Genomic DNA, 72,089 nt, shown 5'->3' on the forward strand with positions numbered 1-72,089 from the left:
AGGGAATAGGTCAGCAAGTCAAAGTCCAGGGAACTAAAATGACAGCCGGGGGCATTTGCATTCTCCGGACTGCGTCACAGGCGGGCCTTCCCTGATGCAAGAGGCTGGAGAGACTTCTGCTAAAGGGCTGAGCCCTCAAAGCCTGCATGATTAAGGACCACGCTAAAAACAGACAACCTCAGGACCCAGGACCCCTGATTCCCTAGCACAGGCCGATGTCACCTTCCCCCCAGTGGCTTCTAACAGCCCCATGAACAACCCCAGTGGGGGTCCATAAATCAGGAGGTCTCATTTCCCCCCAAGGTCAGTGGACTGTGAGGCTATCTCTGAGCATTGATCACTTTCACTTTCCTTTCCTGATTCTCACCAGTTCATTAAAGCTTGACCTTCTGGGCTTCCACGGCTACTGTGGGTGTCCAGCCAGAGAGACCATTATATTTTAAAGGCTGTTAAACTGTCCAGTGATATTTTAGCTCCTTTTTTTTTTTTTATCTGATAGCAAATCATCAATCACTTGTGTAAACTTTCAAGTAAAGACTAGGGAGAAAAAATGGAGAATTATATGAAGTTATAGTAGAATAAAGCAGTTAAATTTCTCTCTATCGGCTGGGGTGAGGCGAGGCGAGGTGAGATGATGGTCAATTATCTTTTTCCACTCACTGATAAATCGCCCGGCCAATCGAGACTGTCAGTGTCTGACTCATGACAAGCAGAGAGGGGCATTGCCATGACCAGAGAACTGACAATGCAGTCTAGCTTTGCAGATGGTACTGGGGCTTCTCCAGATCAAGTGTGTCAGCATGTCCCTGACCATGGCCTGGGTCCTGAGCGCCCTCTTCTCTTCCTACCACAGCCCTGCAATCCCTTCTCCTCTCATTATGTTCTTCACACACACACAGCCATCCCCAGCTCCGGGATATCCAAGACTGACCTCATTATTCTCCTACTCCTTATCTGAGCTAATGGGACCATCATTCACCCAAGGTATTTAACTAGAAACTTTGTCCCTGTCCCAGACACCTCCCTTTACCTCATCTCCCCCTCCAGTTAATTCATCTCTGAGTCTGATCTGCCGTCTAACACAATTATTTCTCAAATCCACCCACTCCTCACCTTCCCCGCCGCTGTCGCTCGGTCCAGGCTCTTACTACCTCTGCTATGATAGGTAGGAAAAGCCGCTTAATTGGTCTCTATGGCTTTAGTGTTTCTACACACACACACACACACACACACACTCTCTCTCTCTCTCTCTCTCTCTCATAACTCTCACACTCACATACACACACTTACACTGAGTTTTTGTGTTTCTGAGCTTCATTCTTCACCTGTAAAATAAAAATTATTGCTACACCCCTATGAGAATAGTATAAAGACAATAAATAGAAGTTTAGAAAATGACTAACTGTTCGGAGAGTTGAGGAAGAGAAGCTGTTTGGGATGAAGCTGAGGTTCCGAAGCATGAATGCAGGACAAGGGACAGTGCTGGAAACAGTCGGACATACGGCAGGCATTCCATTTCTACCTTCCTAGGGAAGTCTAACGACTGGTGGGTGGGAGGAAATGGCAAGTGAGAGATGCTCACCATCTCATTGTTCTCAGTTACTACAGCGAGAAGGAGAGCAGGCGGCATGGGCTAGGAAGGCAGATCAGAGGGGAGGAGCCCTGTCAGCCAGGTAGCGCTGTTCAGAGACCTTTAATGACCTGGATAGGCACCAAGGCATGAGATTGGAGGCTAAAACCCCTCTACTTAATGTCAATGTCCCGGACAGACTAAAGCAAGCCCACTGAGAGGTCTCATCATCCCTCTGAGTGGCTCTGAACTTGCCCGTCTGGCAACACATCTTGTGTACATGCAAACACAGCTGGACAAGCAGGTAGGGAGAGAGCACCCTTGCAAGGCAACCCGTGCCAACATAGCACCAGGGGACCCTGCCCAGACAGGAGGACTAGGAGGCAAGCTGCTGGGTGACAGTGGCTCATCTTAGAGCCCTCCTGTTTCTGACCCTGACACAGCTGGTCCTCCCCCTGGGCTGGGAATGCTCCCTGGGGTCAGTGTGGAGGAAAGCAAGAAACACGAGCTGGGAAGGCAGGAGATCAGAGCAGAACAACCCCGTGAGCCAGGCACTGCTGTTCAGAGACTTCAAGATAGTAGGAAAAAGAGAAGAAGGGACAGAGCCCAGGTGCCAAGGCCCAGAGACAGGAGGGAAACAGCAAGGCCAGACTAACCCAAGAACAGGGAGGACACATGAGTGACGTAAAGTACTTGGCAAAGAAACAACCCAAAGGCAGAATTAGGTGGGCTGGAATGGGTTTGGGGATGCTCACCTAGGGTCGATGTTAGCACAGTGCTGTCTAGTCTTCCACAACAGCCTTTCTTTTCAAATCAGACAACCCTGCCTGAATAATGATGATTTGGAGTTCACGGACTGAACAGGAAAAATGGTGGCACCTCCACCAATGAGGGCAAGTCCCACCCTCCACAAACATTACAATAACTGGGACATGTCAGTCTCCACTCAGAGCTGTTACCCACGTGCAACAGAACAACTGGCCTAGAGGCTTCTGAGCTCTGCTGCCTCCTAGCTAGGAGGGAGCAGTTAGGCTCGCTTGTACCGGTAGCACTGTCCTCTGTTGCATCCTGTCTTAGCCCTAAGTAAGCAGGAAAACCTTAGGGCTATAAAGTAGAATATAATTTATCTCTTTTTACAGATAAAGTTTCTGGAAAGGTCTAATGACTACTGGAGCTAATATGATCCGTCAGTGGTAAAGAAAAGCTAATTTATTCCTCTAACCACCAATAGAAGAGTCTCTCCTCTCTCCTACATAGCCAACCACATGTCAAAGGGAATCCACTGGTGACTAGAATTTAACTTTGGGGGGAAAACTACTCCTTTTTTTGGGAAAAAAAATCATCGAAAGAAACATGTCACCGATGCAAACCTAGAGCGAGGACCTGAGGAGGACGGGGCAGCTGGGAAGGGAAGCAAGTGCTGCTGCTGCACGTTGAGCCTCCGGGTCCCCTCTGATGTCACACATGTAGAAGTAGCTGTTTAACCATGTTTCTATGTGTTTAATTGAAAATCATTTTTTTTTTCTAAATCTAAATTTCAAGAGAGATCAGCCTAAAGCTCACTGCTGATTTTGGAGAGCTGTACCCATGCCCCTGTTTTCTTGTTGAATGATTTGCTCCCTGGAGATCCAGTGTGGAGAGGAGAAGAAGGGAAGTGTAGACTTTCACTCTGAGGTGAAGAACAGAATCAGACTACATCTGGCACAACACACTATTTATGCCAATAATACGACATTAGCTAATATTGAGTAAAATATAAACTCTTGTTAATGCCTGTGGGTCCATTATAAGGATGTTTGAGATGATGCAAACAGATACAACTTTGGGGATGCATTCAAGTTCCCCCTGAATGGAATGGCTATTTTCATCATTTGTCATCCTAGGGACCAAGAAGTATGTATAGACATATGGTGTTGAAAATATCTACTTTACCTCTGGGAATCAGAACCGGTTAGTCTGGAGTTGGGAGAAATGGAGGAGATGGCATCTGCCAGGGGGAAGCGGAGATATAGCCGGGCAGGAGTCTCCCCAGGAAAGGACTGCAAAGTGGGGTTCATGCCCATGGGTTCTAAGGATAGCTAATGCTGGGAATGACAAAGTTCTGTTACAGTCAAGGGCTAGTAAAGGCTTAGTAACAGTCATAGTCTAACCTCAGTGGAGCTGACAAGAATACGGAAGGCTACCCCCCATGTGTAAGAAGGGGGAACCAAAGGAAGAATGGGTGTTCCTCTCCCTGAAGACAGCATTGGGGTCCTCAGGGCAGCACCTCCAGCTGGAGAAGTTAGGCCCAGACAGGCAGTAATCTCTGTGAGATCAACGGCAACAGGGATTGTCATAAATCAGGAAGGTTCGTGGACCAAAGAGACCAGAGAAAAGCCTGAAATGCTTATTCCAGAAGAGAAATAGGGCTGGGTACTTTGATGGGGCTAATCTGGGGGCAATTAGGCTATTGGGAAATTCTACCAGATATTAAACTTCTCTCAGTTAGCAGTTAACTCTGGCTAGCTTAAGAAACATTTCTTTAACAAGAAAGAGATAAAAGGTTTATTGGAGGGATGGTTGGGACGTCTCACTGAACAGAAGGAATTAGAAAATTAAAACATGGAGGAAAAAAGGATTCTCAAGCATGAGAGCTGATGACACCTCTGTATAAAATATAGACACAAATACAGTTTATCTCTGGTTTCCAATCATACTCTCTTTTTCAAAAGTGCAACTCAAAAAAGAAATAATCAGAATGCCTTGAGGGAAAAAATAGAGACCTGCCCCACGTGTCACTTTCTCCCTCTTCCCACCCTGCCCATGTCCCTAAAACAAGAACTGCTTCTTTCACAAGAATGTTACTCTTATTGTCACCATTTACTCTTGCCCTCTCTCATTTCTCTACAAGAGGACAGTATTAACTTTCCATTGTTGCCTAACAAATCATCAGAAACTTAGTGACCTAAAACAATTGGCATTTGTTACTTCACAAGTTTCAGTTGGTCAGGAGACACAACTGAAATAATTCTCTGCTTGTGGTCTCACAAGGAAGTATAGTCAAGGTCTCATCTGGAAGCTCAACTGGGGATCCATCAGCTTCCAAGCTCAATCAGGTTGTTGACAGAACTTGTGTTCTTGTGGCTGTAGGACTGAGGACTGACTTTTTGCTGATGTCAGCTGGAGGCTGCCTACATCTCCTGAGCACCACTCCCATTTCTTGCCATGTGGGTTCTTACAACATAGTGGTGTATTTCATCAAGACAGCAAGGGGGGCCTCTCATGGCACAGTCCAGTCTGTCCTTTAAGAGCTTTTACCTGACAAAGTCAGGCCCACCTTGGATAATCTCCCTTTTGATTAACTCCAAATCCACTGATTTGAAACCTTAATTACATCTGGGGCAAAATCCTTTCCTTTGTCAAATTCTATTGTTGGGAAACAATTTACAGGTCATTCTGCAGGGAAAGGGATTACCTAGGGCCTGAACCTGAAGGGGTTGGAATCATGGGGCCGCCCTAGTGCTCATGTGCTACAGGGTTTATAGCCAGTGAGATGTATACCTGGTGAGGCTTTGATCTTCTCCTTGACATGTACACTTTCATTCTCTCTCACTACCTCTCCCTTTTTCTCACCTGCCTGCACAGGCCACAAGTATTTTTCTTTTCTTCTCCATATAGCAAGCTCACCAGGGCAGGCCCGCCTTCACTCAACTTCTCTGCCAGTGACCAAGTAGGGACTTTCCGTTCAGGAAAGAAAGAAGGAAAGTTTGTGTTTCAAAGCCAATGAAGCTTCAGACCCAAAGCCTATTTTCCTATACAAATTACCACCTAAAAGCCGATACATGAATCCTTTTCAGATACCGGTTTATTTTCTACTTAACTCAGAACTCAGACTGGAGAAGTCTGATTTATTAGAGCCTCTGTCACTTGGTGCTCTGGGGGCTAGTGCCAAAAGAGTAGGAACTAACTAACACCAGGTAGGCAGCCACCCTGAGGCACCTCACCATGCCCTAACCATCTGGACATAGCAGAAACTGAAAACTGTTTTTGGTAGTTGCAGGCTCCTGAGACCAGTGATACTTCAGTATATGGGAGAAAAAAGCACAAAGTCTGTCACTTGCCTTGGGGACTAGATGGGTTCTTCAGAGGCCATGCCACCTTCACCTTGATTTGGAAAACATATAGCTTCTACGGCACACTGTTAAAGTGTTTATTAATTGCAAAGTCCCTTCACTTCATATCCTGTAACAGCAAACGCCCTCCACCATCACAAAAGTGAGGACTAGAATGTGAGGCAATGAGCATGCTTTGCACCTACCTGCGTATCTGCTCTTTATGTGTCCCTGTCTATATTCAATCTTCTTCAATCTTTTTGGAGGCCAAAAGTCTCAGCATATTGTAAGTGCCCCACAGGTGATAAACAGGTAGATGCAGAGTAGGCAGTCCGGATAGGAACCTCGCCTCTACTCTACCGTTACCCCCTGCCACATCCTGGCAAGGAAGGAATGATTCACAAGAGCCGTTACTCAGAGATGTCTAGAGGAGAAGCCAAGGCACAGAGAGGGTAAGTACCTCTCTTAAAAACACACAGGAGTCAGCAACCAAATAGTTACAGTCTTTTCTTTGTCGCTCTCAACATCACACTGCTCCCTTAATATAGAACCAGGGTGAGTTCACCCCTCCGGTGTCCAGAGTCTCTTGAGAAATGGACTACTGATGTAAACAAGCCCAGAACACAGGGGCTCAGGGGGGTCAGTTCTGGGGCATCTCAGTTAAGATGGCTAATGACCACAGCAACATGATTTATTACTTACACTCAAAGGAAGCTGCTGTCACTGCAGGCACCCCGCACCAGCCCATCTCCATTCATTTGCATAGGTAATGGTCTTGTTATTAACAGCTCATTAGTGTCAGGCCCAGGTGACCAGGAAGGCCAACTCAGTGGATGGGAGGGAAAGAGCTCCTTGTATTTTAAAGGAAAACCTGACTAGGACTCTGATTCTGGGGCCAGGAAGAGGCCCTTACAACTCAGACACAATGAGGGAGTGTTATATAACAGCAGACCACCGTCTTTCTTTCTTTCTTTCCTTTCTTTCTTTCTTTCTTTCTTTCTTTCTTTCTTTCTTTCTTTCTTTCTTTCTTTCTTTCTTTCTTTCTTTCTTTCTTCTTTTCTTTCTTTCTTTCTTTCTTTCTTTCTTTCTTTCTTTCTTTCTTTCTTTCTTTCTTTCTTTCCTTTCTTTTTCTTTCTCTTCCTCTCCTTCCTTCCTTCCTTCCTTCCTTCCTTCCTTCCTTCCTTCCTTCCCTCCCTCCCTCTCTCTCTCTCTCTCTCTCTCTCTCTCTTTCTTTCTTTTTTTTTTATTGTTTTTTGTATTTTCTCCGAAGTTAGAAGTGGGGAGGCAGTCAGACAGACTCCTACATGTGCCCAACAAGGATCCACCTGGCATGCCCACCAGGGGGCGATGCTCCGCCCATCTGAGGCATTGCTCCCTTGCAGCCGAAGCCATTCTAGCACCTGAGGTGAAGTGGAGGCCTTGGAGTCATCCTCAGTGCCTGAGCCAACCTTGCTCTAATGGGGCCTTGGCTATGGGAGGGGAAGAGAGAGATAGAGAGAAAGGGGAGAGGGAGGGGTGGAGAAGCGGATGGGCACTTCTTCTGTGTGCCTTGGCTGGGAATTGAACCCAGGACTTCCACACGTCAGGCCGACACTCTACCTCTGAGCGAACTGGCCAGGGCCCCACAGCCTTTTGTAATGGCAAAGTGCAACTCTCAAATAACATCGATACATACCATGCAAGTCCATACCATGTGATGGACCCTCAATATGCCATCATCAATAGGGCCCTTGATCTCTGTAGTCTTCTTCCCCAAAACCCAGAACCTTCATCTCAGCACAAGCAGTACCATAGACAAATCACATTTGAAGGTCATTTGACAAAACATATGAGGCACGCCCCTCATAACTGCCAAAGTCACCAAAACGGAAGAAAGCCTGAAGAAGAGCCCGAGCCAAGAGGAGCCTGAAGAGACGTGACAGTTCCCTGGATGTAGCCACATGGACCCCGGCACAGAAGAAGGACATTAGGTAAAAACTAAGGAAATCAACAGAAACTGTGGCTTAATAATAATAATTTATCAATGCTGGTCCATTAATTGTAACAAATGTACCATAGTAATGTCAGATGCTAATGATAGAAGTAACTAGGTGTAGGTTATGTGAGAGCGCTCTGAACCTTCTTCTTCTGTAAATCAGATTTACAGAAGAAGAAGGTTCAGAAGGTTCAGATTTATACTGTTCTAAAATTGTTTATACTTTTAAAACCTTTATACATATGTGCCACATCCTAATTTATACCACGTTGTTACTCAACTCTCAGGGTTGGTCCTGAATGCCTCAATAAAGCACAAAAATGAGGCACCTTTACCCTTGCTTTACAAGTGAGGTTTTAAGAGATTAAGTGGTTTTCCATGTCCATCCTTGCTATTGCAAAGGGTAAGAATTTCTTCCTTTTTATAGCTGAGTTGTGTTCTATTGTCTAAATGTACCACAGCTTTTTTTGTCTACTCATCTACTAATGGGCACTTGGGCTGATTCCGGATCTTGGCTATTACAAATAATGTCGCAGTGACCTGGAAAGTATTGTGCTAAATGAAATAAGCCATTCAGAGAAAGACAAGTATCATATGATTTTATTTATATGTGAAATCTGTTGAGCAAAATTAACAAACAAAATAGAATCAGACTCATAGATAGAGAACAGACTGACAGCTGTCAGAGGAGATGGGAATTGGAAGGTTGGGTGGAAAAGGTGAAAAAATTAAGCAAAAAAAACCCCTCATACCAAGACAACAGTATGGAATGACATGAGAGAATGAAGGGGAGGTACAAGAGGGTAAAGCGGGGGATAAATGGTGATGGAAGGAGACTTGACTTGGGCTGGAAAACACACAATGCAATCTACAGATGACAAGTTATTGAATTACACACCTGAAACCTATACAATATTATTTTCACCCCAATAAATTCAATAATTTAAAAAAAATTAAATGACTTGCCCAAGATTACATTGCTATCAAGTATGAGAGATAAGTTTCAGTCTCTGTGCTCTGACTCAGAGCTTTGTCTTCCCAAAGTGGATGTTATCATCTCAGAGAGGACAGGGATAAAGGAGAGAAAGTCTCTGGCCAATAGCCAGGACGGTTGGCAGAGGGGCTGCTGACAGGCACAGATTAGAGGTCAAGGTCAGCCATGGATGACGATCATTCATGGGGCGATTCTTATGGGTCCTCTTGGTCTCAGTACTTCAAGTCTTAAAGTAAGAAAACAATAAAGGTTCCACTTTCTCTCATTCATTTATTCCCAAATCTCCCCTACTTCCTAGATGTGGAACCACAACCTATGATTCTTGTGAAGCATTTTGCCCACCCAGAAGAGCAAAATGACATGAAGATCTTTCTTTCTCTCTTCACTTGACCTCAGAAGCTTACCCCGCAGAATGTCAGTACAAGCCTGGCCTGGACCTACACTAAATGAGTCAGTGGTAATGAGGAAACTAAATCCAGCTCCTTTTCTGCCACTTACACTTTCTTTAAACTCTTGATGTTTTCAGATTCATGTAGAAGCGGATAGCAGAGAGGAGGAAGAGCTTTCTGTAACTCAGGGGGTGAGTCTGGGAAGCTGGGGAGAGACATAAGTGATCCGGACCTGCTATTCCCCAAAGGAGAAAATACGGAAGGGAAAAGGAGACAAGTTTTGCATGGGGAGCGTGCACGGAAGTGCTCTTGATTTTAACCCAAACCAGCTGTTGGCTTTGGGCAGCTCATTTTAATATCTCTGGCACCCAGTTTGCTCTTCTAGAAAGTGAGAGATTTGGACCAGACATTCTCTAAGCTCCCTCTGAAGGTGGGCCCTCTGGGCCTACGTTACAATCAATGGAAACAGAGTCCCAAATGTTTATCAACTGAAAGAGAAACGAATGAAAGTTCAATCCTCGGACAATTTAGCAATGGAATCAGAAACTCACACCACACCTGTTTGGGTGACTAGAGGAGTCCCTGGTCACTTCACAAAGAGAGAATGTGCAAATGATCTTTAACTCAGCGAGGATTACTGAGTGAATAAATGTTCACTGGTTCTCATGTTCCACTACATGGTGGGTTAGAGATAAAAAGGAGAATGGGAGACATCAAAAACGTATCATTGCTTTTATTATGAGCTCACAGACTACTACTAGCTCACCCACATAGTCTAATCCAACAATTAAAAACACCATTTAGGTCATGTGCTTGTCCCTCGCAGACATCCTAAAATGTGGGCACACATGTGGGTGTTTGTACGTGGGCATCTGTGTCCACATTCCGCCTTCCCAGACCCTCTCCCCTCCATCTGCCTTGCCAGGAAAGCTCTCCTGGGGAAGCAGGCTCTGAGTGATGAGAAGACATCCTCTGGGATGCACCACGACCCAGCAGAGCTACAGAGCTGTGGGAACTCCAACGTCAGCTGGAGTCCTCGTCAAATCTCAGCAGCAGGGAGCACAGGTCCACAGGGGTGTCCTTCCCTGTCCCTGCCTTCCTCCCTCCTTTCTGCCTTGCCCCTGCCCTGCAATTTCCTCCCTCTCTAGACACACGCCGCCTTGTCCCCGACTCTCCTAAGGACAGCAAATGACTCCTGCCGTTTTAAAAAATGTAATCAACTGCATTTGATCCAGCAGGTGCTTTTGTGAGAATGCGTTAAAAAAAAAAAAAAGGTTAAAAAAGGTGGATAAAATATAAATTAAAAAAGAAGAATGGGTCTGGTTACAATCAATAACCCCAGAATTATTGACTCCTCTTCCCATTACACTGTGATGCCTCTGTAATCTTGCTGGCAGATTCTATAAAGGACGCATCTGTGCAAGATGAGATGTCCATTGTCAAAAGTTATAATTCTCTCCAACACAACTCCCATAACAGCAGCTAGGCAGCTTCTGCAGAGCGATCTGGTGCCTGAGAACCGCATGACATCACTCTCTGAAACCCATCTTGCGTCTCTGCCCTGAGGCCACCTCTGTCCTTAGTAAGTTGGCAGGAGGAAAGGAAGCTGAACTTGGCCCAGCCTGGCGTCCGGAGTTCAGGCATTCTGGTCCTTCTTCTGCCCTTCCGAACACCTTCCTGGAGAGGCCCACTGCTCTGCCCTCAGAAGAGTTGAGGTCCTATTAGAAACCAATGGATGGTTCACTTGGAAGAGAAGCTGGAGCTTGCCTCCATTTTTTGCACACATTCTCCAGCTGGGTTTGCTCTCCCAAGAATGTTTTGGCTGAGAGGCAGAGTTCAGAGCTGGTTTCCAGAGGTCCCCTCAAGAAAGGCCAGGGTAGCTGACAGGCTCGTATCAGCTAGAAAAGCAGCCTGTCTGTCCAAGGCCCCAGCAAGCCAGGCATCTTGGAAGTAGGTCCCCAGAGCTACCAGGAGTAGAGTGACTCTCAGGTGGGACCCTCGGACCCTGGCAGCCTGTGGCCAGTGCAGTTGTGGTGAAGTCTCTGACCTTTTGACAAAACTGATTTTCTCTGGCCTCACCTTCCCCATTTGCAGAGTGAGAAAGTTTGACGGGACACACTCACAGACCCTCCCAAATTGGTGATGAGTGCTCGGCTCGTTCTCAGCTCTGAGCTGGGGCAGGACTTGTACCTTCTGTCACGTCTCAGCCCTTCCAGTGCTTGCTGGCTGGTGACCCGTCCCAATCCCAGGAAGAGTCCCTGTCTCACCAGAGCGGTGGTTCTCAAACTGTTTGAAGTCGGGGCACGTTTAAAATCCTACAGATAATTGTAGGTGCACAATGTACAAGTTTCTGAGAAATATGTTATAATAATTAAGTCAAATATTAAAGAAAAAATATAAAGTCCAAGCATGCTTTTATGGTAATTAAATGAAATAAATACAACAAAATTAAATTTATTCTGACATTAAAAAACATTTTTATGTTACATTTTTTGAGTTATGCTTTTGAGAATTCATAGAAAAGAGGGGTTAAAAAATAAAAAAATAAAAAAACAAAAAAGTTATCTTTTTATATATATAGATACATTAAGATTTAGTAAATTTGGCAGGTCCCGGCACAAATGTGTTAAGTTTTTTCATTCTTGTGTTTATGAGAAACATGAGCCTGATGTGTCCTAGTAATTTCTTCAATGTATGGGCATATATTTGAAAGGCAAACTCTCATTTTCTCATCAGTACATTGAAGAATTCCTCTCTTTTTACTCTTAGTTGTGTTAAGGGTAGAAAATCCTAATTCATATAAATAGGATGTTGAAAATTATAGTAAAACATTCAAAGCTTTTTTAGATATTGCCACATATTCTTCTTTTATAGAAATCCAAAAGGCTTCAAGAGACAATTCCTTATGTTTAATCATCAATCCAAAACCCCCACCATACATATCATCTTAACTTTACACCAAACAAAAGATAGAAGAAACTTGCCTCCAGTCTTTCCGGGGAACATGGGGGGTAGTGTAAACAATCCAGCACCACAGCTTAACAGCCTTTTGCAACCTAATCAGGCAAGTGAGGTGGGGGGTTGGGCAGACTGTCAGTTTACAGCCAATTTCCCACACCTCTGTCTCCCAAAAATCTAAACTCCAAAAGCCCTGTTGATCTTTTGGTCCCCAACAGGCACATATTTCTCTGGAATACCATAGAGCGCACCTGGAAATCTTCTAGGGCACACCAGTGCGCCTCGGTGCACACACTTTGAGAACCACTGCACCAGAGGGTACCTAAGAGTGCCAAAGGAGGAAAATCAGAAAATGGGTGTGGCCCTGTTCTTGGGGACACTGTCCAAACTGAAAACAAAGCTCTGCTTCTTCTGATTATGTAGATTTTCAGCCGGGAGTGAGTTTCCTTGGCAATCCTGTCTGCCGCCTTTATGAGCAGCAATTACACAGCATTTGGCACCTGGGTAGGCAACAGGCAGGGACTGAACTGGTGAGACGCCCTATCGCTCCAAGGAGCACAATGCCTTTGGTAATAAATATTGATGTTCATTAAGACAAAGCTGGAATTCAATCTATTCTGTGGAATTCTCTGCTTCTGGTCTCAGGAATGGCCCTTAGTTGTAAGCTGTCCCTGAGGGAATGAGACAGGCAGGCTCACCTTGCTCCCAAAATACATTTTATTCAACCAACTCATCCTAAGCAAATGTGTATCTATCTGACAAGCCAATTTGAAAATGAATTTGGTACATTTTTTGAGTTGATTATTTGTACTGAAAATGAATGCCCATTCTGGTCAGGCTGACAGCTCTCAGGATGGGAGCACTGCCCCCAGCTGTCCCCACCCTCACGCCTCCTCCTCTATGAAGGGCAAACATAATTGAGAGGGCCAGCCTCCCAGGATGGAGGCTGGCGAGCCCTTAGCCCACTCACCAGTGCTCACCCAGCATCTTTTCAACCTGATAATGAAAAGCAAGCATGCAACGCCTGTGCCTGGAGGACTGGGCAGTGTGAACACCCAGGACTCCCTCTACTCTGCCCTCAGACAATGTGACTAGACAAACGCCTGATGCCCACTGCCCAGAGTCATCAGGAGGTGCCAGTAGTTTAGGGAGAGAGCCAGGGACAGGGAGGGGGATCAAGGAAGGGACTTTCTACCCCATTTGACTTTTAGCCTCCTTACTTTCATTATCTCCTCTCAACTCCATCAGATCAAGAGGATAGCTTGGCAAATTTCACTGAAAGGAAGTGTGTGTAGAGGGATGTGTTCAGAGGGGACCCCCTCTCCCCCTTCCCCTCCAGCTGTGCTTCCTCCATGGCTCACCTGCTCAAGTTCTCAGGGATCCTGGCTTTCAGGGTATAGTCCTGGAAGGCTTCACACAAGAAGAGGACTGTGGGAAAGATGTGGGAGTGTTTTTTAAAATACCGAGTTGCCTGTGGCCAAAACCACATAAAGAAGAGTTAGGGGGGCCTGACCTGTGGTGGCGCAGTGGATAAAGTGTCGACCTGGAATGCTGAGGTCGCCTGTTCAAAACCCTGGGCTTGCCTGGTCAAGGCACATATGGGAGTTGATGCTTCCTGCTCCTCCCCCTGTTCTCTCTCTCTATCTCTCCATCTCTCTCTCTCTCTAATAAAAATGAATAAATAAAATCTAAAAAAAAAAAAAAAAAGAAGAGTTAGGGGGAAAAAAAAGACCCAAATTCTAAGCTAAGAAGACTAGACTTTGCCGAAGTGATTGGATTGCTTCTCTTTGGTGGTTTTTAAATTACTTTGATATCATGAGTCTCTTTGTTCTAATGTCTCTTGGCTAGAACCTAAACGTACAAAACAGGTAGAAGTTAAGCTATTCCGATTAAACCCAGACGAAAGCCCAGAGCCCTACCCTCTTTCCTGACACAGACTTCGGTCCCTCCACAGACTCTGTTCCCACCAGTATCAGAATGCATGCTGCACAGACAGAGCTCTGGAACCCCTCACTGGTCCTACCGATCCATATTCTCTGGAACATGCCTTCCTTTTCCACCACTCTGGAGGTTGAGAACCATCCTCAAGGGCTTGGCAGGGCATAGTGTGAAGACAGAGGCATGTCCCCTTTTGATTCACAGGTAAATCCTCCGCTTGGCTGGGCTGTGTTTCCACCTGTCTTCCATCTGTCTGCAATAGGCAGCCTGGTCATTCTGTTTTGTGTGAACACTCCCTAAATGCATCGTGCAACTGTTCCTGGTACTGAACACCAGGAAGAAGGCCCAGGGGGACAGGAGCTAAGAAAACCCACCAGCCCCCAAAACCCCTATACCTCACTAGGGCCTTTGTGTCGCTAGGGACCCCAACTCTGAAAGCAAATGTTTTTAAGCACCTTGACCACCGTGTACTCACTCTATTAGTGTGAAAAGGGCCATCTATTTCCTGGCTCAGCTGCAAAAGCTATGCGGTTAAGGAAGTTTAAGTCAGAAAACCTTAAGTTACAAATCCTCAGAGACCTGCATTCTAGCCTCACAGGTTGGGGTCTCAGGCCCCTAAGCCTCTGGGGCTCCAGCATGGACCAGGAGCTGTTTTCCTCAGCCCGAGCTCCAAGCCAGCACACTCCCACACAGGCACACTCCTGCCAGTTCATTCCTGTCATTATTCCTGCTACCAGATGGGAGAGTGTGGGGAAGTAGCCCTGAGCAATTAAGTGTCTAGCCTAAGGTCACAGAGCAAGTCAGCGCAGGCCCCGCCAGCCCCGAGTCCTCCGTGGATTCAGGCAGCTAGTAGGCACCCTGCCCTCGGGCTCCTGTGTTGCAGCACCTTCATCTTGCCTGGTTCAGCAGCCTGGGCGGTTCTGCCTCTGCTCCCACAAGCCTCAGCCCTGATCTAAGCCTCCCCTGCCATCCAGCCTGGATGGAAATCAGGAGATACCTGCCCAGGTAGGTGATGGCTGTCATCAAGTAAGCCCAGAGAGCAGGGTGGCCCACTAATTGGAGAAGTGATGTGAGGGTGAGAGATACAGTAACAGTCTCACTAGGATGGCAGAGAAGCAGTAAACCAAGGAGCTGGAATGTTAACTGGTTCTATTGTTTTGAACTGATCCTCCCCCCACCCCCGCCCCCGCCCAGCACATTCCTCCTTCCTTTGGGAAGCCACTTCTGCCATGTTAGTCACGTGATTCAAATGGCATGTCAATCACCCATAAGAGCAGAGATGGTGTGCAGTCCAGGTCCAGCCAATGATTGCTCCTCATGCCCTTGGGCACACCTGTGGTTCTAGGATGGGCCTGGGATTATGTCTGGCCAATTAGAGTTCTTCCCTGGGATTTCTTCCAGTCTGAGTGTTGTGGAGGAAGCTAGAGGTCTAAACCCTGCCTGACACCTTGAAAAGGCCTCTCCGTGGGAGGAAGCAATGAAGCCAAGCAGAGACTTGCAGATTGCGCACATGCTGAGAGAAAGCATCCTGATGACATCATCTGAGTCCTTTCATCCAGTAGTAGATGAATTTCCTCAATCCATATGCCAGTAATTCCCTTTGTTGCAAAAGAGAGAGAGAGAGAGAGAATTCAAATTGGGTTTCTAATATTTGCAACCAGAGAGTCCTGATACAGAAGTATAAAGCCAACTGTCAACCATAAAAACCAGCTGTTTAAGTTGGCATTGAACTCGGGGTGAGGGTATAAAGGTAATCTGGCCAGAAGGACAGTAGGCAGCAGGCCTAGAAGAAATTCATTTTGGGCTGCTTCCATTACTTGAGGTAGAATCTCATAATCATTGAGGTTTTATCAAAAGCCAATTGCCTCTTAAAGGCATTAGGAATAGGAGGAGGAGCAGACAGATCTAGCCAGGAGCCAGCAATAAAAGGAACAGGTAGAGTTAGGGCAAGAAAGAAGAGAAAAATTCTAACACTATGCATATGGATTGAGGACCATCGATCTAACCTGGGGCCTGATAGATGGAACTAAAACACCCCCGGTGCCCTTTCCAAGGTCAAAAGTAATAACCCAATGGCTCAATCTCATAGTGCGCGCTGAGCCCTGCCATTCCATCCCCTGTCCACGGCCAAGGGTACTGTTCTCTGTAATTCCTTCTCTAAATGCTCCTCTCCTTGAATTCCAGTCTCTGTCCTAACTTAGTGCCCCACACTTCCACGTTCGTGCGTGTGTCTCCCAGATGGTTCGTGTTTGTGATCCCAAGTGTGGGCACTGCTCGAGATTGCATCTTCCAGCTTAAATTCCTACAGAAGCCCCTCCTACTGGAGCACAGTTGCTATCTCTGATCCTTCTTGTGAACTCCACTTTTCACACCTGCCATCTTTCACAAAGTCTGGGGCCCCCTCTGGCTTCCTTGGTGCGGAGAGTGGACCCACAATTCTGATAGCTCCGGTTCCAAAACTACCTTCCATGCCCCTGCTCAGCAGGTCTTCGTGGCCTGCAATTTCTTCTTTATCAATGGCACGGCATCCTTCCCTTGCTCTTTATTTTTTATTGTTACTCCCTTGATAGCTTTAGCACTTCCACCTAGACTTTTACAACAGCCTCTTCTTTATTTTATTCAAGCATTTTTTTCAACAAATATTTATAAGGTGCCGTTTATGTACTGAACCCTGTGCTGTCTTCCTACTCTCTAATCCATTCCATACACTACAACCAAATTAATCTTGTTCAAGTACTATTTTGGTCACATCATTCTAGGCTCTAAAGCCTTCAATGGCTCCCCATTGCCTACTGAGTAAAGCTCACACTCATCAGTCTAGCATTCAAAGCTCTCCATAATTTGTCCCCAACCTGCCTTTCTGGACTTATCCCCTACTATTTCCTCTACATAGACCTCATACCACATTCACTCTGATCTGTCTGCTTCTCCGTAAAGAAGCACTTCACTTTGCCACGTCTGAGGTTTGCCTCATTCGGTGCCTCTGCACGGACGTGTGCTCTGCTTATTCTGGGTCTGCCCTCACTCACATCTCAGAGCTCAGCTCTAAAGCTACTACCATCTCCTTCCGTTAGCATGCCTGCCAGACTGCTCCACTATGTGGGCCCCTGTTAGGCTTTATTTTAGCTTTTGAGGGGTAGCTAGCACAGGATGCCTGGCACTGTGGATTTATGACCCATGCTCTGGGTTCTCACTCCTCATATCATAGTTCTTACCTGAAGCTCTTATATTCCAATCATAAAGTGCTGACCAACAATGCAGGCTCTGGAGCCCTGCCCCAGGGATACACAACGCCAACTTGTATCCTCATGACTGTGCTATACATTCAGATCTGAGAGCAGCTGCCCCATGGAAAGGAAGTGCCCTGAGGACAGGGACCACATCCAGTCTGACTGATAACCATCAGCACACCTAGAAACCTTTGTTGAAAGGAAGCTCCAAGATCACTGAGGTTAAACACCAGTCCAGTGCTCGAATACCCCCTCAACATTCCTACCAATTTAAAATGTGGTGAACTTTTCTAGTAAGAACAAGTCTGCACATTCATCAGCATTTAGTCCAAGATGGCTATAGAGAACCTTGCTTTACTAGGAGAGCCTACCTAAGACTCAGAACAAAACTTATTTTCTAATCTTCATACTTTAAACATTTGCAGTTTGCATGAGAAATTCATATTTGTTTTTGTCTCCTGGATACTGAATTTTGTAACTGGTCCCATTCCCCTCTGGTAGTAACCATGGGACAGCCTCTGGTGACATCCCTGGTCACCAGGAGCTAACCTCTAACCCCACTCATGTTTCCACCGCCTTCTCCTAGCCTTCATTCCTTTGTCCTCTTTCTTTTTTAAAAATTTATTTTTAGTTTATTTTATCTCGCCATATTGTTTGCATCTTTGCAAACGGTTTTAAATCCTTTTTACTATAAGAAGGAAGGTTATAAATAAAATAAATCCATGAGTCTAGGGATGTGCAAATCTTTTATGATCATTCTTTGTCTTTATTCTGCGGAGAGAAATGAGTCTGGAGGATGAGTCCTAGACGGGGACTCCTGATGAAAGGCGGGGCAGGAGGGAACAGGTGCAGCATGAGGCTCTGAGGCCAGACCATTAACAATTAGGACCTTCAGAGAAACATGGATTCAGAGAGGTGCCGAAGTTTTAGAACAGGAAGAGCTGAGAGTGGTTTTAGAGTGTGGTCGTAAAAGGCAGAAAGCAAGAAAAAGCTTTTAGGGCAGGAAGAAGTAGTTCAGACAGGGGCACTTTCGAGAACAAATCACGGGGTCTTTATCCCCAGAGAAGGGGCAGTCTCATTCGTGGCGGTTCTGAGGCCCCAGGGCGGGGGGACCCCAGCTGGACTCAGATGGCTCTGTGGACACATGTACCTGTGGTCCAGAGAGAAAGGATCTCACCTTCTCAATGATCAAGAAAACTAAAGAGAAGCGTCTGGGGTGGAAGCAGGTGTTAGAAGGAGGGAAAACAAGGAGGTGAGCCAGAAACAATTCTGGAAGTCAGCCCTATAATGAAGGCTTACCAGAATGAACTGGGTAACACAGGCCTGCCCACCTGCAACTTACTCAAGGTGTATGTCTTTGGCATGTGGAGTGGAGGCCCTTCTCAGTGAAGCAGTACACCGTGTGATGTGTAAGTGCTCGAGTAGAGGTGGAGCTCCAGGGAGCAAACCAGTCAGAGGAGATTTGACCTCAGAGGGGCAGGCCGGGGTGGACTGTGGTCCGGGGAGGCCGGAAAACGGCCAGGCCAAGGAGCTGCACTCCCACTGACACTGGTAACGGCTCAACACAGTTGGGCTGCCAGGATCACCCCGCTTCAAGGGAGTACCCGAGTAGACAGGGGCTTCAGGGGAACTTCGCAATAGTATCCCATGCCAGCTCAAAATATCATTGAACATAAAAAATAACAAAGTATTTATTGGATAACCATTTTTTTACTCAACACTTATTGAATATTTAGTAATTACTGAGCACTCTACTAGGAAACAGAGATATAACAGATACTAACACATTACCCTTAATAAGCTCAAAGCCCAAGGAGAAAGCCAATATACAAATAAAGTATATATTATAGTATGTGGCTTGATTAACACTATAGCTGAGGGATGTGCAACATGCTACCACAGAGATAGGATCCCAGAGGATGGAACAACTAACCCTTCCCTGGGTATATAGAGAAAGGGGCCAAATTTGACCGGTGTTTAAGGATGGGTAGAATTTCCGTAGGCTGAACAGCAGGAAGAGCACGTGGCAAGCGGCAAAGGCCTTAAGTAGCAGGGTATGCTTTTGGAACCGTGAGAAGTTTGGGGAGACTAGAACAGACTGTGGACTATGAAGTGGCAGGAGATATGAAAGGGTTTGGAGCTGGATGGTGAAGTGCCCTAAGATGACATCCCAGAGAGTTTGGATTTCATCTTCCAGACAGAACAGTAACCTCAGACGTCAAAGAAAATGAAGCCTTGAGTAATCCACAGTAAGGGCTGGGAACCTGCAAGGTCCTGATATCTCATGAGGGTCCAGTCTCATGGTAGGCATCCGATGCTGTTAGAGAAGGTGGCGAGGCTTGGAGGGCATCGGCTCGCTGACAGATCCAACTGTGGGCCCAGGGAAGCTGTTGGGTGGGCTTCAGAAGCGCCGTTTGACCCAGCAGAGGACCAGGACTGGGCAGCACTGCTCCCTGTTTCTGAAGCCTGGTGTAGGGCCCAGTCACTTCCCACAACAAGAGTGAATTCATGTGCCAGAAAAAAACAAAAAAAAAAAAATTGAGAGGCTGTACTTCTTTGAAATCAAGTTGTTATTGTTCAAATGTATTATTAATGATCAGGGCTGCAGTCATTTATAACACGGTCATCACAAAAGCAGCTGTAACCATTTACACACAGCTCTCTGTGAGTATGTTATTAAGGTAATATTTTACCATGTGTGCAAACTTGCTCAGGGGCTGCATGCCTAATGCTTGGCTTGCCCAAACCCCCCACCCCCTTCTTGGATATAATCACTCCTTCCCTTTCTTTCTGAAGATGCCAAGTGCCGGGGCAGGGGACCAGATAAAGGTGATAGGAATAGGGAGCTATGATGAATAAAGTAGAGATACAGGCGATACTTCTGCCCCATCCTGTTTTCTCCCTCACATTTATTTATTTATTTTTAATGAGCCTGAGGAGACTTCATAACTTTACAATTTTTGTTTAAAAATAAACCTTCTAACACGGGTCTCTCACCACTCCTGCAGGTGCCAGTTCTAACCCCAATGCCCAAAATTCATATAGGGGAAGGTTAATGTCTTAAAGAGAACAAATAAACCAGGCCAGGGTATACAAAAGGAGCAGCAAATTTGCCAGTACACAGGATTTGGTAGTCAGTATAGTCCTTTAAGTGCTGCCCCCACTGTCAGAACCAGGGAGACAGGCACAGAGTAGCAGTGTGGCCCACTGCTCCCATGCCTTCCTTCTCTGGCCGGACCAGCTTTCTGATCCTTTACTTCACTGATAGGATGGTCCTGAAAACCTGCACAGACAGCATTAGGACCACTTACATGGAAGAGCTGTGCATAGACTGAAGACTCAGGAAGCGATTCAAGGCAGCAGGGAAAATTCTAGAGGGACCCATGGTCCTAAGATCAAACAATGGGCTAGAATTGCTAGATTCACAAGGAGTTTTCACCTGACACTGGGAGGGGAACCTCCTCTTTGTAGCCAGGAAAAGGGGGCATCACAGGACGATCTGATGATTGAGTGTGTAATGAAAGTTTAGTCCATTTAATGAAGTATTGCATGGTGGTATGCAGGGGCCAGAACTACTGCAAATACTCACTGGTAGCCTCCTGCATGGCACAGACCTCATCTGAGCTGAGAGGTCGTGGAAAACTGATGCAAAGAAGCTCTACAAGTTGATTGCTAGAGGGTGAATGGTAGGTTAACCCAGCAAAGGGTAAAGGAAGAACAACATTGCAGATACAGCAGCATGTGCAAAAATCCTGAGGCAAGAAGGAGCATGAATTAAGAAACTGAGGGAGCCTGACTAGTGGTAGAACAGAGGATAGAACATCAACCTGGGATGTTGAAGACACAGGTTCAAAACCCTGAGGTTGACAGCTTGAGCGAAGGCTCACCAGCTTGAGTGATGGCAGGGTTGCCATCTTCAAAGTGGGACCATAGACACAACCCCATGGTCACTGGCTTGAACCCAAAGGTCTCTGGTTTGAAGCCCAAGGTTGCTGGCTTGAGCTCAAGGTCAGTGTTTTGAGCAAGGGGTCACCAGCTCACCTGGAGCCCCCCTCCCAGTCAAGGCTCATATGAGAAGCAATCAATGAACAACTAAAGTGATGCAACTATGAGTTGATGCATCTCATCTCTTTTACTTCTTCATTCTCTCTCTTTCTCTGTCTCTCTTGCAAAATAAATAACTGGAAGAAAAGAAACTGAGGGAAGGATCTTGGAAAATGAGGAAGGCTAGTGCAAGATGACACCAAGGCAAGAGTGGAACCAGAGAGTGTAGGGTCTTGGAAAGAGTTTTAGTCTATACTTCAGGAGCAATGGGAAACCAATGCATGTTGTCAACCAGGAAGGGCAGCATGGCCAAATATAGCAAAGAGTTCCCAGACCACAGTGTGGAGAATGGACTAGAGGGATCAACATATGTAGGTAAGTTTGGAGGTTTTAACTGGCAGGAGAAGATGGCACTTTGGCCTTGGGTGGGGCAGACAATGAAGGAAGAGAGTCGAGAAATAATTAGGAAGTCAGATGAGCAGGGACTTGGTGATCAATTGGATCAGGATTACAGAGAGAGGTTGAGTTCCCCCACACTCAGGTTTCTAGCCTGTGAAAATGAAAGTGAAGCCTTTCTGTGCATGGAGGAAAAGAAAAGTGAAAGTGGCCTAGTTGAGACTGAAGACGATTTCAGATGTTGAGTCGGAGGCAGCCATGAGGCAGCAGAGTGGAACAGCAGGTACACCACTGGAAACAGAGCCCAGAGTATGCAGAAGGGGTCTGGATTAAAGCATGCAGGAGGGATCTGGATTGGAGCATGCAGGAGGGGTCTGGATTAAAGCATGCAAGAGGGGTCTGGATTGGAGCATGAAGATGGGGTCTGGATTGGGGGCACAGGAGGCATCTGGATTGGAGGCTTGGGAAGGGTCAGGATCAGCAAGTGATAATAAGGTCACTTCTGTACAGAATAAAGAATAAGAAGACATGAAGGCCAACTCTCAAGAAACTCCAAAGAATAGACATCAGATAGCAGAGGAGGACAAGCTGCAAAGGAGACTGGAAGAAGCTCCAGACAGGCCAGAAGAAGCCAGAGGAGCACAGTATCACAGAGAACAGGGGAGAAGGGTGTTTCCACCAAGAGAGCGATCAAAGTAAAAAGTGTCCAGCAGACAGATACACCCACAGCAAGGTCACTGGTGACTAGGCCAGGCCTTGTCCGTATCTGTGCATATATGAGGAGCCAAGACATGTAAGGCACCCAACAGGGTGACTGGCATATAGCCAGCCCTCAAAAAATGTTGGCTCTTGTTAAATTCTTTCTTTAAAGTCTGCAAATGTAAAATTCTCCTATTCTATTGAAGAAGAAAAAAAAATAAGAGACATAAGCTAACATTTTAACAGGGGAGCTTTAAGATTAAACCCAAAGAATTTCCCGACAGGAAGGCCTACCCATAATGGCTATTAAAGAAAGATAATAGAATCCTGGATGAAATGAGGATTAGGACAGATTCCTACGTATCTGGTACAGGTTTGATGCGGCCCTTCCTTTAAGCAGGGGACCAACCCCAATCATCAGGAGGGGTCATTTCCACCCTGGGTGGCCTCTGCCCTTTTGTCCCTGCCCCCATGGAGATGAGAGAAAACCTCCTTATTTCAACAGGCTGGGAAGCCAAGGTTAACGTGAACAGAGCCATCCTGCAAAAAACACACAGAGGATAAGCACCGAAAAATACGCTTGAAGGGCCAGAGGAGGGGCGAGGATTACAGAGTAATGCCCAGCCTCGGGTCAGTAATGGGGAGATATTAGTCATCTCTTCAGACCTCAGCTCCATTATTTTTGCCGGAAATGTGAGAACAGCTCTCACTAATAACGTGTAGAATGACTTCCAACTATTTGCCTTTCAAGTCGGCCCCCTCAGGTCGGGTGACATATCTCGTTTAACAGGGGGTGCCATTAGAGGGAAGATTTAACGTGCGGGCTGAAAGCATTTGTAGCAGGAGCTGTGGGTGGGTTCCTTTTTAAGCTTCTGTGGCTGGTAACTTGCATCTCTTCCCTTGTGCTGTTCGGTTTTGTTATTGGAGCCTTTTTCTTTCCTGGAGGAGGTTGGTCATTAACTCTCCCCTGCCCAAAGCATACCCAGCATGGGCTGAGCAGGTGGAGAGCTGGGTTAGAAAACTCTCCTGCTCTGACAGCCCGTGTACGGCTCAGCAGGCTGGCTGACCCTGCGGCCTCACGTCACCTGCGGTCAGTGGCCCCTCACTTGTTCAGGTAAGCTGGAGAATACTTAGGCACTGATGTCTTGCAGAAATAACTATAGTTTTTACAAGCAGAGCTACCAATCTACTAGCCCATGGAATTTGTATATCTACCTACAATATGAGCTCTGCCTCTTTTCATGTCTGAGAGGCCCAGCAGCCATGCCAAGAACAGTAGGAAGAGAAGGGCTGAGGCTCCAGAATCAGAACTTGTCTTTTAATAGAAATTTATTTTTTTACTCAGGTGTGGGTTTTATTTTATTTTTTTTTTTTTGTTTTCCCTGATTGCTAGGACCCTTTAAAGGCCCTGACTGAGCTCTCTAAATCTTTGTCCCTGCGTAAATTTCCCAATGCCTAGAGTCCTAACCTCTCTGGTTCTTCACCAGAAAGATAGAGACAGTAATAGCCACCTATCAAATAAGAGGCTATAGTTAAAGCACTGAGCGTAGAGCTTTGCACATAAGAGGGACTCCATAAGCACCTATCATATATGTTTCTTCGGTTACAGGTTACGAGTGATAAAATCCCCAACCAAAGTGCCTAAATAAAGAGGAGTTTATTGGACTGTGTAATTGACAAGTCCAGAGCTAAGCCTGGCTTAAATCTCCTGAGGGTGGTTCAGGAAGCTGTCCCCGGGAGTCTCTCTCTCTCGCCATCCTTTGGCTAGGCTGATTCTACCCTGGCCTCATGATCCAAGCTCAACAAAGAGCTACTCTTCTCCCTCATGATTCACCTGAGTCCTGAGCCAGATACTCACTGGGTGAGTTAGGATAATTCCAAGGTGAGTTGAGTGAGGTGGTCATCCCTGAACCAATCACCATACCTTAGGATTTAGAATGTGATCGCTGATTTCACCCTGAATCTCCACCTGTTTCTTCATGAGAAAAATGATGGGGCATAGGGAGGAGCCCTACCTAACTCAAGGCACTAAAATTTTCATGAAAGATGTTCTGTCAAATAAAAAATTTTGTACCATTACCAAATCAGAGTGGGCAGGGAGGATGTTAGGTGTTCAAATATAGAATGACAAATAATGATTTCCCATCCTCACCATGTGTGCAATAATGGGTTTTTTTATAGTAATGTGTAATAAAGATGTGTAACAAAAGAAACCTTCATTAAGATGCCCCAAAACTTTTGGCAAGGTACCCTATTCCCCATATATTAGTAGTATATTGGTTGTATCCATTATAGCACTTTTCTCAATCTGCCTTCTATTAAAGTTACTTACTGAGCTCCTTAGAGGTTGAGGATTCGGTCTTATTCACCTCCATATCCCACACTGCACCCAGCACACAAGGGGAAATTCATTTACTTAGAAGTTACTTCCAGACCCATGCTGGCTCCTGTGTCCAGCTCAACTCAGTTCTTCATTTCCCTTCCCCTGACCATTTCATCTGCTTCAGGGTAGGCGTGTAGAAACTGGTGGACTTACTAAACTCTAAGGCAAGATGTTCCCTGGAGCTCCTTCTTCTGCTAGATTCTGCCTCTGTTATAGTTCCTGTCATATTAGCTTACCTGGTTTTCCTGGGTCCCAACCACAAAGATAGTCTCTGAGAGGACCTTATCTTTTCATCTTTGTTGTCCTTGGCACCTAGAATAGTATCTGGCTCAAAAACAAAAACAAAAAAGCACCCAATGAAATGGTGTAGTTACCCTAGAGCTTACTCAAAATCATCTCCGGATTCTCAAAAAAAGAGCCTCATTTTTCATGACTACAGAAAGGGCAGGTACCCACCCCAGTGAGGGATTAAAGAACAAGAGAGTCATACCCATAACACGAAAACAGAGGAAGAACAGCAGGGCCCACTGGCCATCTTTGTTCTCTGTCAACCCTGAGCAGATATAGAGAGGGCACAGGGAGCCTCACGGGCTATAGGAAGTAGACTGAACTAGGGGAAAGAGAGTGGGTGGGGGGCCTTGGGCTTCATTCAGGGTGTGATTGGTACCTACGGGGAAGGGGAAGGTCGGGTCGTTAGTGGGGAGCTAGAAGCAGAAACCTTAAAAGGCAGGTAGACAGTACATCTGTGGCTCTGGGCAGTCAGCCCAGTCAGAGAATGACACCAGCGGCATCAGGAAGCCTAGAGGGATCGGCTCCGCTCCCTTCAATGGGGCAGGAAAGAGCCAGAAGGGAGGCGCCTCCATCCGGTGAGGCTGGAGCTCTGGGGCTCAAGTGCTCGTTTGGAAAATGAGGCAGAACTCCTAAGGTAAGAATAAGAACACGTTAAGGAAAGGAGTTTGCCCCCACGTACTGACTCCTGAATCTGTGGGCAGACACTGGAGCACGGTAGTGCTCCTACCGATAAAACAGGAGGGGCTGGCCACTGCCTAGCTTGGTTAAGGCAGGCTCAGTAACTAGGCGGGGCTTAGCCTGTAAGACAAGGAGGTGACCCTGGGGGAAGTCTTTCTGGCAGACTTCCACACTGCACCTGTCTGCAGGCATGGGCGGAGCCACTGCCAGCGCCCCCTGACCTCCTGATCCCCCTAGTCAACAAGCAGCAAGAACAGGAGACTCCAGAGGTTCCCTCAGCTTTGGAGAAAGCTCTGCAAATAACTCCGTTTTTAGGGGTTAATCCGCCACCCCAGGAGGAGGCAGCGGGCCTCCTTTGCAGGGCAGAGCCAGTGAGCTGGCCGAGACCACAGAAAGGCACAGGGCTGTGGGCCTGAGATTAGTCTGGCAGCCCCCAAAGCACTGCCTGCCTTCCACCAGCCCAGCTAGCAGGGCTGAGCTCCTGGGCCACGACCCTGTCTCCCTGGCTGGCAGTCTACTCTCTGAATCTCACTATCCCAGCCAGTGGGAGGATCAAGGACTCTGCTCCGCTATGCCCTTGCTTGTTGTCTAAGTACCTACTAAACGCACTGAATCACATTTCCTCATTCCCCAGCCTCCTACTACTCTCCCCAGCCGGGGGCGGGGAGGGGGCCCTACATCATTAGTCTGTTCTTGTAGAGGACTGAGGGTGGGGAGGGGTTTCAGGGAGTGGGGTGCCCAGAGGTGATTGGTGAGAGAAGAGGAGAGGATGAGAAAGAGGGGCCATGGCCTGCACTTTCTCCCAAGCCCTGAGACCTTGAGTCTGTCTCCACCCCCTCCCCGGCACAGGGCGCATGGATCCGGGCAGTGCCCATCTGGGAGATCACATACACTCAAAGCCACTGGGCTGGGGAGGGTGAGGGGAGGGGCTGCGCTCAGATTTAAATGCACATTTCCTAACTGGTAGGGCTGGCCCTGGCTCTGTGGGTTCTGAACTTCTGGAAAGCTAACAGTCTCCCTTGCCAAATGGGATTTCCCATCCCTTCCCACCTGAGCCATGCCAGCCCTTCCCGGCCGCGGGCTTTTCTGGGTCCAGTTCCTGCCAGGCCTGCTCCCTTTATCAGGCCTCTGGACCTTCCTTCAACCTGGGAAGTGGAGCTCCGTGAGACCTCAGGCCTTCCCTCGGGCCTGCCTCCCCCAGGGAACATGCAAATACACGTGCACCCTCTCTATAGAGGAGCATGGGGGCCAGCTGTGAGGCAGAAGCCTCAAGTGCAGGCAGGAGGCTAGAAGAAGAAGGGGAGAGGAGTGGAGACACCCAGCATGCTTCAGAGGTGGGCAGGAGTTACACCCCAGCCCTCCGCACAGGCGTCCCCACTTGTTTCTGTCTGGAAGCCCCACAATAGGAGCTCCCTTGCCCTGGTCCATCCCGGGCTCCCAGCCTGCTCAGCTGGACCCCCAGCCCCTAGCCCCGCCCCTTGGCCGTGGGAAGCCAGGCCTTCACCGATGAGAACCACCTCTCAGGTTTGGAGGGCTGCCTCCTCAACACTCCGAGTTCCCAGGAGGTGGAGGTTAGTGATCCTGTTCAGTGGCTCTCTCTAGACAAAGATAAAGATATAAGACTGTATAAAGCACAGCTTCTTTTAAAAAGTACTATTGCCATCTTCACTCCAGATTGCCTGGCTTCAGCTCTTGAGGAAATAAAGATATCACTGTGGTGCCCATTAGCCAAGTCTCCACTGACCTTGAGGAAGGACCCCAGGCACCCTGTCTTTAGCTCACTAGGTTGTTTGAGGTTGGTGTATCACAGGAACTCCTGGACTCCAAGGACTTACATCATCACTCCAGGCCACACTGACTCTCCTCTCCACTGAAACTGTGTATTTAAAATCTGCTGCCTGGCCCTGGCTGGTTGGCTCAGTGGTAGAGCGTCGGTCTGGCGTGCGGGAGTCCTGGGTTCGATTCCTGGCCAGGGCACACAGGAGAAGCGCCCAGCTGCTTCTCCACCCCTCCCCCTCTCCTTCCTCTCTGTCTCTCTCTTCCCCTCCCGCAGCCAACACCCCATTGGAGCAAAAGATGGCCCAGGCGCTGTGGATGGCTCCGTGGCCTCTGCCCCAGGCGCTAGAGTGGCTCTGATTGCAGCAGAGCTACGCCCGGGATGGGCAGAGCATCGCCCCCTGGTGGGCATGCCAGGTGGATCCTGGTCGGGCGCATGCGGGAGTCTGTCTGACTGCCTCCCTGTTTCCAGCTTCAGAAAAATACAAAAATAAATAAATAATAATAATAATAAAAATAAATAAATAAAATAAAATAAAATCTGCTGCCTATAATCCCATGCTTGCTATGCATCTGGCTTTGTTCTCTAATAGTTTTAAGTGACTCTTTTTGACTCCCCTCAGGAAGGTAGGGTCATCACAAGCAGTAACTACTACTTTGCTTGTTTTGATTCCCATGGAGCTGAGGAAAGACTGATGTAGCATAAGCACTCAATAAACATCCATGAACTTGGCTAATGGATGGACGGACTTGGAGGGAGCACTACCCCATCACAGAGAAAGGTGGCTTTCCTTTTCTCTTTCTTACCAAGAGGAGCGCTTGTGTTCTGGGAGTGCTTCCGAAATCAGCAGAGCCCATCTCTGCCCGCATCCCTGCCTTCCTGCAGCCCCTGAGATCCCTGTGGTTTGGAGAGGCCGATGCTTGCCGCTCTCGCCAACATCAATTTGCAGTCACCAGGATGCAACTTCACCTGATGCTGCGTTCATAAATTAATCTCCTGGGATTAGATTCTGTGTTTTAGTAACACTCCTGAGGCATTGTATTTACACATTAATAACAAAAGCAAAAAAAAAGTGAGACAAGGTCTGACAACTTTCAATAACATTCAGAAACGAAGTGTGAGGCGAGGAAGTGTCCAAAGTTAATTAAGACCATTGGTGCTGACAGGGTTCCGGGTGGTGCCTGCCGCTCTCCCACGCGTGCTATTTCTGAAACCCAATTTCCTTGTCTGCAATGTACCTAAGGCCTGCAGAAAAGGGGACGCTGGAATAGACTGAACTAGCAGCACGAGCTTGAACTTGCCTTTGTTTTGTTTCACAGTGCCGTGGACATTTGTCAGAATTCGTGGAGGGTCTGCAGGGGAAAGAGCCCTTCCCCATGGTTAGCGGTGAGTGCAGACCATTCACTTTCACTCTCCCCATGTGGGTCCTGGAGGAAGTTCCAGACGCCCTATTTCTTGGAGAGGGACTGACAGCTTGCCTTTCCACTAAACGTTGAAAGGACCTTCCAGACGTTAACCGGACTGGAGCTTCATCCCAGAACCAAAGGGAAACAGCTCTGGAACCAAAAAAGAGGGACTCCTGGCAGACTTCGTAGACAGGGCATGGAATGAAGCCAGGCTAGCACAATTCATCACGCAAATACCTGACTTTCCAACTGCCACACATGCTTCTACATGTTTCTATTTTCTTCATTTTCATTTTAGTTTCTCTCAATTTTGGAATAATTTCTTTTAAAAAACAATGCAAAGCCTTTCTGAGAGGAATGAGAAAGGGAGGAAGAAGTCTCTTTGTTTCTTTCTTGAGCCACAGTGGACATCTGGGTGTTGGGCATGACTGGGATAAACAGGAGACACTCTGGGGAGCATTCTAGGTGCGACACACAGGCCTCCCCAGACTATCTTCTCAGAGCTTTTCTTGCGTATCCCCCCAGAGTGTTTTTTGGTTTTGTTTTGTTTTTGGTTTTGTTTGCTTTAAGGAACAAATGAATCCCTCCCTGCCCCACAACATCTCCCTTGATTTTTATACCAGAGGTAGAAATGGAGTTGGCAGCACCAGGATCTTCAGCAGCAGCCCAAACTGGATCTAATCTTAGTTCGTCACTCTCTACCTTTAATCAAGTCTATTCATGTAAAGGAGAGAGGGCACAAGGGCAAACCGAACTGGGAGTTCAGAAGGAGAATGACCAGCCAAGATCGCACCCCAGCCTGAGATTTCCAGCCAATTAAGATTTCAGTGGGCGACTGTTGGTCTTGCTTTCCACTCTGGACCTCTTGACCTCGGCTCCTGGGGTAGAGCCCTGCTCAGTAGCTGGGCAGATTTCGCCTCTCCCCTGAAGCACCCTATACCATAAAGCAAACGAGGGTTTGAGGCAGCCAGGTGCTTTCACTGCACCTCTCATCCCAACATGTAACCAGGAAACAAATTTAAAATGGAAAGAAACACTACACACACAAAAGCCCTCATGGTGTAATTGACTCGGTCCCTCAACATGGCCTCATAAAAACTGACCTCTCTCCCGAGTCTTTTGTTCATCATAATTGCATGTCTGTTTGCTCTAGATCAGAGGAAAGTCAACTGACCTTCAAATGAAGGTTAGACAGGGAGATGCTGCTTGCTCCATGGCTAAATTGCAAGAGAAATGCGAAGCCTTCAGAAAATGCAGGGATGGAGTGCAAGGACAGATCCATCAGCTGAGCTAAACCAGCAGCCTGTCAGCCCAGGGGGTTGGCCTGGGGAGAAAACCAACCAGAAAGAACTTTGTTTTTCTCTGGAATCAAGGTGAGCAAAATGATTACCTTATGCCTGGTATGAACCCAGCTAGAGCTGGAAAGGCAGACCTGAATGTCAAGCCAGACAAAGTCCTATGTAACTAAGCTCTGCACCTGAAAACTTACGGTAGTTTAAACTGCACCAAGTAGTTTATTCATTCTCTCTAAACAGCTTATAATAAGTGTCAGTATTCTGTGATCCACCATAGGGAGAGGCTTCGGGAAAGAATAGAGGAATTGCTACATGTTGAGGTTGTTATTTAGTTATTTATTTATTTACAGAGAAAGAGAGTCAAAGAGAGGAACAGATAGGGACAGACAGACAGGAAGGGAGAGAGATAATCATCAATTCTTCATTGTGGCACCTTAGTTGTTCCTTGCTTGCTTTCTCATATGTGCCTTGCCAAGGGGGCTACTGCAGAGTGAGTGACCCCTTGCTCAAGCCAGAGACCTTGGGATTCTAGCCAGAGACTTTTGGGTTCAAGCCAGCAACCATGGGGTCATATCTATGATCCCACTAACAACCTTAGCCTAAGCAGGCAGTAGCACAGTGGATAGAGCATTGGACTGGGACACAGAGAACCCAGGTTCAAACTCTGCGGCCGCTGGCTTGAGCTTGGGTGTCATTGGCTTAAGTAAGAGGTCACTGGCGCAGCTGGAGCCCCCTCTGTCAAGGCACATATGAGGAAGCAATCAATGAACAACTAAGGTACCGCAACTATGAGTTGATGCTTCTCATCTCTGTCTGTCTCTCTCAAAAAAAAAATTAAAGAAATCAAACAACACACACCACCTTTGACCTCTGGGATGATAAATTCAGGTGCATGGCCACATCTGTTTCTTGGAGACCAGAAAGGTTGCTGGTGGGAATTCAGTATGGAAGCTGCCATGTACCCAGCCTTACTGTGAGACATGGCCTAGTGAGCCCAGATAGCCAGGCTCACCTCCTGCTCTGCTGTCCTCCTCCAGATGCTGGCCCCTCATCGCCTCACTTCTCAGACATCAGAATCACTACCCCCAGCCCTGCTGTGCCCTCCATCTTCAGTTACCCCTCAAGAGAATTGAAAGTTTTCTTAGGAGGAAAGGAAGACAAGATGGAGCTAGCTAAAGACTTTTTAAGCACTTCTAAAAACCAGCCCTTGAGAACTTGTAGCTTTTTCACTATGTTCAGTATGATATAGACAACAAGCATGAGGGTCTGGAGTAGACTGTCTAGGACTGACTCTGTCTGGAACACTCACTAGCTGAGTGACCTAGAGCAAGTCGCTTAACTTCAAAGCTGTGTGTCAGTGTCCTACCTGTAAAGTGTGCTTAATTATAACTGACTCCCCAGAAGCACTGTGAAGTTACTGTGGTAATTAGTGAATTCATATAACATGTTTAGAAGAGTGCCTGACATTATTATTAAAAGGAAGAAGTTAGGCTTAAGTCCTGCCACCTGATAAGGATCTAGACTGAATGACTGCTAAAGATTCTACTTCTTGGCCTTCTCGTCTCTGGAACAACCCTGATGAGGGCTGTTCCCACTCCTCTTAATACCGATCTCCTATTGTAAACCTACACTCCCTGGTGTATCTAATGCCTAACTCTCATCAGATTAGGAGCTCCATTAGAGTAGGGACCAGGTCTTTTTTTCCCTCTTTTGTATCTCCAGAATTTAACACTGCGTCAGGCACAAAATAAATGATCATTAAGTATTTATTGAGGACCTACTGAGTGCAGGCTGCTCCACAGTAGATGGTAACGTCTGGATTTTATAATTGGAACAACTTGAGCTTCCCAGAGGCGTGATTAAGCAGTCAAAAAAGGAAAAATATTCTGTTCTACTTAATTATGCATTTTTATTTAAAAATAGAAGTCTTTATTAAAACAACAAAGCATAAATATTAAAGAATGTATTTAAATAACTGGTGCAATTTAGTGCAAGGCTTTAAAGGTGCATAAACACTGAAATGCAATTCAATCCCTTTTAAAATCATTTTCTATCATTATCTCTACTTTATTTAATCTTGTCTCTTAACCTAGGTTGGAGAAGAACTAATTCATCCTGACTCTTCTAATTTTGTCTCAAAACCTGCTGAGGCTCGTCCACAAATCCAGCAGTGGTTTCTGGCCTCCCAGGTTTTAGATCAGATTGTAGCAAAAGCCTTTACAGGTAATTTGCATCTTTGCTCTGTTGTGGGGGAGCCCTTACAGTTCTAAAGGAAAAAGGTTCTTGTCATAAGAGTAAACATTTTGGATATATATCACCCGTGCTCTTTGCCTAGCCCAGCTCACCCTGGTTCTGCAGAAAACGTTTGATCACTCACACATGCAAGAGCATGGCTCTCACATCCAGACCCAGGGACGGTCCCTCGTCAAGGTTTCCCTATACCTGAACCTGCCTTTTGTTTGTTTGTTTGTTTCCCCAGGGGGGAAAGCCTTTGTGAACAACTCTACTTCTCCATTTCATGACATCTGATCAACAGCTTGATGCAGACACCCGTTAGATACCTTCTTAACAATGACAGACCCTGCCTCCCCCAACAACTTGGTGTTGCAAACAGAACTGAGCTGAGCCCAGGAGACTCAGAGTGGTGGGTGTGGCTGCCTGCCCATCTGGAGAAAATGTCTCATGCCTCCAGGTGGATTTGCCCCACTTCCCTACAATATTTGCCCCTGTTGTACATTTCGTGGTACGGGGAGAAGGCCACCTCCCTAGCAGTGAGAGCTGGGAAACAGGCAGTCCACCCACTAACGGGGTTGCAAAGAGACCATTAATGCTAAGCTTCAGCCGTGGAACAGAGAAAACGGCATTAAAGGATTTACTTTTCATGACCATAATTCACAGTTAATGTATATTTGATGTTTAATGTATGAACGAGAGGTGACTTCAAACTTGCGGGCCTTTTCTAAATAGTGTTTTAATCTGTTTTTTTTCTTTTTTTTAAGTAGAGGTTCATACACTCAGTCTGTCAGACAAGAGGGAGGGGAAAAGCAAAGCTAGGTGTGAGAATCCAGTATGGGAGCTGGCTTTTGTTCAGTCCTTTATTGAGGTTTTACCTCTAATCTCTCCCTTTTTGATGCAATTTAAGATTAAGGAAATGAAAGGCAAGGCTGACTGTGAATAGTTTTACAAACAGGACAGCTGAGAGGCCCTCAGAAGACAGTTTTGTCAAAGGCTTTGGTCTTCAATACCCAGAAAGGACAGAAATGGGGGGGCAGTACCCCGGCTGCTCTGGAACACGGCACAGGATGGCCAGTCTGTCAGAAAAGGACACTCACCTTCAGGGTCCAAATAGGAGGCATGGTGCTCTCTGCACAGCCCCCTAGGAGCCAAAGTCAGGCTACAGAGGCCCAAAAAGCAAGGTGGCTAGAACAAGAGGCACCATGCTCTGGTGGGAAGAGCCTCCAGTGATTAAACCTGGGCGGGGCAGACTGTGTGACCTCAGGCAGGCACTCCACCTCTCTGCGCTTGCCCTCGCCTAGTCTGTCAGCAAGTTCCATAGGCTAAATCAGAGATTTCCAGTGGGCTCTGCTGACTCCCAGGAACAGGAGCAGCCCCAGGAGCCACGGGAGGCCCCTGTGGACGGGCCCTGGACCACAGCGCCGTTTTTATCTCTTTTATATATAATATATTCGTTCTACATATGACTCCTCTTAAAGGTACATTTTCCATGTAAAGATAAAAAAAAAATTGAAAGGTACAAGAGCAGCTAGCTGACCCCTAAGATGCTCTCCAGCCCAAGCCCAGACAGGCAGCATAGTCACCCACATGGATGTCCTCCAGAAACAACCTTCAACAATGGACAACAGAAACAGAGCAGCCCCGACAGGAAGGGCCTGCACTGCAAAAGCCACATGGCCAGAGGTCAGCGCGGGGTGGGGTCAAGCTGTCTCCTGAGCTCTGCTGACTGATTCAGGGGGAGGTAGACATTCTCCAGCAACACTAAACTGCTTCAGAGAAGGTGCCATGTGGCCAGAGAGGTGGGGTCTTCCAGGTGAATGCAGAGGAGGGAGATGCCAAAAATAAATAAATAAAATAAAGTAAAGGGTGTTGGTAATGAAACGGCTCTGTAGACCTGGGATGCAGTAAGAAAGACACTAAGGGAATTCAGTGAAGTCAGGATGCAGGAAGAACATCTTTCCCATATATTGTGGGTGATTTCTAAAGTCCTCTTCAGCAAGAATCATTTATGTTTCTGATTTTTTCCTATCTTAACATGGCCAGACAATGGAGTTCCCTGCAGAAGGAGAAAGGCAGATGCCACTGGGCGAGTGAGTCACAGGAGCTTCCAGGTAGACCGCCAGCAAATACCACAATGAGCATGACTACAGATTCATTAATTCATTCTTTGTTCATTTACCCAACACATTTTTATCGAGTGTCTGCTCAGGATTAAGTGCCTAGATTAAAGGTCATAAGAGAGAGAAGTAGGGACTCTGCCTTCACAGCCTAGTGAGAATATCCTAAGCTGGACAAGCAGTTGCATGTGTGATTCACGCTGTGGGCACGGGGGACCAGACCATGCTGGGAGTGCACATGCGGAGTGCACACTGGGTCCGACAGCCCTGTTCTCTCTGAAAGCTTGTCACATCCGAGGTTGACGTGAGCAGGTTCGGAGTGACCCCACATCGGTGGCACACTGTGTCCGTAAACCCAGAGCTGGTCTCCCGCTCATCTTCTGCTGCCTGATTCCAGGTCTGGTTTTCCTGCTCTCTGAGAGATAGGGAAGCCCCCAAACACTGGGGCAAATTGACCTCCTGCTCCCTCCCTGCGAAGCCCTCACCAGCCTGTGGAACATCGAGTTTCTCTGTGATCCCTTCACGGATCTATTCTTCAGGAGGGATTACAAGGTTTTCTATCAACTACACTCCCCACCCACCCCTTTTCTTTTTAATTATTTTTCTTAGGTTGCAGTAATAAAACAATATTTTCTGGAAGAAAGAAAGAGGGATTTATCTACTCCACTCTGGTGGCCAAACTAGACTTGAGTATCGTGTGCAGTTTTCAATATATAAAATAAGACTTGAGCAAAGGAGGGTGACTAGGGTGGCAAGGACACTTGGAATCATAGCTCACGAAGAACAAAGTAGTGTAGTAGCAGATTTAGCCAAAAGGTGCAGAATGGACGTGACTGTCCAAAGCCTGCAGGACTGTCCCAAGGAAGTGGACACACACGAACCCAGGCCAAAAATGACAGCCAAGGCCAATGGGCAAAAGCTATAAAACAGGTTTTTTTAATCTTGATTGTTTTTTGTTTGTTTGTTTGTTTGTTTTAGAAAATGGGACTTTTATAAAAATGGAGTGGGGGCCTTAGGAGAGGCTGAGGGATGGGCATTGTATGAGTGCTTTTGGTAGTCACTTAGCAGGAATCTGTTTAAAGGAACACAAAACTGAAGTGTGGGGCTCAGCCCAAGCTCTTTTAATTTTTTTATTTTTAATTATAATTGACATACCATCGTATATTAGTTTCAAGTGGAGAACATAATGATTCAACATTTATATATCTTACGAAGTGATCACCATAAGAAGCCTAGTAACCATCTGCCGCGATGCAGTTATCACGATATCATTGATTCTGTTTTCTATGCCGTACATTACATCCCCATGACTTTCTCTATAACTGGAATTTTGTACTTCTTAATCCCCTTCCCCTTTTCTGCCCATCCCCCACCCACCTTTCCTCTGGCAACTGTCACTATGTTTTCTGTATCTATGAGTTTCCTGTTCCGTTGTTTGTTTGTTTTGTTCTTTAGACTTTACGTAGAAGTGAAATCATAGGATATTTGTCTTTCTCTGTCCAACTTATTTTACTTAACATAATACCTTTTAGGACAATCTATGTTGTTTCAAATAGCAATTTTTTCCTTTTTATTGCTATGTAATATTCCATTGTATGTGTGTGTGTGCACCATATACCTTCTTTATCTATTTATTTATGGACATGTAGGTTGCTTCTATATCTTGGCTATTATTAATAATGCTATTATAAACATATAAGTACATATATCTTTTTGAGTGTTTTTATTTTCTTTAGATAAACACCCAAAAGTGAAACTGTTGGGTCATATGTTAGTTCTATTTTTATTTTTTTTGAGAAATCTTCACACTTTTTTCATAGTGGCTGCAGGAATCTGCGTTCCCACCAACATGCAGGAAGTTTCCCTTTTCTCCACACCCTCATCAGCACTTGCTTGTTGATTTATTGATGATAGCCATTCTGACAGGTGTGAGGTGATATCTCATTGTGGTTTTTATTTGCATTTCCCTGATGATTAGGGATGTTGAGCATCTTTTCATGTGTGTGTTGGCCATCTGTGTGTCTTCTTTGGAGAAATGTCTGTTCAGGTCCTCTGCCAATTTTTTTATTGGATTGTCTGGAGTTTTTTGATGTTGAGTTGATCCAAGCTCTTTAAGACACTGCCTGAACTCAACAGTGTATTACTTTCTGTGTAAGCCAAATTGACCTACCTTCCTTCTCTAGCCTCAGTCCTTATCATTTCTTTCCCAAATTTTCTAGCAAGCCCCCAGAGTTCTCTCGAGACACAGCAAAGGTGGGGGGACTCCTCCGTGGAGGAACTCAGAGCCTCCCTAAGCTCTGAGCCTCTCTGTTCCGTCTTCTAAAGCATCTGCAACCTGACGGTGCTCAGTCCTTCCGAGTGAGAGCTGCCACAACTCTCTCAGGCACCCAGGGCCATCTCCCACACTGCACCGAGAGACATTGTCATTCACAATAAGAAATAAATATTTGGGTTCTGTGTATGGCACAAGAGCTCCTAGAACCCTTGGAATTCCTTAAGTGACCAGAGCCACAAAGGTTACTTTTGTTATGTCATTGAAGTAATTTTTGGGATTTTCAGTCTTGTCCCCCATCTTGAGTTCAGTAGCCAATGGCCAGCCAACAATTTAATCAACCATGCCTATGTAACAAAAGCCTTCATAAGAAATGGACAGCTTCTAAGAGCTTCCAGGTCAGTAAACATGTTAAGATTTTGGGAAGTGGTGCCCTCAGAGAAGGCGTGAAAGCTCCAAGTGCCCTCCCCATGTTTTGCCCTACCCATCCCTTTCATCTGTAACTCAGGAAGGCTCGAGTTACGTCTTTTCAAAATAAGCTAGTAATCAAGTAAGGAAAATGCTTGACTTCTGTGACCACTCTAGCAAGTTAACCGAACCCAAAAAGGAACTTCCAATCTATAACCAGAAGCCTGGGTAACAACCTGGATATTCGACTGGTGTCTGAAGTAGGCTGTTGTGGGGGCAGTGAGCAGTCTTGTAGGATCGAACCCTTAACCCGTGGGATCTGATGCTGTCTCCACATAGATAGTGTCAGAATTGAGTTAATTAATTACTTGGTGGTATGCAAAAATAGCCCCCGCCCCCAACCTCACCCCATCCGGATTGGGTATCAGAACTTCTACACTGTCAAGTGTAAATAGGAGGAAAAGCTTACCTTCCCCCTCTCCTCTCAGTAGTTGATGTGGGAATCTGCTTCTTCCTCTCAAACTTCAGCTCTCAGAGGTGTTTCCTCCAGAAACCACTGATGACTTCACAAGCGCACACGTCCCTCAGCGCTGGGGGTTAGTCATTTGCCCCAGACTGAAGAGAGCCCTTGTGTCTAGACCGCCTGCCGGAAGGTTCTGCATGTCTATTATTTCCATACAACCCTGGTGCGGGTTGTAGAATGTGGTACTTTTAAACAGGAAACTTCCAAAAAGGCAGAGAACAGAATGGATTCCATCCAGGAGAACTAATCCCCCAAAATCATAATCTTCCACACGGTGGGGAAGGAGGGGGGTGAAAAACAGATGCCTTTCATCTCAACAAATGGAAGCCCACTCGCAGACAGTGCAGAGTAATTATTAAATAACTTCCCCTATTTGTTCAGGATCAGTAGCGGCCTCATTACCTGGATCCGAAGACAATACCTCTAAGTCCTGGGCACGGATCCAAAAAGGTCATTAATAACAGGAAAGTCCCCAAATTAGCAGGAGAAGAAAGACTAGCTCTAATTAAGGAAGCAAAGTATTGCAGACCAGCCCTTTACAGCAACAGTTTGCACAGTAATAACAACAACCTGCGTTTCTGGGGTGCCAACTTTTACAGCCCCTTGACAAACCCAGCCAGGCGAACCACGCCTTCTCCTCAGCAAACTGGATGGAACTTTGTATGTCATAGGAAGGGTATCAAACCAACTACAGAGTGATTCTCTTATTTTCACTCCTCAGGGCTTCAGATTAGAGGCCAATGGCCGGATGCAGACAGAGACCCAGATTCCTGGCTCTTTGCCCAGACAACTGGACTTTAGGAAGAGCCATGAATAAGTGAATCACTTCATGGCAAATAATTAATTACACTTAGCGCCTACCTGGGTTCCCAGGTACCTACAGTGGGACCAAGCATACCCTGAAGCTTGGCATTAGGAAGGCAGCTCCTCTTCATCGACTGCTTTAAGTCCACCGGGCATCTTTACAATGCTTCTTCTAGCTGGCTGTTCCTGACTTCCAACTAGGAGCCTCTCCACTTCTAAAGTGAGATCAGATTTTATTAGCTATCGGAGGAGTGCTGGAACTGCTACCAGTGTTAGAGTTCCTAGGTTCCTCAAGACAGAAATGGAGAGGAAACCCCAGAGAAATTCCCAGACAGATTTTATTAAGCTTACTCTCGAGCAGAAGGGAGGCAGCCCAGAGGAAAGGGAAGTCCTCTGAACTTGCTCGGGGCTGGCTCTGCTTGGCTGCTTTTATAAGTTGGGGACAAAGCAGGCTTGCGTGAAAAGGTGGACATAAAGAATTTTCCATTTTGTGTTTGGGTGACTGACTTCCTTTTCTAGATGCAGCAGCCTTGTAACTATGTTTGCGCCGGTGCTATGGGGGCAGGATGGTGGACTGCACATTACCGCCACCCTAAGAAGGTGGTATAGCAATCAAACCTTAACTAACCCCATGGTCAGTAGTTTACACAGGCAGGTAGAGATAAAATCAGCTACCTCTGCGTTTTTTCATAGGGAAGGGGTGGGTTACATTTTGGGGTCCAGCATTCCTTCTGACCATCTGGCATCCTTGGGGCCCAGGGCCCAGGTTCTTATACTGTCTCAGAACCATAGCAATCTCCCCTTACATCTCATTTCCCTGCCTTTCTCCTTCTCCAGCATCCCAGAAGCAGTATATAGCACAGCAGTAAAGTGTTCAGGCTCTAGACAGAGCCTGCATGAAACCGGACCTTTCACAGAACCAGCTGGGAAGACTTAGGCAAAGCTTCAAGCCTCAGCTCCTCATCTACAAAATGGGTACAATACTTTATGGTTCATATAAAGATGCTATTGAGAATGAGAGGGGATCCTCTTAACAGTTGCTTGAGACAACAGGCATACATCAGAATGATCTGGACAAACCATGATGTGCGGTTTCCCTAGTGAGAAGCGTTATTATGAAGATCAAATAAGAAAATATGTGTAAAATGCTTAGTAGAATGCTTGCTACATAGCAACCATCAGAAATCATCATTTCATTATCATCATTATGTCACCTTCCCAAACTCCCAGACTGTCACAAGGTACAGAGTCGCCCAATGGATGAAGATGAGTTCCATTTCCTTGAATTCACCCACCTTCGGGGCCTGTCACCATCCTCACTCCAAACCCCATGATGCTGGCAGAATGTGAGTTTGCAGCACTGTGGTAGCTGTCTGTCAGTGTGCATGCTGACTCTCATAAAGGACAGCCATTGGGGTTATGGCATGTCCTTGGGAAATGAGCTGACATCCCCCATGGAAAGTCTGAAGGACCAAAGGACCATCACACAGCAGTCTCAGGGTTATTATAGTGACTAAATCTGATGAATCGAATTAAGTACTGAATGTCCCGTTTCCACCCCACTCAGCCCCATGCTCAGGGGACATCAGGCTAGATCCAGGGTGGTCCCCAAATGTGCCTGATAATTAAAAGAATTTCTGTCCTCGCTGATTGCTTCCCCTATTACCCTCTCCCATTACTGGTGATGCAAACAATAAATAATTTTTGACTGAATTTATTGGGGTGATATTGGTTAATAAAATTATATAGGTTTCAGGTGTACAATTTTATAATACATCATCTGTATATTGTGTTCAGCACCCAAAGTCAAGTCTCCTCCCGGCACCATGTACCCCCACTTTACCCTCTTCTACCTCCCCACTCCCCGATTTCCCTCTGGTAATCACCATACTGTTGTCTGTGTCTATGAGAATAAATAATTTAATAACCCAGATTGAGTAGAATCTGATTCCAAAACAAAGTGTTTTAATTCTCCAGTGTGCCTGCTTTCATCATTACTGTAATTCCATTTCCCTTCACTTCACTGGGCCTTTTGCTGCTTTTTAGACTTCTCGTATTTCTCCCCAAGTTTTCCCCACGGGGGCCCTGACAGCTGCATTATAGCCATGCTGGGCAGCCAGCATGACATCACTCACCGCTCAAGTCCAGACAGCAGCAGCACCGAGGCCTGCACTCATTACCCTCTCAGTCTGCCCTTAGTCTTGACGGTCTGTCCACGTGGCTGCAGGCAGGGCACCTGGGCCCTCCCCTCACCGCTGTGTTCTTCTCTTTCTCTTGCCCTGATTCCTGTCAACCCAGGCTAGAGGAAAGGACTGGGGGTGGGGGTGGGCTGGAGGGGGTGGCAGGGGAATAGCCTTTGCCTCCTCCACCAAGTGAAGTTGGGTCTGATTCCTCATCTTACTTCCCTTCTGGCCTTGAAAGATAGAGCTCCCCAAACCTTGGCTTTTGCCAGAGACAAGGGACCCCCAACCCCCAGAGAGATTAGAGTTTGTCACCTCTCAGGGAGAGCCAGGACCACAACAATCTCTGGCTTAGGCCAGGAAAAGTCTCATTCCGGGCCCTCCCAGCCCTGCCCTGCCCACCCACACGCCTTGCTCCTGCTCAGAGCAGCAGCAGGAATACGCTGATGCGAGACAGCCTGCTCGGAGCCAGGGGCCAGGGTGCAGCAGCTGCAGGGGAAGAGCCGGGGAGTGGAAACACACCACGGAGCTCTCGTCTAGGAGTGGAGCTGGGAAGCATTGTGCTCCGCTGATTACAATTTTTTTTCCTGAATGTTGTGACATTTGCAGGAAGGCTAATTTATTCAAGCATGGAAATCTTTAAAAACTTAATTAAGTTATTTCTGTGGTTTTCCATGCCTTACTGTTTCGAATTCACATTTACTTTCATCCTTGTTAATAAAAAATAAAAAAAAAAAGTGGGGAGTGAAAAAGAAAGAAAAAGAGAAAAACGTTCTCACAGAACCTTCCAAGACTGTTTGTTATTGAACCTCCCGGGACTGTCGTTGAACCTCCCGGGACTGTCGTTGAACCTCCCGGGGCTGTTGTTGAACCTCCCGGGACTGTTGTTGAACCTCTCTCGGGACTGTCGTTGAACCTCTCTCGGGACTGTTGTTGAACCTCCCAGAACTGTTGTTGAACCTCCCGGGACTGTCGTTGAACCTCCCGGGACTGTCGTTGAACCTCCCGGGGCTGTCGTTGAACCTCTCGGGACTGTCGTTGAACCTCCCGGGACTGTCGTTGAACCTCCCAAGACTGTTGTTGAACCTCCCGGGACTGTTGTTGAACCTCCCAAGACTGTTGTTGAACCTCTCGGGACTGTTGTTGAACCTCCCGGGACTGTTGTTGAACCTCCCGGGACTGTTGTTGAACCTCTGGGGACTGTTGTTGAACCTCCCGGGACTGTTGTTGAACCTCCCAAGACTGTTGTTGAACCTCTCGGGACTGTTGTTGAACCTCCCGGGACTGTTGTTGAACCTCCCGGGACTGTTGTTGAACCTCTCGGGACTGTTGTTGAACCTCCCGGGACTGTTGTTGAACCTTCCAGGCCTCCTTTAAGAGGCTCCAGAGCTCTGGGACACACAAGGTGAAAAGGAGGGAGGAATATATCCTCCCATGTCAAGATCCAAGCCAGGGCCCCATCTCCATGAAGAATGGAACAGAACTAATGCAAAATCCTTGCCTAATCCTTCGGGCACTGTGTCACCTATAACAAATTTAGGTAAGTGTAAACGGAGGCATGATTTTTATATAAATTATTGCTGGCTGCATAATTTTTGGTGACTTTCCTCCAAAGCAAACATGACACTACCCTTTGTAGGGTATCATGAGGTGGAGGACGGGAGAGCTAAGGAGGCAAGACTGGAATTCAGAGATCCAGGCCCAATCCTCAGAGGCCAGTCTGAGGGAGAGAAAGCTTCCCAAGCAGTTGTGCTGAGTCACTAGTCTGTGGGTGACTAAGATGCTGAGGCAGAGATGGGACGGAGCAAGGAGTATGGTGAGTCAAGAAACATAGAACTGAGAATTCCAATTAGAAAAATAAAGCCCATGCTCTCCAGAAGGACATGGAAGGCTGTTCTGTAGTTAATATCACTTTTATATAAATACACAAATAATGGGACCCTGTGGCTAAGTTGGTTCCCACTGTGGATAAGTGGCTTGGTGGGCTGTCTGGAAGGTAGGTGGGAAGGAGAAAGGCACTGGATTTCAGGGTAGGACAGGTATGGTTGGGACAGCAACACCTCTCAGCTGCTAACACAGGGAGGCTGAGCTTGTGAGATTCAAAAGGATGCCTAAATGACAAAGGATAAATGATTTCCCTGACCAGGCAGTGGTGCAGTGGATAGAGCGTTAGACTGGGACGCGGAGGATGCAAGTTCAAAACCCCAAGGTCGCCAGCTTGAGCATAGGCTCAGCTGGTTTGAGCAAGGCTCACCAGCTTGAGCCCAAGGTCACTAGCTTGAGCAAGGGGTCACTCGGTCTACTGTAGCCCCCCCCCCCCCCGGTCAAGGCACCTATGAGAAAGCAATCAATGAGGAACTAAGGTGCCGCAACAAAGAATTGATGCTTCTCATCTCTCCCCCTTCTGGTCTGTCTGTCCTTATCTGTCCCTCTCTCTGTCTCTCTGTCTCTGTCACAAAAAAAAAAGGATAAATTATTTGATAAGTGAACTTATAGAGAACAAAAAAAAATAATTGAAAGAGGGAAATAGAGAAGACAGGACCCATAGGCTGGTCAAAGGTTTCCAAAGCAGATGAAGAGGCCACAGAGGGGACAAGGATAGAGAGGGAGAAGGAGGTCTTCCCCCAGGACAGACAAAGGAAGGCAGCTGGGACTAGTGTGTGTCCGGTGTGCCCACTGCCTTCCTTCCTGGGTTTCCCGGCTTAGAACCCTTCCTGCAGGTAACCTCAACTCAGAGTACATGGGAACCAGAGCCCTCATTGCGAGTCTCCATGAATTTCCTTTTGTGGTGCTTCAGCCTTAATCTCAGCTGCCTCCCAGAGGAAGCACAGTCCCTGCCTTCCTTTGTGCTGGGAAAAAGACCTCCTTCTCCCTTGCTGTCCCCATTGCCTCTGTGCTCTCTTCATCTGTTTTGGAAGTCTTTGTCCTATGGGTCCTGTCTTCTCTATTTCCCTCTTCTGATTATTTTTTTCCCTTCTCAATAAGTAAATTCACTTATTAAGAAGAAAGCCTTCGGATAGCAGATGCTATGCGACCTGCTCCGACCCCTAAATGAGCTCTCTTTGTTCAAGACACTAGACTCTTTCCCCTGCTGGGGCCACTGCCCAGGTCATCTGTATTCTGATGGCATTTGAACATATTATTTTTAAGTCATTAGTCTCTGCCTGATATTATGAGTCAAGAACATTAATAGGAGAAATTTATGGCTTGTCTCCTCCAATCAACACAATAATTCATGGTTGTGTTGAGTGTGCCGCGCTAATGGATATTGCTTTCAGTTGGGTGTCAGGGTGGTTTTTTTTCCCCCCTCAAATTCATTAGCTAGTTCCTCCTGTTCTATTAACAGGAGCAGCAGCCATTTCCTGCCACCCCTGCTGTCTGCTAGCACAGTGGGTCTCCAAGTGTGGTCTTTAAAGAGGCCTCCAGGTGGTCTGCCAGCTACTCCAAACGGAAAGTCACACAAAAGCGCCTTTTCCTAAATATACAGTCTTCAGAACAGATTTGAATCTCTATTAAAGAGGCCCGAAATGAACATATTTAAAACTGTAAGCGCTGTAATGGTTATTTACCTAGGCAAAAGCTCCCCTGGGCCATGGTAAGGTTTTTGTGGTAATGAGCGAGTAAGAGCGAGACGCCTGACTCCTGGGCCCTTCTCCTCCACCACTGAGGCCTAGGCGGCCGGGGAGCCCTGTCGGTGCCGACTGTGAAGCATCAGCCTTAAGGAAGGCAACCAAAAGGTCCGGGTTCTGAGAGAAATGTCTCCAGCTGTCGGTCCATCCTTCTCATTGCAATATCAGGAGTGGACAAAGAAGTAAAATAAAATAATTGATAAAGCTGGAGGAGACATTTATCAACTGGTTATGTAGAAGCAGAAACCTGGCAGGCTAAGGCCATATGGCCACCTCTGTCCCCTGAGCGGGCTGGTCCTGCACAGGTCAGCACCGACATGAAGCCTGGGCCCTGTGTGAAAGAAACGTCACAGCGCTAGGGACACCGTCACTATGGTCGCCCAGACCCTGACTTTTCAGAGTTTACCATCTAAGGGAGAGAGGCTCAGAGCACCCCTCGGCGAGTGAGGAGGAAAGGGGCAACCTCCAAACAAAGGAGCTCTGGGCACGTTAGCCATTGGTTGAATTTCTACCATGACAACAAGCCAATAGGAGTGGAGAGCACTCCTCAAATCCACAGGAACCTTAGTTCTCTGCTATGCCCCTGCTGCCAGTGCTTTCTGCATGCACACATGCTCTTTCGCATGTCATTGGAAACCTGAGGTCTGATGTCTGGAGAGGACAGTTCGAACTCTGACACAGTCAAGACCATTTGTTGGCCTTTTAAACATTTTGGGGGGGGGGCTGGCTTGTGAGCCAGCCTTCTGCTAGTGTGTCCTGCCTTCCTCTGCGTCCCATCTTGTTCCAGGAATGACCAATGAACTTCTATGGTCCCCGGGCACTGTCCACTTTTTCCACTAGAACAAAACTGTGCTTTGTCTTCCCCACTCCCCAACACTTGAACTCTAAATGTCAGCACCTTCCTGATTTCATCTGCTCATTTTCCCCATCTCTTTGCAAAAGTGGTCCTCAAACTTTAGTGTGCATCAAATCACCTGACGAGCTTGTTAAAACACACGATGAGGCCCTGCTTGGTTAGTTCAACCAGTTAAGAGCATCATCCCTAAACAACAAGGTTGCAGGTTCAATCCCCAGTCAGGGCACACACAGGAAGCAACCAATAAATGCATGACTGAGTGGAACAATAAATGAATACTTCCTTTCCTCCTCCCCTTTCTCTCCCTTTCTCTCTCTCTCTAAAAATTAATTAATTAAATTAAAAAAAATTAAGCCCTGCCTGGGTAGCTCGATTGGTTGGAGCATCGTCCCAGAGAATGGAGGTTGCTGGTTTGATTCCCTGGTCAGAGCACGTATAGGAGCAGCTTTACGTTCCTGTCTCTCTCTCCCCGCCTCTATCAATAAAAATTTAAATAAATAAATAAACACAAAAGCAGAGTTTCTGTTCCAGAGGGTCTGATTTGAGACCTGAAATGTGCATTTCTAACCACTCCCTGGGTGATGCTGGTGCCGCTGGCCCAGGAAGCACACCTAGAAAGCCCTACTCCTCATCTGTGGTGCACTCGGTCCTCGGCAGGCGACCCAGGGCACAGAGGAGCACGCCTCTCTCTATACCAGACACATGTCCCCCTTGGTGGCCAGCCCGGCACGGCTGTGCCCCCTCGTCCTGCAGCGACAGAAACCAGGCGGGCTCCCCTCCCGTCCCTCTGCCCTCTCTGCGGCCCGCTGCTGCTGCCCCACAGCCCGGCCGCCCGGGTGGCTTTGGCCTTCTGCTTTTCTCTCCCTCACTGTATTTCTTCCCACCCGTCTCCGTCTCCGTCTCCATCTGCCAGATTTGCCCATCCAGGCCTCCTCTGGCGTCTGTCCACCCTCTTCATCCTTCTAACTGCGCAGATATTTACATTTCTAAAGCCCAGGGTGTTTTTCTGATTCCTCCTACCTCAGCCAAACAAGGATTTTCCTCTCAGATCTACTCACAGACTATGTGGAGGGAGAAGGGCAGACACTGTGCCCATCGATTGGAGTGACCCTTCTTGAGGTTGTTTATTCATCGAGAACAAAGAGGGGTTTCAGCAGGGATGCTAGCAGACAAACCAGTACCATGTCTCGGGCCACCTGTCTCACTTGGGGACAGTCGAGAAAACAGACAGGATTTTGGATGAGTCCTACACATCCTTTTTTAACCACTTTGAACTGACCTAAAAGCCCCTCCCAGAGGCTTTGTCATGTGTATGTATTATCAATACTCAAGGACCAAGAGGGAAAAAAATATATATGTATTCCTTCCAGAAGCATAATAAACCCTCAGTCCCAGCAGAGTAACAGAGGACAGGTGATGAGCGTGTGCACTCTGGTCTGGGAATGCCTGGTTTCAGTCAGCCCTGGCTCTGACTAAACATGACTGTGAGCAAACACCACACCTCTCTAAACCTCAGTGTGCCTGTCTGCCAAACGGGGACGATACGGCAAGGCAGTGTCTGGAGCATTCAACAGGGGATGTGCCCCCACTTAACACCTACAGCCCCCACAGGAGACTCAGTAAATACCGCTGCATCACCGTCCTCTGGGTGTACCACATCTTAGAGCCTCAGAATCAGGGTCCAGAGACTGAGCAAGCTGTGAAAGGTCACATCTACTCGGGACTAATTCCACACTGGATGAGCGAACCCTGGGTTTCTCCGCTAGACAACGGCCATTCCCCATTTTGCCCCCATCAGTCAGTCCCCCAGCACTTAACTTAAAAGCTTTGTACTTTGGTTTTTGTCCTTTTTTGTTTTTTTAAATAGGAAAAAAAAATCTATTTTTTCTGTCCGATGCTTTTTTCCAGCAAAAGAGCAAGTCAGCACTAAGAATTGTGCTTGATCAGCAAAATGGGTGTTGCAAGTGAGAGAATTTTGGAGAGTTTGAGGCAGCCCTAATGAGAGGGAATTTAGGGGTTGACTGGGCGCTAGCTAATTTCCCAGGTCTCCCCGAGATTCTCTAGGAATTTTTTTCTCTTTCCTTCTACATGCACTCCATCCGCTGCCACCCAGAGACAGATTTAACGACGGGTGTACCAGGCACGCGCCCTGGGCCCCGACTTCTGAAGGGCCCCGCAAAACCCCAACTTTACACTTTTTCCTAATGACACCAAGTTTGGTTTCATATGTGTAATTTTAACATAAATAGTACATAATATTTTTTATTTATTTAAAAATATGGTTAATATGTATATTTATTTTCCTGGTCTCTCTCTTTTTTTAAAAAGGGCCCAATATTTTCTTCTGCGCCCGGGGCCTCAACCAACCTTAATCCGCCTCTGCTGCCACCCGTAGTCTCCATCTGTAGGACAGGCCAGGGGACTCAAGAGAAGTCAGATACTGGAAGAACTGTTCTTCCAGCCACAGCCTAGCATCTGGTCACCTGAAAGTTCCAGCCCTCTCTGGACACTGGTGCTGTGCCTCTGAGGGCCTGTGTTCTGTGCATGTGGCTTTTCACAGCAGGGAAAGGGGAGGTCCTCTCACCAGCAACCCACCCACCCATCACCGAGATGCTGTCCAGGAATGTCCCACCCAGGACTTGTCTCACCAGCCACAGGGAAGACATGCCAGGACCTGTTGGTTGTTCATCACCCTAAGGATGACCTCTTACCTCCGCCGTGTCAGCACTAGCAGTGCGGCAGACCCATGCTAAGCCCTCTGTCATCTCCTATCAACCAGGGCAGCTGGCCTTCAGAGGTGTGTCTGTCACTGGAGCTGAAAAACAAAAAGTCAAATCCAGCACCCTGAGTACCTTCAGCTAAAACTGACCTAAGAGTGTCAGAAAGCAAGTCCAAAGTTACTTGCTGCTATCCTCGTTCCCCCAGCTACTTTCCAAGTGCATCTGTGTCCCTTTGCTGTGAGCCGGCCTGTGCATACAGAATACATTTTCTCTGGGTGTCTCACCATTAGTGTTTCCATTTCTGCTTAGTGTCAGTGGCTCTGCACATCGCTGGGGTTCCAGAGCAGTGGCCCACCGTTGTGTGGGCTTGCTTTGTTCTCTCACTTCCTGGGAAGCATCCCAGAGCACGAGCTCAGGGAGGAGGGTTTGTGTACCACAGTCCAACGAATCCTGAGTTTTGGAGAAGGACAGACTAAGCCCCACCTCACACACAAGTCTTCTCTTTCCCTCCCTAGCACCCACTTAGAGTTGCCTGAGGTCAAATTCAGGCTTCTTTCCTTCCCAGGTGTTTTCTTTTCTTTTTTTTTTTTTTAAGTTTATTTTAAGGTTTTAGAGAGAGAGAGAGAGACAGGAACATTGACTTTTCCCTGTATGTGTCTTGACCAGATATTGAACCAGCAACCTCTGAGCTTCGAGACAATATTCCAACCAACTAAACCATCTGGCCAGGGCCCTTTTCAGGCTTCCTAACTCTGCCCATGTGTGGATTTACTGGGCTCTGCCAATCAACATGAAGCAGTTAGCTGCCATATTTGATGTTCATGCTCTCAGTAAGCTGGGCATGATTCTGGGAAGATGACCTTCTACTTAAAAGAATGTAATAACTCATAGTGTTGGCAAATGGCCAGTGAAATGGGCACTGTCACAGCCACTGATTAATGAAAGTGCAGATTGGTCTAACATGTCAGGTGGAGGGTAAAAAGAGCAATTAGCCAACACCCAACAAGGGCCTTTGAAGCACTGATTTTGCATTAAGAAAGTATCCTAAAAAAGTCACCAGATGTGGTTTAAATATTATTGTGATGCAAAGATGTTCATTGCAGTAGTGTTTACAATGGTGCAAATTTATAAACAATCTAAATATCCAAAATAGAATTAGATAATGTGACTGTGAGTGATCTGCTACTTTCTTCTGTAGCTTTTCTGTATTTCCTATAACAAACATGTATTCTATTAGAAAAGAAGGACAATCACGTAAAAACGAGATGCTTTCTTCTCCAGGGTTCATGACCACAGCAGATAAGGCAGGCTTGCTCCTGGAACCATCTTCAAACTTGACCTCTTAGGGCATGGCAGGGGAGATGCTGTCTGGCCCACACTGGCCTGGTTCCACTCTCTGACAACCGTATAACCAAACATGCCCAAGCCTGGTTGTCCAGGCAGAGAAAGCTGACCTGGTCATGGTCTCCTGCAGCCTGGCAGTTCCTGGGAGCCTTACTAAGCCTCCTGCCAGTAGGCTCCCCTCCTCTCTATGAGGTCACTGAAGATTGATTCATCTCACTTCACTGTACTTTACAATCTGCAGTTCTTGACCCTCACATTCTCCCCTGATGCTGGAGCCAGGTCTCTGCAACACTGACAAACCAGTGGCAGCAGGCAGCCGGTCAGCAGCAAGCCTTGGATCATCGCAGCCTCGCCAGCAGGCTTCTTGCCCTCTCCCATCCTTTCTGTCCCCGTCCGGCACCCGCACCACAGGCTGCTTCTTTAAGAAACCCTCCGGGGCCCTACCCAAGTTACATCGGACAAGGAAGGGCAGGCTGAGACCTAGCCAATGGGAATTCAATTCTGGGTGGCAAAGTCTTCATGTCCCAGCAGGCTACAAAACAAGAGGCTCCACCTGCAGAGCTCACAGGGTTTGGGTCTCACACCTTACCTTTCAGCCTGGAGCAAGGAACTCAAGCTCTCTGGCTCAGGTTACCCTGCTGGGTGAACTCAACCAGCTGAAATACTTGGGACCTCTGATTTAAGGAGAGTACGCTAGTAGGACAATATCAACAGAAGAAGCCCCCTGGGAGCAAGTGAGAAGTTTATCCTTGTTGCCATTTTTGAAAAACCCTCAACTTTTGTCCACTCAACCTTCAAGGTCTTTGACCATATGGTACCCCACACTCTTATCTACCCGGGTTCTCATTTCTCCTCAATATAGACTCCTGTCCATAAAATCCACACACCCCATTCCCTTCCTCTGACATCTTTTTCAATTGGTCCTTTTTCCTTCCCTTCCAGTGTGAGGAACAGCAACAAGTACAAGAGAGGGAGGGAGCCCGAACTCCTCCACACTGGCTTCTAACTGCAGGCCAGACGTTAGCTCCTCGGGGCCTCAGTCTACTGTCTGAAAATATATATATAGGATGAACTAAAAATGAAGTATCTTTCCAGGTATCAAATTCTATAGCACTTCTTATTACCAACCCAGACCCCTTCTCTGAGCAAGCCGGGCTCCAGCTCTGGCAAGCACGGGCCCCTACAACGAGCTCACAAGGCAGAGGAGCTCATCCTACAATTCCTTTCCCAGTTTGCTCAAAGTGTGTGTGTCCGCTTTCTCCTGTCTGGGTGCAGAGCGCCTTAGGAGCAATGACTGTGTTTCCTCATGACCTCTTAATGCCATGTGCAGAACACAGGGAACCACAGTCAGGCCAGGGCGTTTGTTCTCTGACTAATGCCTTACCCTTCAGGCAGACTTGAAAAGGAACTCATTTAAATTTGGTTTCCCTGCCAGGATTGTCAGGCCTCATGGGCCTTGGAAAATCACCATTTATCCTAAAACCTCTGCAATCTGCAAAGGCTGCCACCATCTCCAAACCTCTGCCGGCCCTCGCATGGCAATGTGACTTGCCCACGGTCATGGTCATGGTCACTCCGGGAGAGGCGCGGGATTTGTGCTCCCTGCTGGAATGAATCATTGCTGGGATCACCAGACTCATTAAAACCCCGAGCCTGTATTCTCTAACACAGGTGAGCTGAGGAAGCCCTTACCCTGGCTGGGACATGCATATATTCCAAGAGCTGCAACTGTCTCTGCTATGTGATCCTGAGGAAGTCATCTGACATCTCTGAGTTCCGCACTACATTTCTCTGGAATACACATAATACTTACCTTGCTGGGTTACCTGAAGACTTAAATGTTATCAATTCTGTAAGCATGTTTCTCAAAAATGCAAAAATTTTATTCTCTTTTTATATTGGCTTCACTGGTGTTCAGACATATCTGGCCCAATAGTACCTTTTTCCATCCTATTAAACACCCCCTTTCCAGGAGGCCACTTTCAGGTGAGATACATCAACAAGGAAGGAACATTTATCCTGATACACAGAATTGAAACTCACAATGTATTTTTCTGTTAGAATGTTGCCAGTGTGGCATTTGGGTGCTGGGGACAGAAATGGACATATTTAGCACTTTAGTTATGTGTGAGTTAAATAGATTTTCAAGGACTTCCCTGAAAACCTCCCCCTACATTTAACACTTTTCCAATGGGAGAAAAACATTTTCCAGTTCATAGTAATAGCTTACAAGCAAATCTCTGGAACCCTGCCCAACTGTAAGTAGCGTCTACCTGTGTTAAATCACCTTCAGATGCAGCGTTCTATGCCAACCTGGTGGGCTAATGACACATTTGCAGATCCCAGCATGTCTGTAATATCACCGACACAGGTGTGGTCCCCTGCCTTCCCTGCAGGGGGAGGGAAGTGTGAAAGAGAAGAAAGCACAGCAATCTCTTTGGCCCTCTCTCTTGTCCTGCAGTAGGTAAGCTTCCCACGTGGGACCTCCAGCAGCTGTGAGCTCTTTCCCAGTTAAGGAATGTCTGCAAAAACAAAAAACAAAAAACAAAAAAACAAACAAACAAACAAACAAATACATTTTAATTGTCTCAGGTGAAAAGCAATCTCAGAATAGACACTTATTTCTCAGCCAGGAACAGGGACCCAGACTCCTATCCTCAAGGCAGGCTTTAGAAAGCAAGAGGGAGGCGTTCAGAAACCCCAAACCCAGCAGTGGATCACCAGTGATCCTGGGGAAAGCCAAGAGTCTTTAAAGAGGGATTTGCATGGCTAAAGAGGCTAGCAGGTTCTCAATTCCTCTTCTTGCCCAGCAGAGATACCCACAGGCTCTCCAACCCAGTTTTCTTCTTTCCAAGGGGCTTAGACCAAAGGTGCAACTTACCTAGTTATATGCTGTAGGATGATTGTATATCTCCAAAATTCATGTCTTGAAGTCCTAATCCCCCAGAAGGTGATTATATTTGAAGATTTGGGTCTATAAAAAGATAATTAAGGTAACATGAGGTCATTAGGATGGGCACTAATTTAATATGACTAGTGTCCTCATAAAAAGAGATTAGGTCATGGATCAGCACCAAGAGAAGACCTTGTGAAGATGGCCACCTACAAGCCAAGGAGAGCAGCCTCAGAAGGAACCAACCCTGCAGATGCCTTAATCTCAAACATCTAACCTCCAGAAATGTGAGAAAATAAGTTACCATCCTCTCCCCAGTCTATGGTACTGAGTTCAGGGCTAGCCTAGTATATAAACTGCAGAATACACCAGAGGTTAATCAGAAAGGAATTAAGCTGCAGACTCCAGGAATCAAGATACCAACCAGACTTAAACAGAGGTGATCAAACAATTCTAGCTTTGAGATACCATCAGGGCTGCAGAGTTTGCCCCTCTCTCTCATTCACGCATGGACCACAGGCTCCTGGCTTCTTCTTTCTTCAACCCCAGAGGGACCACCCTGACCCTGTCTCACCAGGCTTGCTCAGGAGACCATTGCCTACATCCTTGCTCTCAGGGGCCATCTCACACCACCAAGGGAGTCCTGTGCAAGCCAGAGTGGTGAGGAGAGAAGGACAAAGCGACAGCACCAGATCAACTTGTCAAGGCCCACTGTCTGATTTCTAGACGTGCACCGTTGTGTCCTGGATGAGCAGAGCAGCTCGGGTTGTTGGAATTTACTCCATGAGACGCCTTTTCACCACTCACCTCCATCTGCAAGGCAAACAGGTTCTAGTTATTAAGGACCATGGGGAGCCTCACTGGAGAGTGAAGGCATTTGTTTGTTTAATTAAGACTATTTTTAGAGCAGTTTTAGGTTCAGAGCAAAATTTAAGGGGAAGGATGGAGGTTCCCAATGCACTCCCTGCCGGACACACTGCACAACCTCTCCCTGATCAATGTCTCCCACTAGAGTGAGACATTTGTTACAATCGAGCTGTTTGTTTTTCAATCCAATTTTCTTCTAGGGCGGGAACTCCATCAGCTTTTTCTTTTCTTTGTCTGCTGACCTATGTCCTCCTCGTGCGGTGCTTTCAATCAAATACTTTCCTCCACCCATCGCAGCACCAGCTCTTAAATAATCATAAGCTAAGAAAACCCAACAACAGTACCATTTTCAGAATACCCACTGTTTATTAAGCACTCTGCCGGCCGGTCATTTTACTCACATGGCTTCTAATTCTCACAACCTCCCTCACAGGTGGGAGGAGGACTCCCTTCTTACGGACGGGGAATCTGAGGCGCGGCCAGGGACAGGCAGCTGGTTGGAGGTGGAGCAAGGACAGGAAGTTTCACCAGATCCATTTGTGTTGCACTTTCCATGATGCCATTCTAATGAAAAAATATATACCTGCAAAAGCTCATTTACAATGTGAAGCGCTATACCATGAAAAGTGTTGAGGTGTTTTCCCAATTCTTATTGTTAATAACTGGGAGACATGAAGAGAGAGAGAGAAATAAATCTCCAACGTGCATAGAAATCCCATGATATCTAAAACCGAGGTCTGATCTCCAACTTCAAAACCTTCTATGTCTTCGTTTTGCCTGAAGAGAAATCTAAATTCCTTCGGAGACTTTGGCTGCTCCCTAACGCATGCTGTAAGAGTACTCTGCCTCTCCCTTTCGTACCGCCTAGAATGACCTGAAGTTATATATCTGGGTGAGTGTTGAATTGATGTCTGTCTGCGCTAGGCTGAAGCCCTATAGGTAGTGTGACCATATACTTTGAGTGTAAACAGGAACACTTTTGAAAGTAAAAGGGGGTGCTGGTGATAGTCACTCCAGAACAAAAAGGGACTTGGGACACTGATTGGCTTGCCACTATCATCCCAGTGCCAGATTCCATATTTGGCACATAGCAGCTGCTCAGTAAATAAATGTGTTGATTGATTTAGCATGTCTTCCAAAGATTTCTCATAATTTTGTCCCACCATGTTTTTCAGACCTTATATCTGTAACTTCCCACATACCCGGATCATAGACACATATGAGTCTTCATTTAGCCTATCTTGAACACACTATATACTCTCACTCCTCCAAGCTTTCATGAAACCCCCACCTCTACTCACCATGCCCTCCCCCACATGCCTCCATCCAAATCCTCCCACCCTTAACACCCCCGCTCAGATATTGCCTCTTCTCTAAGGTCTTCCACTTCCAAGAGTACTTGAATACACCTCTCTCATGACATACACCACACTGCGTCATAGTTACTTAGGTGTCCTTTCTCCTCACCAGACTGTGAGTTCCTCCGGTTTCAGTACAAGTTCCATTCATTTCCCTGGGGCCCATCCTGGTGGCACACACAGAAAAGGCATGGGAGAAATGCCTGTTGGAAGAGTCAGGAAAGATGGAGCAGCCTCCGGGATGTCAGCAGCCAAGAAAGAAGATAAAGGAGTGAACTTGCATTCTGAAACAGTCATGTTTATATTGCTAAGATTAGAAAATGGGTCACCTCCTTACATCACATAATGCTGGACACATAGCAAGCATATCATCATTAGTATCAACATCATCACTATCATCATTATTAACATCTATCTTTTATGTTGATATGTCCCTTCATGCTTGTCCTTGCTGTCTTCTGTATCGCTAATGCCAAGGCCCTACAACTTCCTCAGTCTCGGTTCCCCACCAGCAGTTTTGTTCTGTTGGAACCAACCTTCTCCTCTGCCTTCTGTCAGGCTGGATCTATTTGAGGAGTCCTTCCTTGATAAGCAAGGCTTCCTGGAACTTGAGCATGCTGTTCCTCAAAGCATCTCACACGACAGCTGCTGTTGGCCTTCTTGGATCCTCCATCTTCCCCTTAGCCAGGCTGTTTGTATTCTATAAAGACCTTTCACATAATGCCTGTGCTAATATTTACACTCCTGCTTAACTAGGCTGGCCTCTACTGCCCTGGGCATTTCTTTGACTCAAGCAGGATGGAATTATAATCATTCCAAGCTACTTAGTAGCTATTTCCCACTCACAGCACAAAGCATGCTAAGAGCTGGATGTGGCTTAGTATGCAGGCTGCCCGGGGGTTGGGATATATCCAGTGAAAGATGTTCTGGGTCCAGCCTGTTGTGTATAGTGATGGGCTTTGGAAGCTCATGATCCTGGGCTTGAAGCAATGCAAACACTCATCAACTATGTGACCAGTCAATGATTTAATCAGTCTGGAGCCTTACTTTCCACATCTATTAAAAAAAAAGTCACAAACATCTATAAAAAAAAGTCACAATATTTCTTAGGATCAGTATGAGGATTCAATGCAATTATGAAAAGAGATAAGTACATATTAATTGCTCACCAAATAGTATCTATTATTATAAAAATACCAACAAAAAAATGTATTGCATACCAACTATATATAAGATGTATATAGTGCTAACTCCAGGATTGGAGCAAGAGAGATAAGGTAACGAAGACATAATCCTTGCCCTTGATTTCAAAGTCAGAACACAAAGCAAGCCATGATGACAGCCACCAGAGATACAAACAATAGCTGTGGGCAGAGAACAGAGAGGGTGGCACTGAGTGGGGCAAGGCTGAGGTCTGGGATGGACCTGAAGGGTTAAGAGTCTCGGTTTGCAGCTGTGATAACAAGCTTTACAGAAGCAATTACCCATGCAAAATCTCAGAAAGAGGCTGGAGGGTAGCAGTAGCAATAACCAATATTTTAATTGATTGCTTCCAAGGTAGGCACTGTGTGAACTGGTTTTAGATCCTCTCATTTAATCTCCTCAACAACCGTGCGAGACAAGGTAGGTGTACTATTATTCTCATTCTATAAATAACTCCACATCTCCAAAGGTAAAGTGACTTGCTCAGGACTGCAGGACTATCAAGAGGGAGAGTGGGACTTGAATTCAGGTCTGTCCATCCCCAAAACAAAGCTGTTAACCCTACAGTGGGTGTGCCAGGCGGGGACATGTGGGGCTTGAAGGAAAGATCAGTGTAGTTGGAGCAGGTAGGACATGGAGTAGGGCATGTGTGCATGTGTGTATGTGTACGTGTGCACAGGTGCACGTGCATGTTACGGGCATATGGTGCAAGGGAGACATGAGAAAGAAGGCTTGTAGAAGCAGAAAGGAAAGCACAGAAGATTCTGGAGCCCAGGCTGAGGGGCTTAAAGTTTTTTTGAGGCCAACTTCAGTTTTTACTGCACACTGAACCCCAGTAGGCCTCAAAGGTTATTAATAACAATGAGGATCATTCTAATAATAATAGTGGAAACTGCCCCAAGAGGGAGGGGGGGGATGACAGGGCGTGATTGCACCCTACAAGAGCGAGGACTCTGACTCTCACTTCGCAAGCTTCAGGGCCAGGCTCAGGCCTGCAGATTGACTGGCTTTGACTCCATCGGAGGGCTCAGCTACAAAGGCAAAATACCTGAAGGAATATCTCCCCTCCTCTGGAGTTTTGGCAAACTTATCATCCCAATCAATATCTGAGTAATTACAGTCCCCTGTGATCAAAGGTGGGGGGATGTTTTTTTTGTTGTTTTTTTTTCCTTTCTTTGGCCTCTTTACAGGCTTCTCTTATCTGGAAAAAGATTTCTTAATCTACTTTCCCTAAATGCCTGGAAGGTCTGTATGCCACAGAGGCCCCAGAGCTCCCTGATTGCTTTTCACTATTTAACTGCCACCTGGCCCAGCTCACAGGTAGCACTGGAAGGATGGGCCTTTCAGCTCGGGCCCCCCAAGAACCCCCAGGGAAAAGAAGTAAGGGGTGGGAGATGGGACTCTAGGGAACCCAGATGAACAGAGGGAGGGTCCCACCACCCACTCCATCTAAGAGGAAATGGGGAGGGGTTGGAGGACAAGGCCGAAGAAAGACGAGCCAGCCTCGCCTGGTCCCTCCTACTGCTGACATGGACCCTCTGCCCCCTGACAGGCTTCCTGCCACTTTTGGGCCCAAATGCTGTAGAGGGTAGGGAGGACCTTCGGGGAATTCAATGGAAGTAGATTGGAAGTTTTCCTTTCGAACCATGAGGAGGAATCAGCAGGCTGAGATGAATTCTTGTTCAGTCATCCTGCCATCATTCTGCCAAGAACTTTCCTCAAAAACCATCTGTCTGGCTTGTCTCCTCCCACCCGAGGCACGAGGACCAGACTCCTCACCATCTCCGGGCCTCTCAGGAGCAAATGTGATTTTTTGTTTGTTTGTTTGTTTATTCATTCATTTATCTATGTGAGTCAGGTGGATCTCCATGAAGGTTAGATCTAACGTACCAACAAGAGAGGAGAGGCTGCCATGTGACCCACCGCCCGCTTACTAGAGGGAGGTGAGAGAAGGGGCTCTCAGGGCCCGGCCTGGCCTGATGTGTGATTTAGAGACTGGGTCCTCTCTTGACTCTCAATGATTTAAGAGGTTTCTGCACTCCCGAAACCTAATTACCCCAATGATATCCGTTAAGTCTTCTCAGCATTGTTTCTAAAGAGGCCCTTCCAAGAATGCCACTGAGTTGGAGTCATTACTCTGCCGACTGCTCGCAGGGCCATTTATTGTATTTTTACGAGGGGAACGCTGTGCTGCTGAATGCATTTTCCAGAAAAGACTCTGTAGAGGCGGCTCCCTGTGCCTCAACTGCTAACTGGAGAAGAGTCAAGTCAACGTGGATGAAGTACACACACAGGTTTGCACATCAGGAGGGGGCATGTGCCCTGAGAACACACACAACTGAAGCCAGGTCATGTACACTTAGGAGACAGACAGCTTCGCCAGCTGAATTCTCCCCATTTGGGACATGTCGATAAGCATTCCAGAAGCCATCCTGTCCAGACCCCTGCCTCCGGGCAGATCTGTTCCAATTTACCCCAGACAGCATGGGTCTCTACATCTCTGTAGCAGGCGGTTGCACCATTCTGATGGTAAACATTTCTAGCGTTTAGCAGCCCTCATCCCATGGAGCCTTTTTCCTCTGGAATAGGCAACATTCTTGCTGGAAGGGAACATGGAAACCTACAGATGGAGCCTCTCATTTTCTGAATGGTAGAATCCAAGCATCCTTGTTCCCAGAGAAATCACTGTGCACTCTCCTAAGTACAGACACTCTGACCTAGGAAGGGATCAGACATCCTGCAGTCTTCTTCAGCTCAGCTCAGAGCTGATAGGGTCAAGCCCAGGTCCTAGATAGGGCCATTGATTGTCTTAAGAGAGTAACAACCCTGCCCTGGATTTAACAAATTCCAACTGTCCACATGTTTGTCAGGCTTATGGGTATGTATATATTTAACTGGCAACCCAATAGCTGCTCTTCAGGTATTTGGCAGAGAATATAGTCTCAAACCCACTGGCATGCAGTGTCCATCAAAAACCCAGCTGAGAGAAAGAAAACATAGGAAAGATTGCCTGAAGGGTATGTGGTCCATCCATCCATCTAGAAATATTAACTACTTCCCCAGGATTCTGCCAGGTCAGCAATGAGCTGTCTACTGGACCACATCCTTCTGGTCCTCTGTTTTTCTGAACTGGTTCGATCTGTGTTGAAAGTTAATGCCACAAGGAACAATCAAAGAAGTGAGGAGGCCTGACCTGTGGTGGCGCAGTGGATAAAGCATCAACCTGGAATGCTGAGGTCACTGGTTCAAAACCCTGGGCTTTCCTGGTCAAGGCACATATAGGAGTTAATGCTTCCTGCTCCTTCCCCCTTTCTCCCTCTCTCCCCTTTCTCTCTCCTCTCTAAAAATAAGTAAATTAAAAAATAAAATTAAAAAAATTTTTAAGTAAAAAAAAAAAACTAAGAAGTGAGGAGCTGTGTCTATGCTGAGGATTTTGTTCAGGATGCTGCTCATCAGGTTATAAAGAGCTCCTGTTGGGAGAGCCTCCAGGAAGGCCCCTTCTTTGTTCAGCCCTGGAAAAGTTGACTTTCTCCTAAAAAAAAAAGTCTTTTCACTTTCCTTCCCTCTTCCCCTCTTTTCCTTCATATCTCTCTCTCTCTCTCTCTCTCTCTCTCTCTCTCTCTCTTTCCCTTCCTTCTCTCCTCCTTTCTTCTCCCCTCCCCTTTTTTTATCCTTCCTTCTTTCCTTCCTTCCTTCCTTCTTTCCTTCCTTCCTTCCTTCCTTCCTTCCTTCCTTTCTCCCTCTTTTACTCTCCTCCCATATTACAGGCACTCTGAGCTGCAAGACTGATCAGGTTACCTTGCCCAGGTTGGCTGCTAGAAACCCAGACTTCTAAACTAGGGCCTTTCAGTAGAAGGTGGCCAGGGCTTTGAGGTCTGCCTGCCTGTGTTGGCCTCATTCTTGATGCCCTCTGACATCTTTTCCTTTGTCTCTCTATGTTCCTTTCCCATTTGCTGCTAATGTGGGTCATCTCATTCTATTTTACATAACTGTGTAAGCCGCCATAATTCTGCTTTGGCATGGGCAGGTATAAGTAAGTACATTAATGAACTAATTAATACAGCTCAAACTGTGATGCACAAACAGATTATATTTACAAAGGAGTGCATTTACCAAGCTGCTACTGGAAGGCCTCCCAGACCATATGGGCCTGAGCTAAGAGTCTTGAAAAATGTATAAGACACAGGGAAGCAGAAAGAAATAGGAAGGTCATCTCAGTCAGAATTCTGTTACTTCTACTGTAATCTAAGACTGTACCTTCTCATTCTTCTCCAAGCACTGGTAAGCCTGTTTCCAGTATTTTTACCCAGTCTAATATCTCTTCCTCAATTTAAAGGCATAGGGTTAAAAAAAATTATTTTTTAAAAAAAATCATAGAAGGTAAGCACCTAGAGGAATCTGAGAAACCATCTGATCCAACCCTCCATCTTAGCACAAAAGGAATGAAGGGCCAGAGAGGGCAAGTCGAGCTCCTGGATCACTTGGCCGCTTACAGCAAGTTCTGGATCAAAAACCCAGTGCTGCTAGCTCCCTGCAGGTCTGTGACCTTTGTTATGTCCCATGAGGCTAAATAATTGCAGTTCCCCTTAGGAAGCCTGAACTTCATACTTACATTAGTAAATACACACATTACGTACTTACATTCTCCATAAAATGGAGAAGTGGAGATGGGACTTTCGTGTACCTAACTGAATCCTTCCAGGGTACATGAGTGGGTGTATGACTTTGGGCACATTACTTGACCACACTGTGCCTTTGCTTCCTGTCTGTGCAATGGAGATGGTAAAACAATCTCCCTCAGGCTGTGGCGAGGCCTGAATCAGAAAATGCACGGGAAGAGCCTGACCAAGAGCACACTTACAGAAGTTACTTGTGGAGGCGCTGACCCAGGAGGAATGCATCATGTAGCCAAAGAAACCAAGCAGAACCCTGAGGCTGCCAGCTCCAAAGCAGGCACCTTTTCTGATGGGAATGACCGGATTGTTAAAGAGCATAGATGCTTGATTTTCACCTTTCCCATTCAGTTCATCCCCCTTGCCACACTATCTCTGGTCCTATTCTGATCCACAGTCTCCGTCTGCCTACCAGCTAACTTCATAGACAACACATGCCTAAGTGCCAATGACCACCACTTCATATGATAAACCAAGGAAGATTGCATCATCTCTTTAGGGACTTTCTAACTGGAAACCTTTATGTGAGATCCTGATCAGAGGCAGCAGGATGGGGGACAAAGTAAGTTTCCAGGACCCTATTCAGGCTAAGGACTCCAATGACTCCATTTTCTCTGACTCAAGTTCAAGCATCCAAATCTTGTTCTAGTGCCTTCGGCAGAGACGTGAACATCACGAGCCCTTGCTGAGTTCCTGCGCTGAGGCCCCAGAACTGTGCCTTGCACACCAGCCTGAACCACTCTTTCTTTGCCTCCCCTGCCCCAGACACTGGTGCACAGGAAGGGAAAGGTGTGACCTGGCAAGCTGGGTGGACCGAGGGACGGGATGGTGATACCACAGGCATTCTCAGGTGCCGTAGGACTGCTGTTTGTCATTACAGTCAGGAGAGGGGAGAATGGAAACAGGACACTAATGAGAGGTGCTTATGTCTGCCCGCATTGGCACCTATTTCTCAGACACCTGAATCACCTTCAGTTCCTCTAGCTTCCCTCTTCACCACTCGGAGCCTCAGCCTTGGTCGAGTAGCAGCTCTCTTCATAACCAAGGACCCCCAAGGATAGCTGAGTTGTCCTACCCCAAGCCAGTACACACCATGACCAGCCAACTCGTACAGTACCATCCATGAGTGATCCACCAAAAGTCTGGACCCAGCACATCTTTCATGGGACGTATACCAACCTCCAGGCAGCCTGCACACTCTGCAACTTCCAGTTCCAAGCATGCTCTCTGCTGTGAGTGAGAAGTAGCTATTTAGTATCTTGGAATAATTGTAATTCCATCCTGCTTGAGTGTAAGAAAGGCCCAGGGCAAGAGAGTTCATCCTAGTTAAGCAGAGGTGTAACTATTAGCACAGGCATTACATGGAAGGTCTCTATAGAATACAAACAGCCTGGGTAAGGGGAAAATGGAGGATTCAAGAAGGCCAACAGCAGCCATCATACCTGAGGCCTCACCTGTACCTCACACCATATACAAAATGTAACCTAAAAGGAACATAGAGCGAAATGTAAAACCTAAAGCTATCAAAACTTTAGAATAACTATAAAAGAAAACTTGGTGACTTCAGGTAACACAAAAGTCATGAGATACAAAGGAAAAAAAATGGACAAATTGGATTTCATCAACACTAAAAATTTATCTTCAAAAGACTCTTCAAAGACTTAAAGACAACTCACAGACCAGGGGAAAATATTTCCAAAACACACAATTGACAAAGGACTTGAATCTAGAATATATACAGAATTTTCAAAACAAAAAAATTAAAAAACAAACCACCCGTTCAAAAATAAAAAATAAAAAGAGCAACAGCAACAGACGTTTCACCAAAAAAGATACACAGATGGCAAACAATCACATGAAAAGATGCTTAATATATTTAGTCATTGGAGAAATAGAAATTCAAACTGTAAGGAGATACCGCTGAGAACCTACCTACTAGAAGAGCTCAAATCAAAAACAAGTAAATAAATAAATAACTGGTGTGCAGAGTGTTGGGGGAGGACATGGGACAACTGGTACTCTCTTGCTGTGATTGAGAATGAGAAATGACACAGCCATTTTGGAAAAGAGTTTGGCCATTTCTTATAACGTTAAATATATACTTGTCATACAATCCAGCAATTCCAGTCTAAGTGTTTACTATATGAAATAAATGTATATGCACACAAAACTTGTGTGTGAATGTTTATAGAAACTTTATTCCTATTCACTCCAAACTGGAAACGACCCCAATGTCCTTCATCTATTGAATGGATATGCAAACTATAGTTTGTGTCCGGTGGAATCTTACTCAGCAGTAAAAAAGAATGAACTGCTGATATATATAACAACATGGATGAATCTCAAATTCATGATGCTAAGAGCAGTCAGACTCACAGGGCTATAGACTACATGTATTTATAAGTTATTCCAGGAAAGGGAAGCTATAGGAACAAGAACAAAAACAGATCTGTGGTTGCTGAGGTGGCAGGTGGGAGTGTAGTTGACAGAGAAGGGACACAAGAGAATTTTGAGTGGGAGCAGTGGATAGAATTGTGCTCTGTCTTTATTTTGATGGTGGTGTCATGACTTTATGAGTCTGTCAAAATTCATAAAACTATACACTCAAAAGGGTTAATTGCACTGTATGTAAATTATACCTCAATCAAAAAAAAGGTATTAAAAAGACTCTTGCTTTTTGACAAATGACCTATAAGATCTGTACTAAAACATATTGTCCTCATTTTACAGATGAGACAATGAAGGACCAGAGAGATTGATTAATTTGTCCAAGGTCACAGAGTCAGTGAGGGGTGGAGCTGTGATTGCAATCTGGGCCCCAATGTCACCCCAATAAATTCAATACAAATAACTTAAAAATAAAGTAAAAACACTATATCATGACTATGAAAAAATAAGAAAAGGAAGTATGTACTTATATATGTACATCATATGCATTACCAGCTCCTGCCCCATCTCCAGTCATGGAAGCAAACTTGACTTGTACCCAAAAGTCATAATAGATGCATACCCTTGCTTTGTCATAAACTAGTTGTGTGGCCCAACAGATGCGGAGTCATCTCTAAATTCCAGTATTTTTCATTTCTAAAATACAAATAATAATGCTGATTTTTAATGAGAATAGATTCCCTTATTAACATAGTTAACAATTTAGTAAATTCTGTTTTGTGCAAATGTACAGGTAACTAAATTACAATAGATAACAACTAAGACGAGGAATGCCTAGCTCTCTCCATTCAGTCTGCTCCACTGGGTGACGCAGACTCACACTCAGGCTTGTCTGAAGTCAGCACCTTTTTTTTTTTTTTAATAATCCTCTACACAATCCTAACATGCAACGTGAGTCCTCTTGTCACTCAAGGTATGACTATAGGAATCGAGCGGTTGGGAGGTACTAGCCTAGAGAAGTAAAGACTCTTTGGGATGTGAGCATGGATATAAAATATTTGAAGAGCTGTCATATGGGAAGAGAAGGTAGTTGTTCTCAGTTGCTCTGGTGCAGAACTGGAATTAATCTGGATGCGGATTCTGTATGATGGAACAAAATTGCCCAACAACTGCTCTTAGCCAGCAAAGGAGAAGCTGCACGTGAGGTGATGGGCTTCGCACCACCGTCAGGTAATCGAGCTGAAACTGCCTGGTCACATGTGAGGAACGCTGGAGAAGAGCCCCAGGAAGCAGGCGTCAGGATCCCATGCCCCTCAGTACAGAGGTGACATCCTCGGAACATGTGGAGGTGCACATGAACGCTGAAACAGGCCAGTGTGCCCCGTCCACCTTCTCATCCTCCCTGTTAGTTGAGAGTCCAACAAAGGTGGTGAGCAGAATTTCGTGTACACAGGAACCAAGGCAATCCTTGATAGATGGCTTTCTCTCCTGGTCCTGCATTTAAGAAGAGAACGTCCTGCCCTCCAAAACTGCAGACCTATTTGGATCCTAGCTGAGGTCCCTTGGCAGCTGACACATAGGCCCATCTGCCATGCTGGCACACTGCCCCTAGCAAAGGGAGCTCTGCTTCCTGCTGGTAGGTGTAAGTGCCAGGTGGCTGCGTATGCCTCAGGGGGATGCGGGGGAGGGGGGGTGTCCCAAACAGCACAGGGCACTTGGAATTCCCATGCTCACCCTCTGCCCCAGTAAGAACCCACCGTCCTCACCTGGAGCTGCAGGGAGTGGGAGCACAGGGCTTAGGCACTGGAGGGGTTGGGCTGCCAAATGAACAGCCTTTGCCACATCAAGCGTGTTGTGGAGCCAAGACCACCCGAGGAACAAGCAAATGGACTCTTGGAAGGAATGGCCAAGGCTCAAAACAATACCAACTCAGAGGGCATCACAGGGGATTGGGGCCCTTGAGAGCCATAGGAGCTATTATAAGATGCCCTTGGCTCTGTCGTTCTCCTCTAAGAATGAGGAGGAAGAATCTGAGGGAAGGATACCTGCGTTTTTCTACACCTGGCCTTGGTAGGGAAGCCCTTCCTTCTCTGTTGTCAGATGGGAGTGTCTGAGCCTGTGGTCACCTCTGCCAAGCAGCGTGAGACTATGCTCCCGGCCAGCAGTGTGAGTATGCGTGCGCATGCCGCAGCCATCCGGGGGCTGCAGAAATTGCATATTGCTGATGCCACAGAAGCTGTGAGAGAACGGGCTGCTGATCCAATCATTCATGCTTCCCTCGTCCCCTCTTCTGGATCTGATAGATAAGAACACTCCGGCAAATGACCAGTTTCATGGACTGTTTCCTCTTTTGTCAATACAAGGAATTGTGAGCTGTCATCTTGTCCCTCCTCTCGAGAGAGAGAACTCAAATATTTATGAACAGCTTTTATAACACTAATTGTATTTCTAATTGTTTCTCCCTCCCAGCCACACCACTTCCCTCACCCGGTGACGCTGGGCAGTGCTGGGGTTTATAAAGAGCGGTCTGTCACACATGAAATCCAGAGGAGGTTTTGAATGAGACGGCTGCGTTTCCTGCCCAGCGGTTTCCCTCTGTTCTGAGGCTTGGCTCTGGCCCGACGCCAAGGCTAGCATGGACCAGGCCCTGAGAAGAGACGGGGACTGGCTCTGGCCTCCCAGCGGCCCCAGAGATCAGGCTGTTTCGCAACCAAGATGCACAGCAAGTCGCTGCCTCAATTTCTCCACCTGGAAAACCCCTTTCCTCCCCCTCCTCCAAGCTGCTTCTTGTGTTTCAGCTCAGCCAAAGGCCCACTGGTGTTTTATTTTTAAGGTCTGAAAACTGATTTTTAGATTTTCAGATCAATGAAAGCACAAGAAAGAGAGTGGCGTAGTGGGAGGCACATTTGAGTAGGAACCGGGAAAGCTAATATCTAGTCATTCAATTATTCATTCATTCATTTACCCATCAAACATTTATGGGGTCCTACTGTGGGAGAAGCACTGCCCTACATCCTGAGCATAGAGAGACCAGTGCCTCCTGTCACGCCCTGAGACATTTCACCTGGCGAGCTACAGCCGGTCCTTTTACAGAATGGAGGTGGACCCCTGGACACCACAGTCCCAAGAACACTGCAGCCCAAGGCTCATCTGTAAAATATTTCGAAGGGAAAGCTTCAGAAATGACTCTGCTTCAGTAGAAAAGGTCTGGACCAGGAGCTGGGAGGACTCTGCTCTGCTTCATTCTAGTTCATGGCCTTGGACAAGCCACTTGGACTTTCCAAGTTCTGGCTTATTCATCTATAGGACAGGAATAAAAGTAATCTTTCTACCCCACAAGGATATTGAGGATTAGATGAGGGAATGTAGTTGAACTCTGTAAACGACATGTGAAACAACCTGTATAAGTAAGAAATCACTGTTGATCATAATCAGAAAGCTCTAGCTAACTCTTTGGGTCACCCTAGGCAAGATAAAACAATGGACTTTAGGAGGTGATATCGGGGAAGGAGGTCCCTACCGACTGCCCCTTTTTTCAAAATAGGCAGAGAAATCTTCTCTCAAATAAGTTTTGGAGCATCTCCCCAGAGACTTGGCTCCAACTAATCACCACTCCACAGCTCAGTAAAAACTAAAATAATAAAAGTCAAACAGTTCAACTCTGTGGTGAACTCACCCTGGGGAACAGTCTGGCTACTGGTGAGATGTGCAACCCTGGCCTTGAGGAGCTGATAAAGTTCACAGAGCCCCGAATCCATTGCCCAGTAAGGGCCCCAGGGAGCTGGTAAGTGAGCTCCGTGGACAACCTAGAGGCCAGTCGCAGAGACGTTGCTCCTTGAAGGACTGTCCCTTAGACCAGAAGGGGATGTATGTGAACCAGGGAGGGCGAGATGGAAGAGCAGAAAGACATGATCAAGACAGAATGTGGCTACTCCCAGCACCAACCACCCCCTCTCCATGCCCCCTTCCCGCTCCTCTCATTGGAGACGCTGGGCTTTCATTTGTGACCATGTTGGTATGGAAGAAAGGAATTCTGTAAGAAGGTGCAATTGGGGGGAAAAAAAATTAAAGTTTCATGGTATGTTTTACACAGAAAAGACATCATATATCAGCTATTCCAAATCCTTCCCTTGACAGATATGGTGATCTGAACAAGCAAGGGTATTAACTATTGGAACTTAGATAATCTATATGACCTTGGGCCAGTCTCTTATTTTCCTTGATTGGAAAACTAGTAGTAACAATAGTAATGACTGCGTGGGTTAAACGGATCCTGTGAGGGAATACTACATAAAGGGCTTCATGAAATGGAATGGCCTAGAGTAGTGGTCGGCAAACTCGTTAGTCAACAGAGCCAAATATCAACAGTACAACAATTGAAATTTCTTTTGAGAGCCAAATTTTTAAAACTTAAGCTATATTGGTAGCTACATTCCTTATCGAGGTAGCGCCCGCACATGGTCTTTTGTGGAAGAGCCACACTCAAGGGGCCAAACCTCACTCAAGAGCCGCGGTTTGCCGACCAGGTGCCTACAAGACAGCTTACAGACAGAGACCCTGTTGCTCTCTCTGCCTGTGTGGGCTTGGTGAGGTCAGGTGATTTCTCTGAGCTACATTTTCTTTGTCTGTAATGGAAATAGTGATGAGGATGCCCATCTAGTAGGGTCACAAATATCAAGTGAGATATTAAAAGTTCTTGATGAGTTGTAAGGTACATTTCAATATCAGTGACTGCTTTTCTGATAAAGAGACCGGGGGCCAGGGAGGTTCTCCGACTTGCCCTAGGCCCACAGCAACTGCCAAACTGAGCCAGATTCAGAATGCAGCCAGGCCCTGACTCCCAGGAGGGCCTCTGTCCTCTGCTGCCCACCCAGGCAGAGTCCAGCTGCCCTGACAGCCCTCCCGACAGCTGCACAGGCCTGCCGACAACACCCTGGCCACGTGCAGGGCTGGGGGCAGGGTGGGATGTTACATCGATTTGAGTGCTGCTGCGTACACTGCCTTCCCTCAGGAGGGAAGGAGAGTTCTTCTAGCATTGATTAGCCCTCTCTGGTTTCCTGCTGGGGTAAACACCCCCCCTTGGATGTCCACTAGGATTTAAGAAATACACCCCTCACAACACCCAGTCAGCCACAACCCAGCATTTACATGCACGGGCCACTTCCACCTGTGCTCCCAGCAGAACTTGCCCTGTGACTTCCCCTCAGGCAGGGCTGCAGCCGCTCTGAGCAGAGTTCATGAATCAGTGGGACTGTCAGAGTTTTTCCTTTTGAATTTTGAGACAGGAGTGATTAATTGGAGCCTCACTGAGGCAGGGGACATACCGTATTTCCCATGTATAAGACGCACCATTTTCTGAAAACTTTGGGGTCTAAAAACTGAGTGCATTTTATACAGTGGTTATAGATTTTTTTCTACTTGCATTTTCTGCTTTTTCGTGCTTATCTTTGCACTCAATGCTGAAGACAGTCATTGTCATCAGACACAGATGAGGACAAACTAATGGATGGGAGTTTTGACAGAGATGAGGAGTTGTATGAATTTTATGATGAATAAAACTTGAGTTCAATAACTTTAGGTAATTCATTTTTTTCCCCAAATTTCGGGCCCCCAAATTAAAGTGTGTCTCATCCCTGGGGGCGTCTCATATATGGGGAAGTGCGGTCTGTGTGTTGATAACGGCAAGGCCTGGGCATGGCTGAGACCCCGCCAGCTCCAGCCTCCCTGAGCCTCTCGTGTACCTGGTTGGGCTCCCCAGCAGGCTTCTCCCCTCCCAACCCCAGGGGCCACCTGAGCAGGACATCACAGCCAAAGCTCAGGCAGTCCCCTGGAGCTGGGACTGAGCCCTCCACCCTAACTGACACCCGAAGTAGCGGCATCTCCCCTCCGCAGGTCAGCCTGGACCCTGTCTCCACAGCCCCTCCTCCCACTGCCTCCCCACACCCACAGGCCGGCCGGCTGTCAGTTGTCCTGCGGGCAGTGCCTGCTGACCTCAGCTCTGTGCTCCCTCGCAGGGGGAAGCCCTGCGGCAGGGGCGGGGAGAGCAGAGGCCAGCCGGAGTCAGTCAGGTGGTGGGGGTGGCTCCCTCTCTAGGCTGTACTGCTTTCATGTGTCCTTGAGGGATAGTCCAGGTTAGGCTCTGGGCCAGTGCTCTGCCCTCACAGCTTTCTGAAAACCAATCTTTTTTTTTCTATACCTTTGAGTTGCTGATGGTGGGTGGGTGTATGCATGTGTGTGTGTGTGCGTGCATGTGTGTGTGTTTTCCCTCTCAGAATAGCAATAAAATGAACCAAGCAAAAAAACAAACAAAAAAGAAAAAGAAAAACAGAAGCCCCAGTAACAGTGAAACAGTGAACTGGACAGATTCCGCTTGACTCATTGATGTAGCACAGCTGGTTTGGGGGGAGGAATCTCTGCTCTCTCTTGGGGAGCAGCACTTGTACCCATTTACCCCAAGCCCAGGCCATCCAGGGCCCCCTCTTCATCTCACCTGGAGCAGAGACCCAGAGCCTCACCTCTCAGCCTTCCCAGGGTTGTGCGGAATCCATGGCCCCCTTCTGAAGAGAGGCAGAGCCTGAAGACAAGGGAAGGGAGGGGACACCCAGTTCTCTGGCCCAGCAGGGGCCCCCCTGTGCCTGCTGGAGTCCCCCCTCTCCAGATTTCTGAGAACATTCCACCCCCATGGCTTCCTGAGGAGCCACACAATAGCTTTATCGAGCGGAGCTATAAATTTCAGTGAGGCTGACCCTGGGAGTCAGCAATTACCTTCTGAGGAGGCTTTCATTACCACTCAGTGTTGGCCCCGGGGTAGGGATGCCTTGCAGTGGGGGGTGCCAGGCACACCCCCTGCCCCCTCATCTCCACACTCCCACACACCAGAATCAGCATCCAGAGGGGGGTGCCGGGCACACCCCTGCCCCCTCATCTCCACACTCCCACACACCAGAACGCAGCATCCAGAGGGCGCCAGCCCAGGAACAGACCCCGGAGCTTGGAAATAGACCCTAAGGACCAACGGCAGCTGCTTCGTTTCCCCCAAGTCTCTGCCTCGGCCCAACGTGGAGGGAAGGATGGAGGGGAAAAGCTGCCTCTTGCAGGCCTTCTCGAAGTTATGACACACCAGAAATGGAAAAAGGAGGGGAAGAGGAGGGGGAGTGGAAGGACCTTTCCTGGGGGGAAATTGCTACATATTCTAATAACAAGTAACTAGAAAACAGCTGAACGTGAAAACTTCAAACTTCAATCAAATTCACTTAGAGAGGAGTAGGTGGTTTGCAAAGGCTAGGAAATGTTTTTATAGAACACTGGTCTACACTTAATCGAGATATTACTATTAGACCAAGTGGGAGAGCAAACAGGCTATGCCCAGGCTGCTGGGGTGGGAAGAGCCCAGAGCGCTGGCCGAGCTCTGTCCTCGGGCACACAGCCTCTGCCCTTCCCCTTCGAAATGCTTGTGCAAGAGAGACAAGACCAAGACCAAGAATGGGGAGAGCTCAGAGCTGTGTTAAAAGGCCTCTCCTCCCAACAGTCGGCCACCCTGGCCTCACTCTCACCTATGCCTTCTCTCCACAGTGACAGGTCAACAGCGTGGGTGGGGACATCTATCCCCAGGGGCAGGTACCCACGGGGCAGCACTGACGTTGACAGACAGCTCCAGCCCATAGAGGGACTTGTTTGGTGGGAAACAGACACTTGGGCTCCTGTGGCTGTCAAGCCACCTCCAGCCCCAGCTCATTTACACTAAAACCCAACTATATTTATTCCCTTGTAGGCCTGACACACTCCAGTGCTCCCGCCAACTTGCTCTGCAACTCTGTACACAGCAGATCAATGTGTGCGATTTAGGAACAGAAAATGAAGACTTCTGTGAGGACGGGGAGGGTGGGCCGGGCTGATGGGCCTTGGCTCCTGCTCACCATTCCCCCTCCTAACACTCTCACTTTCCCCTCACCCACTTGCTGCACCGCCCACCTCTGAGCCTATAAAAGGCAAAGGTCTTTTAAGGTGTGGGCGCAGAAAGTAGGGCAGGTAACTGGCACCTCTTCTCTCCTGCGCCTCACGTGTGCAAGGTGTGAGCATGGTCATCAGTTCATCTGAAATCCCGTCTGTGTGTCCTGCCCTGAAGGACATGCTCTAGAGCTCCTGGCTGCACCCCTGCCCCTACCCCAAGGAGCACCCAATTCTTCAGCAGACATAAGGAACCTTTGGGACAGCTGAAAGAATGTTGAACAAATACAGGTGCTATTTATCTTCTATCCATTTTTCTGACTATTCTTTGAGGACTAAAAAAAAAAAAAAAAGAGCTTTAACTTAGCTCTGTTATGGAAGAAGGTTGCCGAATTCGCTCTGTTTAAGAGGGTGACTTGCAGGTTTGGAGGCTCCTTCTCCACATTCTCACCATTTGCTACCAAGGAGGCTTCTCAAGGGGAGAAAACAGACTCAGCTTTGCCAGCTGGTGTTAAAACAACAAACGTGAAGTTCATTTACATAAGGTTGGCACCTAAAATCCCTCAACACCAATGCAAGGCCTCCTGTCCTCCCTCCGTCCATCACACACCCCCTCAAGCTGAACCCGGCTCCTCTTCCCACTGATTGGCCCTTGAGGGTCCCTTGCATCTGAATGTACTAGGATAGTGGCACCTGGGAGGGTGCATGGTCAATTTTACTTGGAGAATCACACACTTCTGCTATTCTAGGAAGAGTGTGAATGCCCAGCGAGGTCTAGATGAAACAGGAGGCATTCTGCAGCTGGTACATGCAGGGCTCTATAGACTTTGCGGACTCGGTCGGCCCTCTCCCAGCATCCCCCTTTCTACCCCCACCCAAATCCCTCAGACCACAGGCGAAAATATCAAGAATGGGCTATAGCCCTGGCGTGAGGATTCAAATCCAGATTCTCTGAACACCTAGTGCTCTTTGTTTAAAAGCACCGTGATGTGTGAAAACAAAGGTGGGCTGGAGACCCGGACATGCCTGGAGGTGACTCCTAGGTTAAATCCAGTTCTAGCACTTGCTAATAAGGGGTGGCCGTGGACACTTACCCACCCTGAGCCTCGGTTCCCTCATCTGTGCCATGGAGGACATGCCTCAGAGGGTGGCTGTGAGGGTGACAGGGGTTAATGCCTATAAACCCTGGCATGATGGCCAGACTGAAATCGATACTAACAGATGTTACATCCCTTTTCCTCGCTTTTCTCCATTTTATAAGAGAAAGAGAAGTGAAGATAATTTCATTGTGGTTTAATAAAATGTACAACTCAATACATTTTCACCAGTTGTACACATCCATATGCCCAGAAACCAGACCAAGAAACAAAACGTTTCCACCCCCTGCCCCTCTCAGAGCACCTCCCCACACTCTGTCACTTCCCAGCTACTCTCTCCCTCAGCTCCAACCACTATCCTGACTTCCAACATTAGAGTCATTCTTCCCGCTTCTGACTTTTACATAAATATAATCATATGGAGTGTTCTTTGTGTTACTGTTCTCTCATTCAGGTTGCAC

Source organism: Saccopteryx leptura, chromosome 1 (genome assembly GCF_036850995.1).
Source record: "Saccopteryx leptura isolate mSacLep1 chromosome 1, mSacLep1_pri_phased_curated, whole genome shotgun sequence".
Lineage (NCBI taxonomy): Eukaryota > Metazoa > Chordata > Mammalia > Chiroptera > Emballonuridae > Saccopteryx > Saccopteryx leptura.